Source organism: Oncorhynchus mykiss, chromosome 21, assembly GCF_057628025.1.
Source record: "Oncorhynchus mykiss isolate SJ-2025 chromosome 21, ASM5762802v1, whole genome shotgun sequence".
NCBI classification, from domain to species: Eukaryota; Metazoa; Chordata; class Actinopteri; order Salmoniformes; family Salmonidae; genus Oncorhynchus; species Oncorhynchus mykiss.
Window position 1 is genome coordinate 36,545,746 of NC_143042.1, and position 64,532 is coordinate 36,610,277.

The 64,532-nt window shown below is 43.8% G+C and overlaps 2 protein-coding genes across 2 annotated transcripts; one reads left to right on the plus strand and one right to left on the minus strand.

The window, feature by feature from the left end:
• Nucleotides 1–333: 333 nt before the first annotated feature.
• f13a1b (coagulation factor XIII, A1 polypeptide b) lies at nucleotides 334–13,007 on the minus strand. Its single transcript, XM_036957882.2, has 15 exons — nucleotides 12,919–13,007; nucleotides 10,009–10,193; nucleotides 7,780–7,968; nucleotides 6,962–7,210; nucleotides 6,683–6,801; nucleotides 6,312–6,419; nucleotides 4,999–5,173; nucleotides 4,577–4,715; nucleotides 4,330–4,433; nucleotides 3,919–4,007; nucleotides 3,485–3,641; nucleotides 1,986–2,261; nucleotides 1,631–1,791; nucleotides 1,036–1,172; nucleotides 334–941 (listed from the first exon to the last, which is right to left on the minus strand). Exons 2-15 carry the CDS (start codon nucleotides 10,160–10,162, stop codon nucleotides 800–802), a joined length of 2,199 nt encoding a protein of 732 aa, XP_036813777.2. The 5' UTR covers nucleotides 10,163–10,193; nucleotides 12,919–13,007; the 3' UTR covers nucleotides 334–799.
• A 6,842-nt stretch (nucleotides 13,008–19,849) lies between these two features.
• si:dkey-185m8.2 (uncharacterized) lies at nucleotides 19,850–35,046 on the plus strand. The gene is made up of 6 exons (XM_021577843.3): nucleotides 19,850–20,139; nucleotides 20,348–20,882; nucleotides 21,555–21,778; nucleotides 28,166–28,377; nucleotides 28,602–28,936; nucleotides 29,059–35,046. Exons 1-6 carry the CDS (start codon nucleotides 20,088–20,090, stop codon nucleotides 34,463–34,465), a joined length of 6,765 nt encoding a protein of 2,254 aa, XP_021433518.3. The 5' UTR covers nucleotides 19,850–20,087; the 3' UTR covers nucleotides 34,466–35,046.
• Nucleotides 35,047–64,532: the final 29,486 nt, after the last annotated feature.

The window sequence follows — 64,532 nt, forward strand, 5'->3', positions numbered from 1 at the left end:
ATATGGGTGTCAGAACAGTACAGGGGGAAAAAATTGTACATGAAGTAAAAACCTTAGGATGGCTGTGTAAACACAGCCTATGAAAGAAACCCCTAGACTTGTGCGGAGGTGAACGAAGCACAGGCGTGCTCAAGTCACTTACTCACTCATCCCTGTCGCGCATAGGGCAAGGTCCACAACTTCAACCTTCGAACTGGGTGCTCGAAGAACTCTAATTTTGACAGCATGCATGTAGGCCGATAGGATACGCTCAATATTTGACTTCAAAAGATCTTATCTGGACATTTCAAAACCAAAGTATATTGCCATAAAAACACAATAATTGATAACATATTCATGTTCATCTTTTTAATTTGGGTTACTTAAGTATTTCTCTTGCATAGAGGTCAAAACAGAAAAGAAAAGGAAACAGGGATATTTAACTTTTCATCAGTTTCAATAAACGTTGCATCTTGTGGTTAGAAAATGTTGCATCTCTTGTGAAGATAGATTGAACCATGTATGAGGCCTAACATTCAAGCCCGATCTCTAATCTGATGTTAGCAGGGCTGTATTAACTATGATGTAGTTGTGTTTTCCTTGTATAGGAATGAAAACAAATACATTGAACTACACCAAATGTTGCATAGTTTAAAAAAAACATTGCCTTTTTTGTGAAATGACAGGATCCACCCAAGAAGAAGAAGAAGAAGAAACGAATATCTTAATTGTTGCTTGCTGGGCTGTAACTGAGCTGCAAATAGGCTGTCTAGCTGTGCTATAGATGTCTTGTATAGCTGTGCCATCTCCCTTGTGCTGCTCAGGGCTTGACGGTCAGCTGGGCCTGACCGTACACCTGCCTGAGTGCAGCACAGTCCAGACTGGCAATCAGCTTGGTGGGTCCCTCCCTTCGCGGGGTAAAACTCTCTGTCCACGTCATGGACGAGCCAGCCAGGATCAGACTGGAATACACACATATACACACATGAGTATGCACACACACACACACACACACACAAAACACACACACACACATACAGGTATCACTCTGCTCACCTGTAATGTTTATACTTGGGTGGCATGACTCCTGGCCCCTCCACGCGAATGTACACATCCTCCAGGTTGAACTTGAACGGGTTGGTGAACTCCACAGTCACAAACATCTCCTCACTCACCTTAGCCAGACCAGACACCTACAGAGAGGGGATGAGAGTTGGTCCTGGTCCTGTCTGTGAAGACCCAGCAAGGATCGATAAACTGAGCATATTTGGAAAATACTTTGCATTCTATACCAGGGATGTCAAACTCATTTAGCACAATTCAGTCTTTATTCGGTCTTCAACACGGTTCGGAGGGCTGCACTGAAACTTGGTTATATTTCCTTGCAGTCAAAACTAGGCCAAAATAGTCCTCTATGAATTTTTCAGTGCTCCCTGACTGTCTAGCTGTCATTTAGCTGATTATTAGCAACGCTGAACACAGTCAAGATACTATATAAACACAGGTCCATTATAATTTCCCCACAACCCCCTGGGGGGGGGGGGGGGGGGGGGGGGGGGGGCGTATGTTTGACACCCCTGCTCTATAGAGTACAAATTGATTTGTTTCAGGCTGTGTGCATATTACCACTCCTAAAAACATGACCTCTGACCTGGACAGAGAGTTTGGGGTTGTGAAGAGTGACGACCCTCATGGCGGTGACAATCTGACCCGTCTCCTTGACCTTCCCAGTGGCAATGAAGTGGAGGTTGGCCTGCTCCACCAGCTTTCTCATGTAGTCCTGGGAACGCACCTGGATCACTTTCTTCTCAGCTGTGGACACACAGAGAGGACTTTCTTAGGATTTGCTTTGTCTCCTTGAGTTTTACTTTCATTTGCATGTATTTTGTCAGGTCTTGCTTTAGAAATATTGGAGAGCAACTGGCTTGCCACTAGTAACTAGAATATTGATCTTACAAGAACTGACCAACCAACACACACCACCCCTCCAACCCCCACCTGCCCACCTTTCATGGGATCCAATGTCACTTTAGGGGTCTTGAAGAGGAACTCAGAGCTGGTGACTCCTGTGTAATACACCACGTTGCCACTGACATACATCTCCCCGGTGCGAGACTGGCCACTCTTGTTGTTGAACTCCAGCTTCAGCTCGAAGTCATCCCCCACCCTCACCTCGATCAGGGGCATGTTCAGCTCCACGTCAGCCTCTGGAAGGGTGACCTTCTCACGCTGACAACCGTACTCCTCTGCCTTCTCCAGAACCGTGCGCTCCTCGGGGCTACCTGTGGATGTGGGAGACCACAGACGACAGAGAAAGATTATATGGTTTGCTTCAGAAGTAGTCCCCATTTAGAATCTGGGTTTTTCGAGTGGTACCTTGTTCACACAGAGACAAAACCCTTCTTTTAACATTTAAATCAAATCAAATGTTATTTGTCACATGAGCCGAATACAACAGATGTAGTAGACCTCACAGTGAAACGCTGAATACAACAGATGTAGTAGACCTCACAGTGAAACGCTGAATACAACAGGTGTAGTAGACCTCACAGTGAAACGCTGAATACAACAGGTGTAGTAGACCTCACAGTGAAACGCTGAATACAACAGGTGTAGTAGACCTCACAGTGAAACGCTGAATACAACAGGTGTAGTAGACCTCACAGTGAAACGCTGAATACAACAGGTGTAGTAGACCTCACAGTGAAACGCTGAATACAACAGGTGTAGTAGACCTCACAGTGAAACGCCGAATACAACAGGTGTAGTAGACCTCACAGTGAAACGCTGAATACAACAGGTGTAGTAGACCTCACAGTGAAACGCTGAATACAACAGGTGTAGTAGACCTCACAGTGAAACGCTGAATACAACAGGTGTAGTAGACCTCACAGTGAAACGCTGAATACAACAGGTGTAGTAGACCTCACAGTGAAACGCTGAATACAACAGGTGTAGTAGACCTCACAGTGAAACGCTGAATACAACAGGTGTAGTAGACCTCACAGTGAAACGCTGAATACAACAGGTGTAGTAGACCTCACAGTGAAACGCTGAATACAACAGATGTAGTAGACCTCACAGTGAAATGCTTACTTTACAAGCCCTTAATCAACAACGCAGTTTTAATGCAGTTTAAATTCACATGTACATTTGAGTTATACATCCGTCATTCTCACTGAAAGCAAGTCCAAGAAATGTTAGATTTGTTCTGTGCACTATTTATCTGCTACCCGTGCTGAAGTTTCATCTTTGGGTCGTTTACTTTCAGTTCTGTACACCAGCTTCAAACAGCTGAAAATGTCGCTGTTTAGATGGTACAATGACTCTCTGCATGATACTTGCTTGTTTTGTCACGTACACTGAAATCAGGCGAACTATTAGAATTTTAGCGCAGCAGGAAATGTTGGAGTGATTTCTGCATAGGTCATTTTTAATCTGTGTCTGGGAAAGTGTCCCTTTAGGCTTTTTGCTTTGTGACGCTCCCTCCTCCCTGCTCTCTTACCTTCGGGGAACTTGTACTGGTCAGTGATGTCACGCCGGGTGTCCTGGCCGGGAGCTTTGGTCACCACCATCCTACCAACATGGCTGCTGTTGACTTTGACCGGCTCCAGGGTCCCGTCTCGGGGGTTCCGCGAGTAGAACACCACATCACTGTTCACCTATAGGGAAAAAAATGGGACACATTCATCATGTAAAATTCCAGTAGCTATCTATTGATATGTTTAGTCATATATAAGTCATATATACTAGTAATACCAAAACACATGTGCTGCTACCGTATGTTCACGACTACAATTGAGCTCACTGATTCAAACTGATGCAAACAAAAATGGACTGTCTTGGAAAGTGACCAATAAGGGGTTGTAACATTTTGTATGCCGTCCTGTGCAGTTGGTGTTTTGCGCCAATAGGATGGCTCATTGTTGTCGTATTTACCTCAGCAAACACGAAAGGTGCGTCGAACGGGAAGCAGATCTGGCCATGTTTGATGGCCTGGACGGACGCAGGGCCACACCTGTACATCCCTGGATACAATGAAAGACACATTAGGACTTAGTAATATCCCAAATAATGATATAACATAGTAACTACACAGCATGTACATTTCATAACATGGTTATGTAAAAAATTCTAACAAGGTCAGTTAAATTGTGTGTTTGTGTGTGTGTGTTTTTGTGTGTGTGTGTTTGTTTCGGCGTATGTGTGTGTGTTTCTGTGTCTGTTTGCGTGTTGCTGCGTATGTGTGCACGTGTGTGAGCGCTTGTGCATGTTTCTACAGTATATGTGTGTGTGTGTGTGTGTGTGTGTGCGTGCGTGCGTACATGCTTGTGTATATGAACACCTCACCATCACTGGTCTCTTGGGGCGTAGCATCCACAGCCTGCCAGCCCCCAAACCCTTGAGGAAGGTCTGGCCTGCTCATGTAGCACTCGTTCCAGCAATGGTAGTTCCTACGGCCAAACACATCCATTCCATTATTTGACATTACCATAAAGCATTCTAAATGCAGTCTCTCCACTCATGAATTGTATTTTTAAATGCTCAAATCAAATCAAATCAGAAAGTGATTTGTCTGTCACTGGAACAATTGTACCAGATAGAGTCCTTGGTGCGTTGCTTGTCAATTCTGCCGTTCTCATCCAGGATGATGTCAGTTTTCAGGTTGCCGTCGTTGTCGTGGGAAGAGAAGAAGTTGGTGACAACCCTGGCGGGGATCCCCAGACAGCGCAAGACTGCAGAGGGGGAAGGAATGAAACTGTATCATCAGCAACAACAAAAAATGTTCAGACTTTTTGGGGGGAATTCTGCACATCAAATAGTATGAAATTAATTTGAGTGATTAATTATGAAATCCTCCCAAATATTTCACTCATTAGCATTGTAAAAATCCCAAAACTTTGCCTCAATGATTTTTGGGAGATCCTAGTTAAACATTTCTGGAATCATTAAAGATTTCAGAAAAAAATTGAATTTTCTGAAAGTTTGGGGAATATTGTAGCCTTATGCAGGTCTCACAGGTGTTAAAGACGGCAGCGTAGACCCAGCACTGGGCATAGCAGACGGGCATCTTGCTGCTGGAGTAGTTGAGGAGGATCTCAGTACTTCCAGTCCAGGAGGTGGGTGCCACTCCGTAGGTGTAGTCACCACTCCAGCTCCCCACCAGCACCCCGTCATCGTCACGAGAGTTCAGCTGGGAGAGAGAGGCAAACATACGAGTTGTCTGCATCAAAAATGGCACCCTATTTCCTTTACAGTGCACTTCTTTTGAAAAGAGCCTTATGGGCCCTGGTCAAATGTAGTGCATTATATAGGGAATACCCTGGTCAAAAGTAATGCATTATATAGGGAATACCCGGGACAAAAGTAGTGCATTATATAGGAAATACCTTGGTTAAAAGTAATGCATTATATAGGGAATACCCTGGTCAAAAGTAATGCATTATATAGGGAATACCTGGGACAAAAGTAGTGCATTATATAGGAAATACCTTGGTTAAAAGTAATGCATTATATAAGGAATACCCTGGTCAAAGGTAATGCATTATATGTGAAATAGAGTGCCATTTTGGATGCAAATAGCCTGTTACAAGCTTATGAGTTAGTACAAGCTTATGAGTAAGTACAAATCTCTCTTCTGTACAAATGAAGAAGAGGGCACGACAAAACCTATTCACCCTTAGGAGACTGAAAAGATTTGGCATGGGTCCTCAGATCCTCAAAAGGTTCTACAGCTGCACCATCGAGAGCATCCTGACTGCTTGCATCACTGCCTGGTTTGGCAACTGCTCCGCCTCCGACCGCAAGGCACTACAGAGGGTAGTGTGAACAGCCCTGTACATCACTGGGGCCAAGCTTCCTGCCATCCAGGACCTCTATACCAGGCGGTGTCAGAGTAAGGCCCTAAAAATTGTCAAAGACTCCAGCCACCTTAGTCATAGACTGTTCTCTCTGTTACCGCACGGCAAGCGGTACCAGAGCGCCAGACTACTTGCCCTCCCCCTCTCTTCCTCTTTTACGCCGCTGCTACTCTCTGTTGTTATCATCTATGCATAGTCACTTTAACTACCTACATGTACATATTACCTCGACTAACCGGTGCCCCCGCACATTGACTCTATACCAGTACCCCCCATGTATAGTCTCGTTATTGATATTTTACTGCTGATCTTTAATTTTACTGCTGATATTTTTTTTAACTGCATTGTTGGTTAGGGGCTCGGAAGTAAGCCCCCCCCTGTAAATCTACTGTATGAAACGGTTGCACTGTAAGAATGTTGCGATCTTAATGGGTTCTCTGTATGGACCGGTGGTAACCCCGTAACCCTCACCATGGCTGAGGCCTTCCGGGCTACTTTGATGGGGTCCCCCCTGTTTGTGATGGGCATGGCAGCTTTATCCATGATGAACAGACACGCATCCAGCACCCCGTAGTCAAACTGCAACAAGCAAAGTTCAGTTAAGTGTGCACTGAACTTCTTTGACGATCACATAGAGAATCAGACGGTGTCTTAAAGCCAAAACAAAAAGATGACAGACAGGTAATGTGTATGGACTAAGAAACAACCGTCCTGCTATTTGACGTATAATGACTTATATGCACAGTAGTTATAAATTAATTCTGCATGGTACAGATAACGTATCACCACACCAAAAACCAATCATTGCGTAGCTAGTAGTGGTGCACTGGGTTTCTCTGTACCTGGCCAAAGTTCCAGGGCCGCTCAGACACGTCGTCAAACGCCCCGTGGTAGATGACCCCCACCTCGTTGAGAACACACTCCTCCCTCTCATTGCCGTCATCCAGGAACACAGAATCAGCTGGTGGAAAGAAGCCAGAACAATAGAATGGAATCTATTATCGGAATGTAGATGAATAGACGAATGAGATTAATAGAGCTAAATCAATCAATCAATCAGCACAAACAACTGTTGTGGGAACAGGCTAGTGTGATTGCTGTCATCAGTGAGTGTCACAGACCTGCCGCCCAGGGGTTGAACAGGATATAGACGTCTCGATTCTCGTCCTGCCTTGTCCTGCGGATTCCGTATGGCGTCACCACCGCCACGTACGTGCGCCACTTTCCCACAATGCAGTCTGGCGCTGGGGTGATCCCCACCGTGACCACGTTGTCTGCGCTGTCCACCACCCGGCCGGCCCACGGGCTCTGGCGGTCACTGGCCACAGACACAGGGATGTAGGTGCCCTTACTAAACTGGGGACTGCCCCCTGGTGGATAGGAGGAATAGGGGAATGACATGTCAGGGCAGGGGTATACCTAGCTCTGGTCTTTGGCTCCGGGGTGCAGTTTCTTCTAGGTACAGATCTAGGATCAACTTCCCATCCCCCAAACCTAACCTTTACCATTAGTGGAGAAAATGTAAAACAGACCAAAGATCAGGGTCTAGGGGCAACTTCACCCTACACCAAGGCTTACTAACACCCTGGACTAGAGCTATGGTAGACCTATGGTAGACCTAACCACTGATACAGGGAAGAAAGATAAATACCTGCACATATTCTTCCTTAGTTTTATTATGTTTCAAGTGGCGGTTATAATTAAGTGCGGGGAACATTCAATGAAAAAAGATACAATGAATGTTCCCGCACTTAATGTAACCGCCACTTGAAACATAATAAAACTATATTTTTTCCTTTACCTTTGGTACCCTGCATCTGGATGCAAGTTTCTAGATGTACGTACAGTAAACTACTTCTTAACCAGTAACCACTGATACAGAGTTAGACCTTTTTTTTTAGCTTAGGAAACTTTTTTAGGTGTTTCAGTTTTATCTCACCGATGACGAACTCCACAGCGAACTGGTCGTCGGAGGGCTTGTAGGGACGGTCGAAGGTCACCTTCAGCTGGAACTCCTGTCCCCTTCGAACGATGAGGTTGTCAGTGGCATACAGGTGGGTGGTGTGCTGCCGCTTATTGACCTCGTCTGGCTTCCGCAGCATGTTCACGTCCCAGATGTCCAAGAACTCTGATAGGAGAGTAGGAAGAGAACGAGGAAGAGAGAGATGAGGAGAGAGGAATATAAAAGGGAAGAAAGAGAGATGCAGACTTGTCATTGTAACTTGGGCCCTGATATTTTTCCATGTGACCGTGAGCAGTTATTCCAATACACCTCTGTTTCAGCAAAAAAAGCTGAGGGATGGGCCTGGAGAAATGTAACGTCTCTCAAATTCATAGACAGAGCTATGGATGCAGAGGTAGGTCCTAAAAATGGTCAAAGGCTCCAGCCACCCAAGTCATAGACTGTTATCTCTGCTACCGCACGGCAAGCCGTACCGGGGCGCCAAGTCTGGGACCAAAAGGCTTCTAAACAGCTTCTACCCCCAAGCCAATAGACTCCTGAACATCTAGTCAAATGGCCAACCAGACTGTTTGCATTGACCCTCCCCCTACCCTCCCTCACCCCCTCTCACCCCCTCTCAAGCCCTCTTTACACCACTGCTACTCTCTGTTGTCATCTATGCATAGTCACATTAATAACTACATGTACATACTACCTCACATTACCCCCCAGTACCCCCCTGTATATAGTCCCTGTATATTGTCATTTCACTGCTGCTCTTTAATGACTTGTTACTTTTATCTCTAATTCTTATCTGTATTTTCTTGAAACTGCATTGTTGGTTAGGTGCACATAAGTAAGCATTCCACAGCATTTCACTACACCTGTTGTATTCGGCGCATGTGACTGATACATTTTGATTTGAAGGACTGAACATCCATGATATCTAAATTATTGTTTTAACCAGATTTTGAGGCATTTACATTGTTTACATTTATATTGTTTACAAACATGGTTTGTTTTGGGTTCTGATGAGGTACGACAGTTGAACTTAATCATGAGGCATTTATAAGTTGCCTTCTTCAAGAATCAGTGTGTATATATCATTCATTTATAAGTCCAAAAATGGACGTAGCAACTAACGATTCTATCTTCAACATAACGTAACGTATGGAATCCTGCAAGTTCAAATGTATGAAGAGTGGTAGAGACATTCTGAAGGCCGATTACGTTGCGTGTTCAACTTTGGGAACCTTCTCATCTTAGGGTAGACAGACAGCTTTGTCTGTAGACTGTGGTGACGTATAGTAAAAATTATGAACTGTAGTTGAAGATCAACAACGTGGTTGTTGTTGGTTGTTCTTTTTGGGAAACTCGCTACAAGATATTATTTAGATGGCTATGACTGTCACACCCTGATCTGTTTCACCTGTTTTGTGCTTGTATCCACCCCCCGCCCAGGTGTCGCTCATCTGCCCTATTATCCCCTGTGTATTTATACCTGTGTTCTCTGTTTGTCTGTTTCCAGTTTGTCTTGTCTCAACACGCCTACCAGCATTTTTCCCGTATTCCTGTTTTCGCTCTAGTCCCTGTTTTCTAGTTTTCCCAGTTTTGACCATTCTGCCTGCCCTGACCCTGAGCCTGCCTGCCGTTCTGTGCCTTTCGGACTCTGCTCTGGATTACTGACCTCTGCCTGCCCTTGACCTGTCGTTTGCCTGCCCCCTGATTTTGTAATAAACTTTTTTTTACTTTGAACTTTACTTTGAATGACCTATCACGAGGGGACAAGCTGAAGTCGCTTCCAGTCTGTTATAGGTTCTATATTCCAGTCAGTCCATTCTTATTCAGAACCCTGCCTTGTGTTTCTAGGCCTGCCTTGTGTTTCTAGGCCTGCCTTGTGTTCTAGTGAGATAATGCTGAGGAAAGGAGAACAGTGACGAGGCTGGTAGACTCAGGATGTGTCTGAAGGCGTGTGTTAAGATAACTCTGAACGGAATGCCATTCATTTGTCAGCCAGCATCCTAAATCTACAGGAAACGTGTAGTTGTAGGGTCTCTTATCGTTTGTGACCAAGGCACATACTGACTCACAAACCAACACTCTGACATACAAACACACTTCTGTCTCTCTCTGTCGCACACCACACACACACACTCAAACACACACACACACACACACGTGCACGCACCCACACACACTCACACACAGGCTCCTTCTCCTCCTCACCCTGGAGTGGAGGGGGTCCTCGGGGCATCAGGCCGAAGGGCTCGAACTCAGGCACCTCTTCCCCATCTGCATTGGAGGTGGCGATGGGGGCGGCACTGCGTCCGCGGTGTGACACCTGGGGTTGTGGCTTGGCGGCGGGCTCTGAGTCAGACATGGTACCAGCGCTGAAACGTCACCTTACGGGCCTGGGACAGACAAATGGACGAACAGAGAGAGACAGAGACAGAGAGTCAAACAGACAAGCAGACAATTCCTAGGTATGGTATCATATCACATGACGAGTCCATTCATATTCAGCTAGCCCTTGGGGAGGACACTCCCAGTTGTACTGCAGATGCTAAGAGATTAACTGTTCCCACAAACCACCTGTTTCACAGGTAGGGCAGCAATAGCGAACTTGAGTACTGACCTGGATGAGGTGCACGTAAACTTTAACACAAACCACATGTCAAAACAATTCTATATATTACATTCGACATTTTCGTCATTTAGCTGACGCTCGTATCCAGAGCGACTTTACAATTAGTGCATTCATCTTAAGTTGGCTAGGTGAGACAACACACATCACAATCGTATCAAGTACGTTTTCCCTCAACAAAGTACTTATCAGCGGAGTCCGTGCTAGCAGGACTTTGGGAACCACTTCTATGTGTGTATTAGTGTGCATTATTGTAGTGACTAGGTCAGTAAACATAGGTTTGAAATGCTCGGTGGTTTCACCGAGTAGAGCCTGTGCCTATTATTTCTTCCATTGTTTATTTCCGTGCTGTATAAAGAGGAGCCTGCTGAGGGTGTGATTCCAGAAAAGCAGTTGGCAAGGTCAGACATTTTGGGGTGTTTGGTTGTTTGTTTTGGCATGTTGTGTTATTCTCCGTCCCTTGTGGTCAGTGTGTCATCCGACTGTGCCGTTAATCTTAAAATTAGAGAGAGAAAACGGGTCGTAAATGACAAGGGAAACTTTAGTGTCAGTGTGTGGGGGACACAACCATGTCATCAGAGTCCTTTGCTTAGAATCAATGTGTATTTAGTTGTTGTTGTAATATTTATAATTTTCACAACGAGTAGTGTACCAGTCAAATGATGCCAGTATCTGTGGTAAAACTAACAAATGACCTTGCACATTTACAATTAGTTAGGTAATAATATGCATTAACAAACTATAAGTAAGTCCAAACTTAGCGGTCCATAAAATGACAAGCTATTAGACCCCATCATATAGTACAAGCAGTGGTGCAACATTACTAATAGTGGGTTAAATGTAAATAAAAATCTCGAGACATACCGTAAGTCAATGAAGCAGCACTGAAAAAGGAATTACCTCAACCAACCATCCCCTGGGGGTCTCTTCTTTTAAAGCCTATTTTATTTGAGGTTAGGAGAGAGGGGGGTGTTTTTTTAATGGAAATTATTATGTAAGTATGGTAATGCTGTTTTAGTCATTAAATACACAATGGTTGTTTTGATGAAAATGTAAGTATGGCACAATATACATCATGCAGCTTTGTGGCACAAACAACTATTTAAGAATTGAGTTATGTAATGGGCGTGTGCTGTGCTGTGTTGGTTGAGGAGACAGGTTTGGGGTGTGGGATGGTCTCCTGCCAGTGTTGGAAAGGTGAGTCATGGACCTGCACAGTGAAAGCACTGTTTCACCATGGCACACACACACACACCAGGCACACACACACACACACACACACACACCAGGCACACACACACGCTCACGTCGTGCCGTCACCCCCTTCAGCTGAACATTAGCTGGTCAATACTGATTGTGGAGAAAGAACATCACCACAGGTTTTTATCGATGTTTTCTGGGACAGTGCTGTGCCTTTTTGTGGTGGAAATGCTGCAAGTTATTACTATTTTTAGCTATTAGTCAATGGATGATGCCATATAATACTGTTTGTATAGGGTAACATGTTCATAGGGCAAAAGAAATGATTGTGCAAAGTGCAAAAAATACCGCAAACCTTATTATAATATGCAGAAATCCTCCCTGTATGATGCAAAACAGCATCGTACGATGCAAAATGCATCACACAGGGACGATTTCTGTATTTTGAAAGTTATATATCTTGAAATCTCGATTGCTGACGAGCTAAATGTTTTGGGGCTATGTCAACAATGTACTAATGAAACAAAAACCAGAAGATAGTTTTTGGGTGGAGTTTTCCTTTAATTTGATTTTTTTTTCTTGAACAATGTGTGTTACAAAGAGGTGACTATTTAAATAGCGTTTCGTAAACGGAGCAATGTCTTTATGATGCACATTGTTGAAGAGTATGTTCTAATTTCGTCATGCTACCAGATTATAATTCGGTTTTTAATATTTTTTTGCACTTTTGTACAGTGCTCCTGCGCGACGGAAATGACCCCCATATACACCGTTTTATGTAGTGTGTACTTAGACACGGAAGCATTGTGCAAAGAACAAATGTGACTCCTGAAAGGTAAAAATGATCCATAGTTTAACAGCATTTTACAACAACATGTGGATGTAAAGGAAAATAAAAAAACACAGAAGAAAATACCCCTGATTCTGAACCAGATTACATGATGTGGAATAAAGGACCATTCAAACCAGCACTCAGTTCTCACTCTGGTACTGTAACATTAGCTTCCATTTAGGACTCTCATTAGCCCACAGCCCCCCCTCCACCCCACCCCATAATAAACTCTGCTTTTACCAGCATTTGGACGTTTCCTAGAGGGAAAAATTGAGTACTATTATACAGCAAAACGACAAAGAGTACTGCAGCTACATTTAGAGTACTGCAAATGATGCATTCTATGAGGCATCGCGTTACTTTTCATCAAAGCATTGTCAAATACATGCAGTATCAAAAAAAAATTAGATTGGAAACAGTAAACATTGCTTGACCAGTGACCACCGAAGAGTAAACTCACCTCTGTAGAAGTTGAAGAAGCTGCAGTTGTCTGATAGAGTCGATCCTCAGGGGCTGAGTGTCTGTCTCTCTCACACACAAAGACAGGCTGCTGCTGGGGTCCCTCTGAATCCATTTATATACAGGAAAGGGAAGGGCCCTCTCCATGGCAGAGATAGGCCGTGTGTGTGTGTGTGTGTGTGTGTGTGTGTGTGTGTGTGTGTGTGTGTGCTTGTGTGTGTGTGTGTGTGTGTGTGTGTGTGTGTGTGTGTGTGTGTGTGTGTGTGTGTGTGTGTGTGTGTGTGTGTGCGTGTGTGTGCGTGTGTGTGCGTGTGTGTGTGTGTGTGTGTATTTGCAAGCGAGTCAGCCCCAGGGTGAGTGGTTGCTGGGATGGGCTTGTGAGTGTGTGTGTGTGTCAAATCAAATCAAATTGTATTGGCCACATACACATGGTTAGCAGATGTTATTGTGAGTGTAGCGAAATGCTTGTGCAAAGTTTCCTAAGGACTAGAAGCGAGGTGTGTGTGTGTGTGTGTGTGTGCTTGTGTGTGTGTGTGTGTGTGTGTGTGTGTGTGTGTGTGTGTGTGTGTGCGTGTGTGTGTGTGAGAACCAGTCCCAGCATTAGTTGTAGGAGGGGTTGAGGTTGGAAAGGACAGGATTAGGCCCTTGGGTGGCGGTTTGGCCAACTTGAGAAAAGGGTGGGGAATTGTCATCTCTGTTTGCCAGACAGTGAAAGACAGGCCAGCACTGGGGACCAGCCATGCTCAGTCACAATCTGTGTGAATGTCTCTCTAAAGATTTGTTTTGATACTACTAGAGATCAAATTGAACAACGTAAACCTAACACACTTTTACACTGTAGCCTCCGAATACACAATTGCTACATTATCTTGTCAGTGGTAATGGGTCACAGTGTTCTTCAGGAAATAGACAACAGACAGTCTTTAAGATAAATACAGTTTTGTCACACATTCGCACTAGTTGATTTTGTTTATGAGTGACAAATCAAAGATTTCAATTTGTTATATGTTATGTGTCAAATCGATGTATATTATAATAAATAAATAAATAAAACAACTCTCCAAAACCAAAAACAACAGTCTGGTTGTCTTAGCCCCACTAGTGACGCCAGTGGCAAATATGAATCATAGCAGTGAGCTAAGCTAGCGATGGTGTGCTGCTGTGCTGTCTGGAACTGAGCTAGGAGAACAAACTGTACCCTATCGTGACAGCCAGGACCACAACAGAACCAAGGTGCGAAGAAAAGTCTGTGTAACCCAATGTAAACGCTTATAGTGTGGACACTATACATAATTACTTTTGAATGTGTATGCATACTTACCTGCAGTATAGTAGTATCACTATTCATATATGCATTGCCGTTGTCATTGGCATTGACCGAGTTACCACAGACATGTTAGCAGCTGCAACCTATGAAAGCCAGGACCACAACTGAACCAATGTGTAAAAAAAAAAAGAAGTCTGTGAAGCCCAACAGCTGTGCGAGAAAGCAGACCAAGCAGGGGCGTCATGCCCATTGGAACAGAGACATTTCAATAGGCGGAGTATGGGGATCCTGCATGTGCATGCCCCTTCAATTTAATCAATATTTAAGAAAATGGTCTGTCAGATAGTTTCTCAATTTCAGTATTGCGCATCCACCTCAAGTTGATGATGTTGTCAAGAAAAAACATGGTGACAAAATCCATTTTATGCTTGTTTTAATAAAGTCATTTACATGACCATGAAAGTTTTATAAACTCTTGATAACAATAAATGAAGATATTGACCATTTACAAAGGCATTTTCCATAAAGAAGAATTTAAACATCAGATCACAATAGGTCTTATTTACAGAATGTTTTAGGTCGTCAGGACTATTACTTCTCCCCATAATTGACGGTTACAAACAGAGCAATAAAACAGTTGAAACAAGGACAATGACCCAACAGGACAATGACCCAAAACAAACCTCCAGGCTGTGTAAGGGCTATTTAACCAAGAAGGAGAATGATGGAGTGCTGCATCAGATGACCTAGTCTCTACAATCATCCGACCTCAACCCAATTGAGATGGTTTGGGATGAGTTGGACCGCAGAGTAAAGGAAAAGCAGCAAACAAGTGCTCAGCATATGTCAGAATTCCTTCAAGACTGTTGGAAAAGCATTCCAGGTGACTACCTCATGAAGCTGGTTGAGAGAATGCCAAGAATGTGCAAAGCTGTCATCAAGGCGAAGGTTGGCTACTTTGAAGAATCTCAAATATATCATATATTTTGATTTGTTTAACAGTTTTTTGATTACTACATGATTCCATATATGCTATTTCATAGTTTTGATGGCTTCCTTATTATTCTACAATGTGGAAAATAGTAAAAATAAAGAAAAACCCTGGAATGAGTAGGTGTGTCCATACTTTGACTGGTACTGTCAATTTATAGATATACCAGTCCAATATATAAATGCCTTTGCCTGCTTCACATACTATCTACAGTGCCTTCAGAAAGCATTCATAGCCCTTGACTTTTTCCACATTTTGTTTTTGAATTTAAAATTACATTTAGATTTCGTGTCACTGATACCTACAATACCTGTCACACCCTGACCATAGTTTACTTTGTATATTTCTATGTTGTGGTTGGTCAGGGTGTGATCTGAGTGGGCATTCTATGTTTCATGTCTAGTTTGTCTAGTTCTATGTTCGGCCTGATATGGTTCTCAATCAGAGGCAGGTGTTCGTCATTGTCTCTGATTGGGAACCATATTTAGGTAGCCTGGGTTTCACTGTGTGTTTGTGGGTGATTGTTCCTGTTTTTGTGTTTGTACCAGACAGGGCTGTTTTGAGTTCTCACGTTTCTTGTTTTTTCGTTAGTTTGTTCATGTATAGTTTCGTCAATAAAATACAATGAACAACCACCACGCTGCGCTTTGGTCCGCCTCCACTTCACAACAAGAGAACCGTTACAGAATCACCCACCACAACAGGACCAAGCGGTGTGGTAATGGGCAAAGGAAAAAGCAGCAGCAGGAGCAGCGCGAGGAGGTATGGACATGGGAGGACGAATTAGACGGAAGAGGACCCTGGGCTCAGCCAGGAGAATATCGCCGTCCCAAAGAAGAACTGGAGGCGGCGAAAGCGGAGAGGCGCTGGTATGAGGAGGCAGCGCGGCGTCGTGGATGGAAGCCCGGGAGTCAGCCCCAAAAATTTCTTGGGGGGGGGGGCTAACAGGGAGTATGGCTACGCCAGGTAGGAGACCTGAGCCAACTTCCTGTGGTTACCGGGGGGCTAGAGAGACCGGGCAGGCACCGTGTTATGCTGTGGAGCGCACGGTGTCCCCAGTGCGGGTGCACAGCCCGGTGCGGTACATTCCAGCTCCGCGTATCGGCCGGGCTAGAGTGGGCATCGAGCCAAGTGCCATGAAGCCGGCTCTACGCATCTGGTCTCCAGTGCGTCTCCTTGGGCCGGCTTACATGGCACCAGCCTTGCGCACGGTGTCCCCGGTTCGCCTGCATAGCCCAGTGCGGGCTATTCCACCTCGCCGCACTGGCAGGGCGACCGGGACCATTCAACCGGGTAAGGTTGGGCAGGCTCGGTGCTCAAGAGCTCTAGTGCGCCTGCACGGCCCGGTCTATCCGTCACCACCTCCACACCCCAGCCCTCCGGTGGCAGCTCCCCGTACCAGGCTGTCTCTCCGGCCCATCCGTCCAGAGCCTTCCTCCTCTCCAGCGCTGCCGGAGTCTCCCGCCTCTCCGGCGCTACCAGAGCCTTCCTCCTCTCCGGCGCTGCCGGAGCCTCCCGCCTGTCCGGCGCCTCTGCCGGAGCCTCCCGCCTGTCCGGCGCCTCTGCCGGAGCCTCCCGCCTGTCCGGCGCCTCTGCCGGAGCCTCCCGCCTGTCCGGCGCCTCTGCCGGAGCCTCCCGCCTGTCCGGCGCCTCTGCCGGAGCCTCCCGTCTGCCCGGCGCCTCTGCCGGAGCTTCCCGTCTGCCCGGCGCCATCGGAGCTTCCCGTCTGCCCGGCGCCGCCCGTCTGCCCAACGCCGCCAGCGCCGCCCGTCTGCCCAGCGCCGCCCGTCTGCCCAGCGCCGCCCGTCTGCCCAGCGCCGCCAGCGCCGCCCGTCTGCCCAGCGCCGCCAGCGCCGCCCGTCTGCCAGGGGCCGCCAGCGCCGCCCGTCTGCCAGGGGCCGCCAGCGCCGCCCGTCTGCCAGGGGCCGCCAGCGCCGCCAGTCTGCCAGGGGCCGCCAGCGCCGCCAGTCAGCCAGGGGCCGCCAGTGCCGCCAGTCAACCAGGGGCCGCCAGTGCCGCCAGTCAGCCAGGGGCCGCTAGAGCCCCTCCGCCCGGAGCAGCTGTCCCTCTGTCCCGAGCAGCTGTCCCTCTGTCCCGAGCAGCTGTCCCTCTGTCCCGAGCAGCTGTCCCTCTGTCCCGAGCTGTCTCTTAGGAGGGTCACCTATCTAGGGACGCTAAGGAGGTGGACAAAGACTATTATGGAGTGGGGTCCACGTCCAGCGCCAGAGCCGCCTCCGCGGACAGATGCCCACCCAGACCCTCCCCTATAGGTTCAGGTTTTGCGGCCGGAGTCCGCACCTTGGGGGGGGGGTACTGTCACACCCTGACCATAGTTTACTTTGTATATTTCTATGTTGTGGTTGGTCAGGGTGTGATCTGAGTGGGCATTCTATGTTTCATGTCTAGTTTGTCTAGTTCTATGTTCGGCCTGATATGGTTCTCAATCAGAGGCAGGTGTTCGTCATTGTCTCTGATTGGGAACCATATTTAGGTAGCCTGGGTTTCACTGTGTTTGTGGGTGATTGTTCCTGTTTTTGTGTTTGCACCAGACAGGGCTGTTTTGAGTTCTCACGTTTCTTGTTTTTTCGTTAGTTTGTTCATGTATAGTTTCGTCAATAAAATACAATGAACAACCACCACGCTGCGCTTTGGTCCGCCTCCACTTCACAACAAGAGAACCGTTACAATACCCCATAATGTCAAAGCAAAATGATGTTTTTAGATATTTTTACAAATTAATAAAAAAATGAAAAGCTGAAATGTCTTGAGTAAATAACCTCAGGAGTATAAATATGCATACCAAGTCAGAGAATAAGTTGCACGGACTAACTATGTGTGCAAAATGGTGTTTAACATGGTTTTTGAATCACTACCCCATCTCTGTACCCCACACAAACAATTATCTGTAAGGTTCCTCAGTTGAGCAGTGAATTTCAAGCATATATTCAACCACAAAGACCAGGGAGGTTTTCCAATGCCTCGCAAAGAAGGCGACCCATTGGTAGATGGGTCAAATTGAAAAAAGCAGACATTGAATATCGCCTTGAGCATGGTGAAGTTATTACTGTAATTACACTTTGGATGGTGTATCAATAATACACCCAGTCACTACAATTCCGAGACAGCCTACAGGGAGGAGGGGAGGGCTCTGGGAGTGTGGTGCCTGGAAAACAACCTCTCACTCAACGTCAACAAAAACAAAGGAGATGATCGTGGACTTCAGGAAACAGCAGAGGGTGCACCCCCCTATCTACATTGACGGGACCACAGTGGAGAAGGTGGAAAGCTTCAAGATCCTTGGCATACACATCACTGACAATCTGAAATCGACCACCCACACAGACTGTGTGGTGAAGATGGCGCAACAGAGCCTCAGGAGGCTAAGGAAATCTGGCTTGTCACCTAAAACCCTCACAAACTTTTACAGATGCACAATTGAGAGCATCCTGTCGGGCTGTATCAACTGCATCGCCTGAAACCGTAGTGCTCTCCAGAGGGTGGTCCAACGCATCACCAGGGGCACACTGCCTGCCCTCCAGGACACGTACAGCACCGGAAGGAAGGCCATAAATATATTTTTTAAAGTCTGATGGCCTTGAGATAGAAGTTGTTTTTCCCAGCTTTGATGCACCTGTACTGACCTTGACTTCTGGATGATAGCAGGGTGAACAGGCAGTGGCTCGGGTTGTTGATGTCCTTTATGATCTTTTTGGCCTTCCTGTGACATCGGGTGCTGTAGGTGTCCTGGAGGGTAGGCAGTGTGCCCCTGGTGATGTGTTGGGTAGACCGCACCACCATCTGGAGAGCACTACGGTTGCAGGCGATGCAGTTGCCGTACCAGGCGGTGATACAGCCTGACAGGATGCTCTCAATTGTGCATCTGTAAAAGTTTGTGAGGGTCTTAGGGCCAATTTCTTCAGCCTCCTGAGGTTGAAGAGGTGCTGTTGCACCTTCTTCACCACACTGTCTGTGTGGGTGGACCATTTCAGATTGTCAGTGATGTGTACGCCGATGAACTTGAACCTTTCCTACAATAAAGAAAGTTTGACTAAATAAAATCGACCCCTGTCGAATGGATAAAAATGTTGTCGATCTTTAAAAATAAAAATCCTATATCTGCCGTTTCCATTACACATGTCACAATCACATTTTTTGTTGACATTACTTTTGTCGAATACAACTGGGTCAATGGAAACCTGCCTACTGTCTGTGTTCTTAGGGCACATGGGGTGTATTCATTCCGCCGATTCTGTTGCAAAACGTTTCTTAAATGGAAACAAACGGAATGAACTGGAGAGGGACTTACCCAAATTTGTCTAATAGAAACTCTTGTTTTAGTTGCAAAACGAAACTGTTTGGACTAATGATTACACCCCAGTTAACAGAATTCTCTCCATACAGTCCTTGTTCATTCAAGTACAAATAATTATACAGTGACGTCAAAAAGAATGTAGTTTTGAAACCCCGTAGAGGGTACAATTAAACCAAAATGCTAATACAGGGCAGTGTGAGCTACAGAGGAGCACAGCATCACTTACCACAAAGCACTGTTTCTCTATCTCGCCACCCAGCTCTAAATGTGGTCTGACTTCACAAGAAGGCAAACATCCCCTGCTCTCTACTTCCTGTGTTGTAGAATGAGCGTGCTTCAAAAAAACCACAGGTGGGTCATGTGACTTGAAAGTTCCACATTCTGTGTTCCGCTATGTTCTGTGTCTTGTACATTGTCATTCAACCGGCTCTGTGCGATGCCTTTAGAAAATGATTATGACTCTGCATTGTTGACCGAGACTGAAGGAGTAGCTCTTTGCTCATGAATAAAGCCTTCCTATAAAAGAGAGGCTGCAACCAAAGAAAAGAGCAAGAGGAACGAGAGAAAGAAGAGAGAGAGAGAAAGAAAGAAAGAAAAGAGATGGAGTCACAGGGCGAAGGGTACCCTCCCTTTTCGGTCTCAACTGGTGGTGGTAAGTTCTTTATGAAACTACTGTAGATGGTACATGATTACTTTGACTAGAGCTTGAATCTGTTTGATTTAGGCGCTAAAAAAACATCAATATTTGAAAAGTCATCGACTAAATAACTGATGTCACAGCAGGCACAGTTCTGCATTCTGTCACTCAATTTATGGTCACACTATGGAGGTACAATACAATTCTCTCTCTTTCTTTACAGATGAGAGTATGCAAGGTGTTATGCAGAGAGAGGTGAACCCCTCAACTAGTGCTCCCCCTCTTCCAGAACTTAGGCTAGTCCTGCTGGGAAGGAAAGGAACAGGGAAGAGCTCTGCAGCCAATACCATCCTGGGAGGAATAGGGGGGTTTGAGAGCGGCAGACCAACCGAGGAGTGCTCGAAAAAGCGAGCCGATCTAACCAGGAGACGAGTCACCGTGGTAGACACCCCTGGCTGGGAATGGTACTACCCGCTCAACAGCACCCCCGACTGGGTCCGGAGAGAGACGTTGCGCAGCATGTCCCTCTGCTCCCCTGGACCTCACGTTATCCTGCTAGTGATACGTTCCTGCGCCTCGGTAACCGAGTCCTACAGGAAGCAAATAGAGGAGCACCTGGAGTCTCTGGGGGAAGGGGTGTTGGACCATACCATGTTGCTGTTCACCAGGGGGGACGAGCTGGGTGTGGTGCCCATGGAGCAGAGGATCCTGACGGGTGGGGCTGCCTTCCAGCAGCTGCTACGGAGGTGTGGGAACAGGTATGAAATTAAAATATTGGCATTTTTTGCTTGATATTGTTATCTTGGAGGAGTGTACATTCACTTTTTATTACCACATTTAATCTGCAACGGACTTTAACATACAAGTAATTTAGTTTAGCAGACGCTCTTATCGACTATGAAAAGCCAAATGACATTTATTCCTGAGGTGCTGACATTTTGCGACCTCTATAACCACTGTGATTATTATTTGACCCTGCTGAAATCTATGAACGTTTGAACAGCTTGAAGAACAATCTGGCCTTAATGGCCATGTACTCTTATAATCTCCACCCGGCACAGCCAGAAGATGACTGGCCACCCCTCAGACCCTGGTTCCTCTCTAGGTTTCTTCCTAGGTTCCTACCTGTCCAGGGAGTTTTTCTTAGCCACCGTGCTTCTACATCTGCATTGCTTGCTCTCTGGGGTTTTAGGCTCGGTTTCTGTATAAGCACTTTGTCACAAGTGCTGATGCAAAAAAGGGCTTTATCAATATATTTGATAGCTTGATGCACTGATGATCAATCATTCAAAGGAAGGTACTGTAGGCAAAACATCCACATATCACAACATATATCCCAAGTAAAATTGTCTACGTAAAAAAAAGCTATCTGAGTGCAAGACAGGCAAGAACAAGAACAAGGTTTTTATTTCTGTTTTGTTGTCTTCCAGGTACCATGTCCTGGACAATAGGAGCCGGGGAGATGGAACTCAGGTAAGGGAGCTACTGAGGAAGATGGTGGAGATGGTGGAGAACCAGGGAGGACATTTTGGGGCAGATCCTGCCCTCCTGAGGTTGGAGGCAGACGGGAGGAGGAGAGCGAGGGAACGGAGGAAGAGGCAGAGACAGATGGAGGCCCAGACTCAGAGGGGTACCATCCGAGCTGTGCTTATGAGTGAGTTCCTTAAAAGTGTCTATGTAAACTCAGTAAAGAAAGATACGTCGTTTCACTGTCAACTGCGTTTATTTTCAGCAAACTTGACGTGTAAATATTTGAATGAACATAACAAGATTCAACAACTGAGACATAAACTGAACAGGTTCCACAGACATGTGACAAACAGAAATGGAATAATGTGTCCCTGAACAAAAAGTAACAGTTAGTATCTGGTGTGGCCACCAGCTACATTAAGAACTGCAGTGCATCTCCTCCTCATGGACTGCACCAGATTTGCCAGTTCTTGCTGTGAGATGTTACCCCACTCTTCCACCAAGGCACCTTCAAGTTCCCAGACATTTCTGGGGGGCATGGCCCTAGCGCTCACCCTCCGATCCAACAGGTCCCAGAGGTGCTCAATGGGATTGAGATCCGGGCTCTTCGCTGGCCATGGCGGAACACTGACATTCCTGTCTTGCAGGAAATCACGCACAGAACGAGCAGTATGGCTGGTGGCATTGTCATGCTGGAGGGTCATGTCAGGATGAGCCTTCAGGAAGGGTACCACATGGGGAAGGAGGATGTCTTCCCTGTAACGCACAGCGTTGAGATTGCCTGCAATGACCTCAAGCTCAGTCCAATGATGCTGTGACACACCGCCCCAGACCATGACGGATGCTCCACCTCCAAATCGATTCCGCTCCAGAGTACAGGCCCCGGTGTAGCGCTCATTCCTTCGACAACAATAAATGCGAATCCGACCATCACTCCTGGTGAGACAAAATCGCGACTCATCAGTGAAGAGCACTTTTTGCCAGTCCTGTCTGGTCCAGCAACAGTGGGTTTGTGCCCATAGGCGACATTCTTGCCGGTGATGTCTGGTAAGGACCTGCCTTACAACAGGCCCACAAGCCCTCAGTCCAGCCTCTCAGCATATTGCGGACAGTCTGAGCACTGATGGAGGGATTGTGCGTTCCTGGTGTAACTCGGGCAGTTTTTGTTGCCATCCTGTACCTGTCCTGCAGGTGTGATGTCCGATCCTGTGCAGGTGTTGTTACATGTGGTCTGCAACTGCGAGGATGATCAGCTGTCCGGTTTCCCTGTAGCCCTGTCTTAGGCGTCTCACAATTTATTGCCCTGGCCACATTTAAAAAATATATATATTTCTCACCTTTATTTAACCAGGTAAGCTAGTTGGGAGCAAGTTCTCATTTACAACTGGGACCTGGCCAAGATAAAGCAAAGCAGTGCGACACAAACAACAGCACAAAGTTACACATGGAATAAACAACTGTACAGTCAATAACACAATAGAAAAAAAGAAAGTCTACATACAGTGTGTGCAAATGGCGTGAGGAATTAAGGCAATAAATAGGCCATAGTAGCGAAGTAATTACAATTTAGCAAATTAACACTGGAGTGATAGATGAGCAGATGGTGATGTGCAAGAAGAAATACTGGTGTGTAAAAGAGCAGAAAAGTAAATAAAAACAATATGGGGATGAGGAAGGTAGATTGGGTGTGCTATTTACAGATAGGCGATGTACAACTGCAGCGATCAGTTAGCTGCTCAGATAGCTGATGTTTAAAGTTAGTGAGGGATTATATAAGTCTCCAGCTTCTGTAATTTTTGCAATTCATTCCAGTCATTGGCATTAGAGAATTGGAAAGAAAGGCAGCCAAAGGAGGTGTTGTCTTTGGGGATGACCAGTGAGATATACCTGCTGGAGCGCGTGCTATGGGTGGGGATTGTTATCGTGACCAGTGAGCTGAGATAAGGCAGAGCTTTACCTAGCATAGACTTATAGATGACCAGGAGCCAGTGGGTCTGGCGGTGAATATGTAGCAAGGGCCAGCCGACTAGAGCATACAGGTCACAGTGTTGGGTGGTAAAAGGGGCTTTGGTGACAAAACGGATGGCACTGTGATGGACTGCATTCAGTTTGCTGAGTAGAGTATTGGAAGCTATTTTGTAAGTGACATAACTGAGGATCAGTAGGATAGTCAGTTTTACGAGGGTATGTTTGGCAGCATGAGTGAAGCAGGCTTTGTTGCGAAATAGGAAGCCAATTCTAGATTTCATTTTGGATTGGAGATGTTGGAGGAGAGTTTGCAGTCTAGCCAGACACCTGGGTATTTGTAGCTAGTCAGGTGGGTGGGTGCGGGCAGCAAACGGTTGAAAAGCATGCATTTTGTTTTACTGGCATTTAAGAGTTGTTGGAGGCCACGGAAGGAGTGTTGTATGGAACTGAAGCTTGTTTGGAGGTTAGTTAACACAGTGTACAAAGAAGGGCCAGATGCTTACAGAATAGTGTCATCTGGGTAGAGGTGGATCAGGGAATCACCCTCATCAAGAGCGACATCGTTGATATTTTCAGAGAATTGAACCCTGTAGTACCCCCATAGAGACTGCCAGAGGTCCGGACAACAGGCACTCCAATTTGACACACCGAACTCTGTCTGAGAAGTAGTTGGTGAACCTGGCAAGGCAAGTCATTTGAGAAACCAAGGCTGTTGAGTCTGCCGATAAGAATATGGTGATTGACAGAGTTGAACGCCTTGGCCAGGTTGATGAAGACAGCTGCACAGTACTGTCTTTTATCGATGGCGGTTATGATATCGATTAGTACCTTGAGCGTGGCTGAGGTGCACCAGTGACCAGCTCGAAAACCGGATTGCACAGCGGAGAAGGTACAGTGGGATTCGAAATGGTCAGTGATCTGTTTATTAACTTAGCTTTCAAAGACTTTAGAAAGGCAGGGCAGAATAGATATAGGTCTATAACAGTTTGGGTCTAGAGTGTCACCCCCTTTGAAGAAGGGGATGACCACGGCAGATTTCCGATCTTTATGGATCTCGGACAATACAAAAGAGAGGTTGAACAGACTGGTAATAGAGGTTGCAACAATGGCGGTGGATCATTTTAGAAAGAGAGGGTCCAGATTGTCTAGCCCAGCTGATTTGTACGAGTCCAGGTTTTGCAGCTCTTTCAGAACATCTGCTATCTGGATTTGGGTGAAGGAGAAGATGGGGAGGCTTGGGCAAGTAGCCCCGGGGGGTGCGGAGCTGTTGGCCGGGGTTGGGGTAGCCAGGAGGAAAGCATGGCCAGCCGTAGAGAAATGCTTATTGAAATTCTCAATTATCGTGGATTTATCGGTGGTGACAGTGTTACCCAGCCTCAGGGCAGTGGGCAGCTGGGAGGAGGTGCTCTTATTCTCCATGGACTTTACAGTGTCCCAAAACTTTTTGGAGTTAGAGGATGCAGGATGCAGATTTCTGTTTTAAAAAGCTAGCCTTTGCTTTCCTGACTGACTGAGTGCATTAGTTCTTGACTTCCCTGAAAAGTTGCATATCGCGGGGACTATTCGATGCTAGTCAAATCAAATGAAATCAAATCAAATTTTATTTGTCACATACACATGGTTAGCAGATGTTAATGTGAGTGTAGCGAAATGCTTGTGCTTCTAGTTCCAACAATGCAGTAATATCCAACGAGTAATCTAACCTAACAATTTCACAACAACTACCTTATACACACAAGTGTAAAGGAATTAATAAGAATATGTACATAAAAAAATATATGAATGAGTGATGGTATAGAACGGCATAGGCAAGATGCAGTAGATGGTATAGAGTACAGTATATACATATGAGATGAGTAATGTAGGGTATGTAAACATATAAAAGTGGCATTGTTTAAAGTGGCTAGTGATACATTACATCAAGATGGCAAGATGCAGCAGATGGTATAGAGTACAGTATATACATATGAGATGAGTACTGTAGGGTATGTAGACATTATATAAAGTGGCATTGTTTAAAGTGGCTAGTGATACATTTATTACCTCAATTTTTCCATTATTAAAGTGGCTGGAGTTAAGTCAGTATGTTGGCAGCAGCCACTCAATATTAGTGATGTCTGTTTAACAGTCTGATGGCCTTGAGATAGAAGCTGTTTTTCAGTCCCTGCTTTGATGCACCTGTACTGACTTCGACTTCTGGATGATAGCGGATGATAGGGGTTCCTTGATAATTTGTGTGAGTTTGAGGGCATCTAACTTAGATTGTAGGACTGCCGGGGTGTTAAGCATATCCCAGTTTATGTCACCTAACCGAACAAACTCTGAAAATAGATGGGGGGAAATCAATTCCCATATGGTGTCCAGGGCACAGCTGGGAGCTGAGGGGGGTTTATAACAGGTGGCAACAGTGAGAGACTTATTTCTGGAGAGATTCATTTTTTTAATTAGAAGCTCAAACTGTTTGGTCATAGACCTGGAAAGTATGACAGATCTCTGGAGTAGATTGCAACTCCTCTCCTTTGGCAGTTCTATCTTGATGGAAAATGTTGTAGTTGGGTATGGAAATCTCAGAATTATTGGTGGCCTTCCTAAACCAGGATTCAGACATGGCAAGGACATCAGTGTTGGCGGAGTGTGCTAAAGCAGTGAGTAAAACAAACTTAGGGAGGAGGCTTCTGATGTTAACATGCTTGAAGCCAAGGCTTTTACGGTTACAGAAGTCAACAAATGAGAGTGCCTGGGGACACGCAGGGCCTGGGTTAACATCCACATCACCCGAGGAACAGGGGAGTAGGATGAGGGTATGGCTAAAGGCTATCAAAACTGGTTGCCTAGTGAGTCGGGGACAGAGAATAAAAGGAGCAGATTTCTGGGCGTGGTAGAATAGATTCAGGGCATAATGTACAGACGGGTATGGTGGGGTGCGGGTACAGTGGAGGTAAACCCAGGCACCGAGTGATGATATGAGAGGTTGCATCTCTGGACTGGCTAGTTATGCTGGGTGAGGTCACCACGTGTGTGGGAGGTGGGACGAAGGAGGTATCTGAGGCATGTTGAGTGGGACTAGGGGCTCTGCAGTAAACTAAAACAATGATAACTATCCTGAACAACAGTGTACAAGGCATATTGACATTTGAGAGAGACATAAAGCGAGGCATAAAGCAATCACAGGTGTTGATTGGGAGAGCTATCTAAGACAACAATGGGTAAGACAACAAACGCTAATCAGCTAAGACAACAACAACAGGTAAAATGGTGATGAATGGGCAGAAAGGGTCGGTTAACTACACACAGGGCCTGAGTTCTAGGCTGGGGCTGACAGAGTACCGTGATTAATAAACAGTCCATCAGGCATCAGCTATGGCTTGCGGCTAACTGGTGCTAGCTTCGGGGCAGGGACGTTAGCCACTATAGCCACTTGGTAGCAGCTAGCTAGCAGCGATGATCCGATGCAAAGGTCCAGAGCTTACGGCAAGGATCCAGTGGAGTAGTGGATTCTAGCCGTGTTGGGGTAGAGTCCGGGAGCCATCGGCTGAGTAGCCGAGTGATCACAGAGTAGGCCGGGAGGTGGGCCTGATTCAGGGCTAGCTTCAGGGCTGGGTCACTCGGTGGCAGCTAGCTAGCTGTGATGATCAGGAGTAATGGTCCAGGGTTTACGGCAGGAATCAGGCTTTGTAGTGGAGAAAACAGTCCGATACTGGCTGGTGTCTGTGCAGAAGGCCGCTAGCAGTGGCTAACAATGACTAAATGTTAGTAGCTAATTAGCTGGTTAGCTTCTGACTGCTAGCTTCTGATGGAGGTTCTGGTCTAAACAATAGCGGATCCATGTCACATTGGGTGAGGCAGGTTACCAGAAGTTATATTTAATTAAAAAATGGAAAAGAGATTGAAAATAAATGTAAATATTTACAAAAATATGAAAAATACAAAAAGTAAACGAGAGGACGACAAACCACGCCTGCAGTCCTCATGCCTCCTTGCAGCATGCCTAAGGCACATTCATGCAGATCAGCAGGGACCCTGGGCATCTTTCTTTTGGTGTTTTTCAGAGTCAGTAGAAAGGCCTTTTTAGTGTCCTAAGTTTTCATAACTGTGACCTTAATTGCCTACCGTCTGTAAGCTGTTAGTGTCTTAACGACCATTCCACAGGTGCATGTTCATTAATTGTTTATGGTTCATTGAACAAACATGGGAAACAGAGTTTAAACCCTTTACTATGAAGATCTGTGAAGTTATTTGGATTTTTACGAATTATCTTTGAAAGACAGGGCCCTGAAAAAGGGACGTTTCTATTTTTGCTGTGTTTATTTAGTACGACCCATTTGATTATCTTCTCTGAGTTTGAATATTTCCTCACCAGCGTAACACTGTATCAAAAAACATAAAGCGAAAATGATGTGTGATAAATGTTGTTGTCTTTAATTCAAAACCTCTGATCATGTTTTTCAATCTATGTCATGTTACTATCCTTATGGAAAATAGGACCTAGGGAGATACATAAGCTTAAACGAATAGGAGTACCTAAACAGATGTGACATACAGTACACTCTGATAACCACTAAATATTCCAACCCTGAAATCTTGTGCCCCCTCTCCCTGACAGCTGACGCTGGATCCCAGGGCTCTGATTGGGATGGGAAACAACCATTCTCCAAGGGTACTCGTCGTCTCCCAGAGCTGAGACTGGTCCTCCTGGGAGAGAGAGAGACGGGGAAGAGCTCGGCCGGGAACACCATACTGGGTGGAGGTGGAGAAGGAGCAGGGTTCTTCCAGACAGGGAGAGTGACGGAGGAGTGCGCCCGGTGCCAGGCAGAGGTCGTTTTTACATTTACATTGTAGTCATTATTAAACGCTATGTTCAGAGTGACTAACGGTCAGTGTATTCAACTATGCTATGGGTAAAAACAACCACATATCATACAGTTATCTTCAGAAATCCACTATCAGCATAATCAGTCCTCGTAATAAAATACAAAAGCGAATCAGTGTGTTGTGAGACAAGCACAACAGTAATGTATATTTTATTTTGCCATTTTTAGGTAGCCATGAGGCTGGTCACCGTAGTGGACACCCCCGGTTGGGAAGGTGGAGTAGCAGGCCCCACCCCAGAGAGGGTAAAGCGGGAGATGGTGTGGGGTAGCGTGTCCCTGTGTCCCCCGGGACCCCACGCTGTGCTCCTCACCCTGAGGGTGGACACCCTGGTCAGTTCCACACCTGTAAGAGAACACCTGGAGCTCCTGGGGGAAGAGGTCTGGAGGCATGCTGTCCTCCTGTTCACCCATGGGGACCAGCTGAGGGAGGGGGTGGGCATTGAGCAGCACATCCAAAGTGGAGGGAGGGACCTTAAGTGGCTGGTGGAGAAGTGTGGGAGCAGGTATGTCTGCTGTCCTTATCTCTCTGTTTTGGTTGTTGTTGTTTCTTGTTCCTATGTTTAATTCGTAATCTTCCTCTGTAAGGCGTATTGAGACATTGTGATAATGCAACTTGACTTGACAGGTACCACGTCATCAGTAATGTGAATGGCCGTGGGGACGCCGCTCAGGTGTCTGGCCTGCTGGAGAAGGTAGAGAAGATGGTGGCCGGGAACAGGTGCGAGGCCTTCTCGTCGCTAGTGCAGGAGGTCAGCGACCTCACCAGACAGAGGAACGAGAAATTCAACCAGCGTCTCAAAGAGGTTGGTGACAAGATGCAGCGTCAGGAGATGGAGCTCAAGAGGATGAGGGAGAGGGAGGTCAAAAGCATCCGCTGGTTTTTCGATCGGAAGAAGAAAGTTAAATCTCCGGGGAAGTCAGGCGTGGAAAAAGAGGAGGATGGAGGGGAGGAGGAGGAGGAGAAAAGGAGTGATGGGAGGAAGAACGAAATGGGCGAACTAGAGGAGAGGATTCGGTGGCTGACGGAGGATAAGGAGAGAGAGATTCAGGATCTGGGCGCGGAAAACTACAGATTCATCGCTGCGCTCAATCAGAGAAGCAGGGAGCGAGAGGAGATAGTCATCAAGCTAGAGGAGAGAGAGAGAGAGATTGACGAGCTGAAAGAACGAGTTGATGAGCAGCAAGTGAAACTGCTCGACCTTGAGCGTGTCATCGGGGAGAAAGAACGAGATAAAAAAGAGAGGGAGGAAGAGTTTAGAGGAAAGCATCAGGAATGGAGGAGGGAAGCAGAGGATTTGAAAGACAGGATAGCCCTGGAAGAAAAAGAAAAAGAGGAATGGATAGGAAGAGGAAAAACGTCACAGAACGAGATGTATGAGTCAAAACAGTTGTATGAGGAGAGACTTTTACAGTATGAGGAAGAGATGCAGAGAAAACTGCATGAAAAAGAGGGAGAGATGGAGAGAAAACTGCATGAAAAAGAGGAAGAGATGGAGAGAAAACTGAATGAAAAAGCGGAAGAGATGGAAGGAGAGAGACTGCTATCTGAGACAAGGGAAACAGAAAGGAGGGATGAGCAAAGAAAGAGAGATGAAAAGGAAAAGAAAGAGATGAGCAAGCTGAAAGAAATCATTGAAAAGAAAAATAAAGAAATAACTGATGCACAGCAATTGGTTACAGAGAAAGAAAAAGAGATTGTGGAAGTGAGGGCGAGATCTGTTGACAACGTAAAAGAAATTGAGCGGCTGAAAGAAAACAATGAACAGAAGGAGTCTGAGGTGGTGGCAATGCAGCGGCAACACACAGAGGACAAAAGTAGGAGAGATGCCGAGGCAATGGACAAGTTACGAGGGAAAGAAGTGGAGCTCAACAACTTAATACAAAAGGACGGGGAAAATAAGAGAGAACTCGTCCGTTTAAGGCAAACCATTAAACAAACAAAAACAGAACTGGAAAACTTAACTGCCACGATGGAGAAGGAAAGGATGAACATGATACAGGAACATGAAAAGGAAATCAAGACGAAGGAAGAGGAGATGAGGTTGATGTTAGAAGACCACGAAAGTGCTGTCAGCCAACTGCAGAAAAAGGAGGCAGAAAGTAGAAGGAACATTTCAGGCATGACAGAATGCTTAAGGGACAGCCAGGGGAAGGTTGAGGTACTGCAGGAGCTGAACGTGAAATTGAAGAAAGAGATGGACAACCTCAGGAAGAAGTGTCAGGAGTACGAGGAGGACCAGGGGGTTCAGAGGACCAAGAGGGAGAGCAGGGAGGCTGACATCAGAGAGCTGCTCTGTGGATATGAAGAGCAGTTAAAACACAAAGACGGGGAAATCCACCATGTTATGGAAGAGCGGAACCTGGAGGTTGCTGCGTTGAAACAGACAAACGACCAGAGACAGAAGGAGCTGGAGAATATGAAAGAAGGGGAGGAGGTGAGAGAGAAACAGGTGGAGGAGATAAGAGGGTGCTATGAGAAGAATCTGAGAGAAAGGCAGCATGAGCTGAAACAGACGGCTGAGGAAAAGGAGCAAGAGCTTGAGAAACGGGGGAGAGTGTATGATGAGAAGGAGCGAGAACAAGCAAGAAGTAAAGAAGTGCTGGATAACAGAGGACGTGAACTTGAGACAAAAGATGCAGAGCTAGTGAAAAGAGAAGAAGTGCTAGTGAAAGGAGAGGAAGGGCTAGTGAAAAGAGGGAAAGAGCTAGTGAAAGAAGAGGAACGGCTAGTGAAAAGAGGGAAAGAGCTAGTGAAAGAAGAGGAAGGGCTAGTGAAAAGAGGGAAAGAGCTAGTGAAAGGAAAGGAAGAGCTAGTAAAAGGAGAAGAAGCGCTAGTGAAAGGAGAGGAAAAGCTAGTGAAAGGAGAGGAAGAGCTAGTGAAAAGAGAGGAAGTGCTAGTGAAAAGAGAGGAAGTGCTAGTGAAAAGAGAGGAAGTGTTAGTGAAAAGAGAGGAAGTGCTAGTAAAAGGAGAGGAAGTGCTAGTGAAAAGAGAGGAAGTGCTAGTGAAAGGAGAGGAAAATCTAACGCAAGGAGAGGAAGAGCTATTCAAAAGAGAAGAAGAATTAGTGAAAGGAGAGGAAGAGCTAATGAAAAGAGAGGAAGAGCTACTGAAAAGACAGGAAGGGCTAGTGAAAGGAGAGGAAGAACGAGTGAAAAGAGAGGAAGAGCTAGTCAAACGAGAGGAAGTGCTAGTAAAAGGAGAGGAAAAGCTAGTGAAGAGAGAGGGAAATCTAGCGAAAGGAGAGGAAGAGCTCTTCAAAAGAGAAGAAGAATTAGTGAAAGGTGAGGAAGAGCTAATGAAAAGAGAGGAAGAGCTAGTGAAAGGAAAGGATGAGCTATTTGAAAGAGAAGAAGAATTAGTGAAAGGAGAGGAAGAGCTAGTGAAAAGACTGGAAGATCTAGTGAAAAGAGAGGAAAATCTAGTGAAAGGAGGAGAAGAGCTATTGAAAAGAGAGGAAGAGCTATTCAAAAGAGAAGAAGAATTAGTGAAAGGAGAGGAAAAGCTAGTGAAAAGAAAGGAAGAGCTAGTGAAAGGAAAGGAAGAGCTAGTAAAAGGAGAAGAAGGGCTAGTGAAAAGACAGGAAGAGCAAGTGAAAGGAGAGGAAAAGCTAGTGAAAAGAGAGGAAGAGCTATTCAAAAGAGAGGAAGTGCAAGTTAAAGAAGAGGAAAAGCTAGTGAAAAGACAGGAACAGCTAGTGAAAGGAGAGGAAAAGCTAGTGAATAGAGAGAAAATGCTAGTGAAAGGAGAGGAAGAACTTGAGAAAAGAGAGGGAGAGCTAGTGAAAGGAGAGGAAAAGCTAGTGAATAGAGAGAAAATGCTAGTGAAAGGAGAGGAAGAACTTGAGAAAAGAGAGGGAGAGCTAGTGAAAGGAGAGGAAGAGCTTGTGAAAAAAGAGGAAGAACTTGAGAAAAGAGAGGGAGAGCTAGTGAAAAGAGAGGAAGAGCTAGTGAAAAGAGAGGAAGAGCTTGTGAAAGGAGAGGAAGAGCTTGTGAAAAGAAAGGAAGAGCTAGTGAAAAGAGAAGAAGAGTTGGAAGGTAGAAGACGAGAAGTAAAGAACTGGGAGGAAGATCTAGAAACAAGACAGAAAGGACAAGAAAAACAGAAACAGGAGTTGTGGAGCCGAGAAAAATGCTTGAAAAGAAAGGAAGAAGAGTCTGAAAGCCAAGAACAAAACATCTGCAGCAAGGAGCAAGAAGTGGAGAAAATAGAAAAAGAGCTGCAAAACAGAAAGAACCAACTTGATAGTAGAGAATATGATTTAAAGACTTCGGAAGAAAATATTAAGAAAATAGAGCTGGATCTAGAAAACCTGCAGCGACAACAGGACAACCGTCAACTAGAGCTGGATGAAAGGGAAAATGAACAAGGGAGTGGGAAGACAGAACATCAGAACCAGAGAGAGGATCTGGAAAAAAGAGAGACAGAACTGAGGGCCAGAGAACATGATTTGAGATGTGGAGAACAAGGGTTGGAAAACCAGGAAGAGGATATGAACAACCGGCAGCACGACATGGACAAAAGACAAGAAGAATTGGAAAATATACAACAAGACCTTGAGAAAAGGGAGCTTCACCTGGGGAATAGAGAGGAAGAAATAAAGAAGCACAGACAAGCTCTGGAAAAAAGAGAGAAAGAGATCAAAGACAGCAAACAAGGACTTGAAAACAGAGAACACCATTTGAAGAATGGAGAGCAAGAGTTACTGAAATGGAGAACAGAGTTAGAAATTCAAGGGAAACATATGAGCAACAGAAGCCAAGACATGGAAAAGCTGAAGGGGGAGGTGGAAAACCATCAACAAGAGCTAAGGAACAGAGAGGAAGGTTTTGAAGACAAAATGCAAGAGTTGAGGAATTGGGAGCAGCGTCTAGAAAGACTTGAAACAGAACTAGAGAGGAGAGAGCATGAACAGAGGAATATGAATAATGGATTCGAGGGAAAGGAGCAAGAAGTTAACCATTTTGAAAAAGATCCGGATGGCAGAGATTATGACGTGGAGATCAGAGAGCCTAACGGATTGATACCAAGCCATGAAGCACATGGAGGAGATGTCTGTGACATGACAACAAGATGTGATAATGTGACACTAGAGGGTATAGAGGATTCCCATATGATGTACCAGGAAGTAGGAGTGGTGGAGAAAGAAGGACGGGAACTGCAGGGAAAAGAACCAGAGAGGAGTGGAAGCATCACAGACCGGGAAGATCAGACGATGATGGAATGTGCCTCGTCTACAATCTTAAACAATAACAGTCAGTTTGAAAGAATGGCAGCGCCAGAAGAGAAAGAGGGGGCGGAAGAATGTAAAAAGAGGGGGAGAATGGGTGAAGAGGAGGATGAGGAGGATAATTATAAGGAAATTGAAGATGTAAACGTTATCTCAGACTTAAAGTTAACTCCAAGTCCAGGCCCCAGTGTAGAAAACACTAAGCACATCCAAAGGTCTGAGCTGAGGCTGGTACTGTTAGGGGAGACTTGGTCCTCCCGTCACCCAGCAGGGTACACAATCCTGGGCAGAGAGGCCTCACACCCAGGTGAGTCCATCTCGATGCCATGGCGGGGACAAATCGCTGGAAGACAGGTCAGTGTGGTAGAACCACTTGGGCTAAAGTGGCGTGACGGACCAGACGGCAACACCTCCGTCACCACAGACCCAACACAGCTCCGGAACATCTTCCATAATGTTTCCCTGTCCCACCCAGGTCCCCACCCAGGTCCCCACGCGATCCTCCTGGTCCTGCCAGCCTACCTGTCATTCACACAGAAGTATCGGAGAGCGGTGGAACACCATATGAGTGTGCTCGGGGAAGATATTTGGCGTCGCACTATGGTGCTGTTCACGTGGGGGGAAGCTTTAGGGGAGAGTGCGGAGCAGCACATATTGAGGAATGGGGACCTCCAGTGGCTCGTGGGACAATGCGGCGGTAGATACCATATTCTGGCCAGCAGGAAGAACAACTCTCAAACAGCAGAGCTAATGGAGAAGATAGAGGAGATGGTGGCAGGAAACTATCAATGTAATGGAGACTGATAAACCGTTGGGATGAGTAGAGATGAATGGAGAGACAAAGGATGGACTGGGATGATATGAGAGGGAAATAATCAGTTGTTTGAAATTTTTGCGAATAGGCCAATGGCGGGATGTTTAATTTCATGTGTATTTTTTAAATATTTGTTTATATAAAATATCATTCATTAATGAGGAGATATGTTACAGTTACCAAATACAGAGTCAAACTACAGAAGCAAAATAAATCACAGATGAGTCGTTCACAAATGTCACAAATATTCTAACTTCAATGAATTGTTCCTTGACAATCCTTTTACATACAAATGTCAAACATTTACCAAACATGCTTGCTCCAAAAGGGACTTTTTCATGTATTACATTTCAGAAAGATCCAAAATGCTGTGGTCTTTTTTGTTCCAGTTTCGCACGGAATGACCCATAAGACTGCTTATAGGTTAAAAAGTTGGATTTACAGTATGTGAGTTCATAGTTTCTCCACAAGATAGAGATCTTGTGTCACTTTCTGTGGAGGGCAGATGGAGTGTTTCAAGATGCTGATGTTCAACATGTTGATAATAAATTGTATTAAATGAGTTCAAATGTGTCCAAGCACCAGTACGTTTAATTGAGACATCATAAGTGAAATATGAAGTGGGCTAATGTATACAGGGTCATAGTGGGCCAGGGCCACAGTATTGCAGAGTTGGAGTGCTGATCTAGGATTAGGTCCCCCCTTGTCCATGCAATCTTATTCATTGAGATTTAAAAGATAAAACTGATCCTAGATCAACACTCCTACACTGAGATGCTTTGTGAAAACAGGCACATTGATAAAAATAGAAGAATAACTTGGAAAACTAATCCCATTACAGTTTTTCTCAGTCGCTTTGGTGCATTTCTTAGATCAAAAGTGCAATTCTTGATACTACTTGTACAAATTCCAAATCATCTAGTCACATGTGCACATCATTATGCAATTTCTTATTCCTTTGAACAAGTTGCAATTGATAATGTACAAGTGTCAGCTTTTTTCCACATGATCAATTGCTCATGTCATGTTGATCAAAATATAGTAGATGGTTCTCTGTTGAATAGTCTTACCCCTCAAAACATCTAGGCATTAGTTCCTTGCATAAGCCTTTACATGCAAAATTGTCGAACTATTTGTCATAAACTGTCAAGCATAGTTTTACACATTTCTATTAGACCTTTTGTACAAAAACGTGAATTGATGAATCGTGCAGGTGAAATTGACCCTCACTCATGAAGGAATGTAAAGTGTTAGTTCAACCAACAATCAACCAGTTGTCTAAATTGCTCAAAGGTGCATCTCATGAAGAATCAATTGGCAAGCATATATAGACAGACCACAACCCAGAGTTGCAATTTTCCAATAATGGATGGACCAGGAAACGAACAGGTCAACAGCCAAGAGGAGGAAGAAGAGGAGCAAGGATGTGTGGTGGAAGGCAAAACAGAGGAAGAGGTGGAAGAGGACATAGGTGCATATCTGATGACATAAGGGCCACTATTGTAGACCATGTTGTCAATCATGGCCTTACAATGGCTGAGGCTGGTCTAAGGGTGCAGCTGAATATTGGGAGATCAACCGTGTCCTCAATAGTTAAAACGTTTCGGAGAGAGAACAGGTATGTCCACCAATGTACAGTGCACTGTTACTGTATATAAGCAGTATACTGAATACTTCCTACAATGCTTCATATTACAGTAGTCCACTTGTATTTCACAGCATACAGAGATATACTCTATACAGATACATACTGCACCTTACATGCACCCACCTGTATGTTTTACAGTAAAATGTGTGTTCGCATAGTTTGTCTGTGAAAGTGTGCAATGAATCACTGCATTTTTCCCCACATAGGACTGCAAGATTACCTCAAACCGGTGGCAGAGGACGCCTTTTCACACCTCAACAGGAGGAGGCTATTTGCACCATGAGCTAAGGAGCTACGGTACCAGTATGTACAGGTAAAACATATATCTATGTAACTACTTTACAGCAACATTTTATAGTGATACATAGTACAGTAAGCATAAACTGCACACATTTCCATTGCTGTGGAAGGAACATGCAATATATGCACATTTTATGTCACTCTTCCTTACCAAAACAAATTCAACTGTGTGTTCTGGGATGTAGTGTATAATGGAGTTGGAATCAAGTGAACCCTCTCACAACTTTGTATACGTGGATGAGGCTGGCTTCAACCTGACCAAATGCAGAAGGCGGGGTCGGAATATCATCGGTCACAGAGCTACTGTGGATTTGCCAGGCCAACGGGGAGGAAATATCACCATGTGTGCTGCTATTTTGGGGCATGGTGTCCTAACCCAAATCCCCCTTATAGGGCCATACAACACCAGGCATCTACTCAACTTTTTAGACTCTCTACAGGGCTCTCATCCCTGATGATGAGAGGGGTCTGTTTAGAGAGGATTTGCCAAAGTATGTGGTCATTTGTGATAATGTGAGTTTCCATCAATCAAACATCATAAGGCAATGGTTTGTGACCCACCCGAGGATGCTCATAGAATTCCTCCCACCTTATTCACCATTCCTTAACCCAATTGAGGAGTTATTTTCAGCATGGAGGTGGAAGGTGTACGATCGTCAGCCACACACACAGATTACCCTGCTGGCTGCAATGGATGCAGCATGTGAGGACATCACAGTAGACGCCTGCAGAGGATGGATAAGGCATTCCAAAAAATTATTTCCACGTTGCATTGGAAGGGAAAATATCCGGTGTGATGTGAATGAGAATATGTGGGCCGACAGACAGGAACGTCTGGATGTGTAGAGACAGCACAACAGTGCTGCGGGCAAAGTTGTGGTTTCCTGTGTTTCTTTCTAATTTAGTTTTTTTTCCTTGGTGCCCCTTGGGTTGTCCAGTCTCTTTCAATCAATAACCCACATACAGTAATATGTAGATAGTACTGTTGAAATGGATATATGCCATAGAAGTGCAGCCTTGTGCATTTTCAATACAGTAACTGTCATCCAAACTGTAGCCTAAGTTTACAGCAGGTAATACTGTCAAAGTACACAGTTACATTAACAACATGTCTAAACATTTTGACGACCTTGTTCGTGAACCATGACTCAATGACTTATCATTCTGATGACACTGACATGATCATTGGCATGAATATTTACTTTTGAGAGATGTACTAAGGATTTTTAGTGACTGACTAGCTTTAGAAACATCTATTGTATATTGCAGTTTGTACAAATTGTTCTGAGAAATGCACTTGTTATTTTGCTCATGTTAGAGATGATGTGAAAAATGCACCAAAACTGTATTGTAAAATGTGAATTATTAAATATTACTGAATTGTTGCAATTCATCTTTTGAGATTATATGTGCTTCTGTTTTGAAGCGAACAAGGAACTGTAGCAATATTTACCGACACGGTATAATAGACCTAAAACTTGTGAGCTACATTCATCTTTATTAGATAGGCCAACCACACATTTTGCCATGTGTTTTCACAGAAATAAAAGTAGATATTTGTCGGTGGGCATTAGCCAGCCTTTCATAAAATCTAAATGTGTCTTTATGAAGATTGTTGACCTATATTTCGTTGCTAGGAGGGCAGGGGAGCTAAGTATTGCCGCAGGGAATCTCACCAGAGACAGCTCTGCGGTTGACAGGTAAAATATGATTCTAGATGAGTGGGTTATAGTCTATATGGCTTTAAAAGCGTCAAGCTTTTATACCAGGGGCGAAATTAAGGTGTAAATATTGGGCGGGACGAATGGTAGAGGGTCCATGGGGTCCTCCCCCAGATTTGTTTTTACATTTTAAAACGCATTTCCTGCAATTCTAGACAGTTTGACATGACTTATTCCTCGCTTGGGGGTTATTTGAGGGGTATATGGAGGGGTATTTTGACAACACAATATAAGTGGAATGATAACAGGAAGGCCCTTCAATAAAAATAAATTGGGGGGTAAAAAACAGTTACATTTCTGCATTTCAACACATTTTGCCATGAGTCAAACATTTTTGCAGTTTAAAAATTAACTATCCAGTGAAAATATCACTTTTAAAAGTTAATATTCTGTTAACTCATGCCCCCTATAATGTTGTTGACTCATCCTATACTCATATTTGTGGCAAAAGCATAAATAAATACAAATAATATATTAAACACCTCAAACTTGTATCTCAAACAGACTGTTTAAAAAAAGGCTTGCTATTATCTCATAGAGGATGATGTCATTCTTCTGAGGAGGATGAGCTGGCCAATCAGCAATCTTCTCGCTTGAATATACGCTGTGATAGAAAAATTACGTGGTTAATTAATATTTAACTAATAGTAAGAGATTTCTGTCTTACTAGTGTATTTGTCACATGTGCCTTAATACAACAGGTAATACAACAACCTTACAGTGAAATGCTTACTTACCTACAAGCCCTTAACCAACGATGCAGTTTTAAGAAAATACCTAAAACAAAATACCACTCTATTTCCCTGCAGCTAATCTGGGCGTATGGTCACTAGAGATGGCTTTAGCTGACAAATGAGTTAAAGACTGCATTACATATACAAGAATGTGTTTTACAAGAGATAGTTTAGGAGTAGAACAATCCCTCATTGTCTCAAAATCATTCTTGCAACTGGGAAACTAAGCCAGGGTGGGGTTAAGACAACAACCCTGTGCAGATAACGACTGGATGAACCCAGAGTGGCTTATGATGCTCCTTGGTCTGCATGGGAGGGGTGGAACCAACCATGACGAGGCATTTTTAGTGTCAGCTATATATAGTACTCTGTATTTTTGTAAAGGTTAGGTTACTCGGTCCAACACTCAAGGGTGTGGGGTCGATCAGCCTCATTATTGCAATAATTAATCGATATTAAATAAAGATGATTCTTTGAAGAAATAACATCTCTCTCAGTATGAATTTCCACGACAACGCCCACACCATTCTGTTGTTTGGGTACAACAACACCATTCCAAGGAAAACTATTTAACTCATATTGTCATTAATTATAGGCCATATTTCTTATTTCAAAGCTGGAAACATTGGACAGCTATGTTAAAGATCATCTTTGGGCAAAATGTTTAAAAATAAGGTCTTTAATTGGTATAACTGATCAATGCACCTATCATACAAGGTAATTTAATGTTTAAAAAACATATAATGCAGGAATAAGATATTTGGCTAGAGGAGTGCCATTTCTTACCGATCTCTACCGCTTCTGTCCAAAAACAAATCCTGTGCAATGACATCAACACATACTGGGGGAGTTACTGGCTAGTTACAAGTGGCTAGCTTAGTTAACAAGCTATCTATGTCGGGCACGGCGCACATGACCAGAATTACACATACGGCAGATGAACCAGGAAAGGCGCACCGCATTTCAGTTGGAAAATTGAGAAAGAGGAGTTGACCGTCGACCGGTAAAGCTCATTTCCAGCAATTCTTCACATTTTGCCATTGCTTATGTGTTAATATGCTATAATATTTATTTTAGATTTGAAAGAAATGACTGGAGGGGACGAATCGACCTGTTCTGAATTTTTTTGGGGGGGAAATGTCCCCCCATACCTCATGGCAATGTTTTATATCAACTTAAAAGACATGAGGATCCGTTGGTGAAGCATGGTGCTTGCAACGCCAGGGTTGTGGGTTTGATTCCCATGGGGGACCAGTTTGTGGAAATAAATACAAAAATGTATCCAGTCACTGCTGTGAGTTGCTCTGGATAAGTGCCTCTGCTAAATTACTCAAATGTAGTACAAACATATGAAAGCAAACAGCTTTTCTAGCTCACAGACCTCTAGGAGAGTCAAAACACTCAATGGTAATTGTGGAATGATTGACTTGTCGTTGCTGCAAATGTTGCCATTTCTGTAACCAATCATCATACAATGCCATCGGTCTGTCATTGAGCGAGGACTGGATGTGTGAAATGCTCTCTCAAAGAAGTCCATTTTGACAATGTATTTGAACATCGCTGCAGGGGGCAACTATCTTTCAAAGTGTTTTTTTTTTTTAATCAAGCACTTATTGACGATAAAAAAAAAGAGATACGGTTTGTCCTCATCTCCCCACTTCTCCCCACTCCTCTTTCAATGTCCAAGTGCAATGGAGGTATCTAAAGGCCTGTAGGCCGCCTACTGTAATTGCTCACTAAACTTGCAAATGTGAAATGTGCGCTGAAAACGATGCTTTGTGTCTTTTCAAATGTCCACTTTGTGTCATTTAAAGTCCACTCGACGCCAACGTGGGATAGCAGAGTCACGCGTTGGTGGTTCATGGCCTTGGTCAGAAAAAAAGAACGTCTGATACTACAGTAGCTTAGCATAGCAGGACCCGCTGTCACCATTCTGTCACTCAAATTTCCAGATTGAATTATAATTATATTTTGAACAAATGACGATTGGGCAACTCAATATTAGGAAGGTGTTCCTAATGTTTGGTATACTCAATATACTGTAGGTGTTCTCCTGCTTGGAAACCGACTGGAAAAAGCTGACAATCATGTTTAATCTTGTTGAAACACTTATTGGCAAATCTACGTTTTAAACGCTGACATGTAGGTTTTAAATGTGTCACATGTTTAATGGTTTTACAATGTGAGAAAAGCATCAGACATACATTAAACATTTGTTATTCCAAAACCATGGCTACACTGCCATGGAACTTTATGCCACAAATTTGCTTTGATTGCATTTGAGAGCCATCAGAACCATAGTCTTATAGTACTATCGTTTTGTACCAACATTCTTTTCATTTTATTTTTTATACCTCATAATAATAGTGAATCATGTTATGTGATAAAACCCCATTGCACTGTATCAAATCATATCGCTTTCCCACTGCCCTCTCTCTCCATTCAGGGTCACTCTCATGGGCTTCATTCCAAATGGCACCCTACTCCCTTTACAGTACACTACTTTTAACCAGGGCCCTATGGGAGGAAGTGCACTATACAGGGAACAGGGTGCCATTTTGGACACGGACATGATGTTAATGTAGTGGGACAAAGGTCCCATGCACATTCCACAGGTCATCCTGTGTATCCATCGACTCACATCAGTGTACACATACCTGATAGGGGTCTGGTCAAAAGTAATGCACTATGTAGGGAATAGGGTGCCATTTGGGACGACTACTATGGCTTTGTTAAAACAGGAGTTAATGGCTTGGTTGATTTCTATTCATGAAAATGCACACAAACAACCCACTAGTTTGAATAATGGAAGAAGTAGCTGACTGTACATGACAGACAGATAGTAAAGCCTACACATGTTTATTGGATGCTCGATGATAAAGAACAGATGGCAGATTTTGATAAGCCTTTACAGGATGGCAAATTAAAAATAAACGTTTTCAGCAATTGATTATATGCCTGGTTTTGAAAGCCTTTTGGATTGTGGCGGCAGTAGCAAGCTAACATTCTGCTACAAGGGAAGATGGGAGATTTGTAGCGGGCAGTAAAGCAGCACAAGTTAGTGGCAAGCTAGCATTCTTTTAACATTCTCTCTCGCTCCATTTTTGGGGTAATTGATTATATCTTGTTTTGAAAGTATTGGAAGAAGCGATAGAGGTTAGTATAGTGGAAGGAAAGATGAGATATTGGGCATTGAAGGTAGAGAGGTAGAGAGACGTAAATAGTGGAAGGGGATGAGAGACTGGTCAGACCAAACCAGTCTCTCATGGGGGTACGAGAGCTGATGGACCATGAGGAGGGGGGCCTATCTCCTCCCTCTCTCCCCCGTCTCCCCTCTACCACCCCCAAAGGGCATCTCTGAATAAGGGAGCTTGCTTGGCTTGGGCTACAGGCAGCTTTCTGCATGACTACCCACCCACCCAGCCCTCTCTTATCATCTCTCTTCTCTCCTTTCCTTTCTCTCTTCTCTTCTCTCCTCCCCTACCAGGTCTTAGGTTTGGTCCTGTCTCATAGCTCAGAACAGAGCATCCACAATATCCCTTTAACATATGGATCCAAACCCAAAACAAGCAATACTGGTGTATCACAGTAATATCCTTAGCACAGCAGCAAATTGGACAGAAGAGGAGACAGGAGACAGAGGAGGAGAGAGAGAAAGGGTTCTTAGGAGAGAGAGAGAGAGAGAGAGAGAGAGAGAGAGAGAGAGAGAGAGAGAGAGAGAGAGAGAGAGAGAGAGAGAGAGATGGACTGTAATATTCAGGTATGAATAAACAGACCTTTCTTCTCTTCTCTTCCCCCTCCTCTCCTCTCCAACAGGAGAGGAAGCAGATGATGTCGGCCCCTCTGGACCGCATCTCTTCCAACTGAGCGCATGCAGTGGGCCAGATCCAGGTCCTGGAATCTAGCTAATGAGACACACCCCAGAGGGTCTGCCTAGCTCCCATTGGCTAAAAGGCCCAAGAGGGGGCGGAGGGGGTGGGTTGGGGAGACCGGGTGTGGGCAAGCATCTGTCAGAATAGGTTCCAAATCAAATACCATACTGTACATTCATATCCAATACAGCACACAGCAATGCATCTAAATCAGAGGGAAATTATACTCTAGTCATCTAAAAATATAGCAGGCATTTTACTATGAAAAGCTACATTTGTCTGGATTTGTCTTTGTGGATATACTGGTTGGAGTGAGTGTTCAAATCCTGCTGTGCTATTGTTTGTGAGCCTCATTCATGTCAAATTGTAACTATTGGATTGGTTTGAGCTGATTGCAAAGCTCCATTTGTTTTTAGTCAACATATGAGTAGGGCATTTTGGAATAGATATATGAAAGGGATTGGAGGAGATTTTTCTGTTGGGCTTTGCGCTCTGAAATACAGTGACCGCTGTTGTCCAAAAGATGGTGTCAAAGTGAAGTGAAATCTCCTCACTTCACTCTTGAAAATATTTTTCTGTTTGTTCTTGAATCGAAAATACATTTATTCAACACATTTTATTTAATTTTATTCTCCACTTCTGTTCATTCTTCTGTAAATATTGTCCATATTTTTAGTATTTTTAAGGGTGTTTTGTTACATTTATTTTTTATTTTTTGGGTGTTAGGCTGCTCTAGGGTTTGCTCATTATGTCCTGTGGTCTTGACTCTCAGAGTTGCAGGATCGTGATGAAAAGTCTGTCTTTTGGCTTGATAGCTAGCTAGCTGGCTGTTTGGATTCAAATAATATGTTTGGATGTATTAAACCAAGGACTGCATGCTGTGTCCAGAGGTAACCAAGGAAGTGCAGGCACTGTTCAGAGAATGCTTCTAACCACTGCCAAGATGTGGTGGCTTTTCGTGCGCTTTTCAGCAGCCACGGCATCACCCAGGTGGGTGTTACATTCCTGGCAATGGAGGATCAGTGTCAGAGAAGGAGCTCCAATGTGAGTGAAGCAGGTGTGGTGTGCTGTTAATTAAAAGAGCTTCGGGACAAAACATTTTCAGACTGTGTTTGTTTCTCCTTGGCTTTTCCATCGAATGCCCCCTCCACTGAACCTCCACTGCGTTTCCAACCCAAACAGCCTCCATTTCCTCCTAAACTGACCCGAGACATTTCATCTCCGCCATTATAATGTTGTGTTTGTGATTTCACTTTTTACGTGCTTTGAGATTCTTTGAAAAGCACTACACAATTTTTTAAAAATTATATATTTTTGTATTGAGATTACGTAGAAGTTTCCATTAAAATATATATATATATGTACACCGAACAAAAATATAAACGCAACATGCAACAATTTCAAAGATTTTACTGAGTTACAGTTCATATAAGGAAATCAGTCCATTTAAATAAAATCATTAGGCCCTAATCTATGGATTTCACATGACTGGGAATACAGATATGTTGGTCACAGATACCTTTAAAAAAAAAGTAGGGGAGTGGAACAGAAAACCAGTCAGTACCTGGTGTGACCACCATTTGCCTCATGCAGAGTGACACATCTCCTTCACATAGAGTTGATCAGGCTGTTGATTGTGGACTGTTGAATGTTGTCCAACTCCTCTTCAATGGCTGTGCAAAGTTGCCGAATATTGGCTGGAACTGGAACACGCTGTCGTACACGTCAATCCAGAGCATCCCAAACATGCTCAATGGGTGACTTGTCTGGTGAGTATGCAGGCCATGGAAGAACTGGGACATTTTCAGTTTCCAGGAATTGTGTACAGATCCTTGCAACATGAGGCAATGCATTATCATGCTGAAACATGAAGTTATGGCGGCGGATGAAAGGAACGACAGTGGGCCTCAGGATCTTGTCACAGTATTTCTGTGGCATTCAAATTGCCATCAATAAAATTGTGTTCGTTGTCTGTAGCTTATGCCTGCCCATAACCCAGAAATTCTTTGGATGTGCAAACCCACAGTTTCATCAGCTGTCCTGGTGGCTGGTCTCAGATGATCCCGCAGGTGAAGAAGCAGGATGTAGAGGTCCTGGACTGGCGTGGTTACACGTTGTCTGCGGTTGTGAGGCCGGTTGGACGTACTGCCAAATTCTCTAAAATGACGTTGGAAGCAGTTTATGGTAGAGAAATGAACATTCAATTCTCTAGCAACACATTTTAGAGTGGCTTTTATTGTCCCCAGCACGGTGCACCTGTGTAATGATCATGTTTTTTTTTAAATCAGCTTCTTGATATGCCACACCTGTCAGGTGGATGGATTATCTTGGCAAAAGGGAAATTCTCACTGACAGGGATATAAACAAATGTGTGCACAAAATAAGCTTTTTGTGCGTATTGACACATTTCTGCTATCTTTTATTTCAGCTCATGAAACATGGGACCAACACATTACATGTTGCGTTGATATTTTTGTTCTGTATATTTTGGGACATGAAGTACTGTCCTATACAGTGCCACTATAGGCTATGACCATGCATATTTCCCTGTTTGTCAACACAAATCCCTATACACTACGAAAGTTGTATCCTCAGCCATCTGCCTGCTTAGATTTATGATATAGATTTGAGAAGAAGAAGAAGAAGAAGAAGAAGACAGGGGTGAGGCGCTGTTGCTCTTCTCTCTTCTTTGCCTCCTGATCGGGATGGTTTAGCGTCACCCCCGGCGGCGATGCAACGGTTCACGAAGAGGTCAGGTGGCGAGGGCGGGAGGGAGTTACGCAACGTGACGAGCGTGACCGCCGGGGTGGTTGCTGAGTTCAAGGTGCTTTCCTCGAATGAACGAAAGAACGAACAACGTCATCGCCTTAGACCACTGTGGAGCCTTGACAGGGAGCTCTGGGGCAGAGGAAGGAAGGGAGGAAGGAAAGTAGGAAGAACGGTAGGAATGGGTTCTTCTATCGTGTTCTACTTTTTTCTTATTTTAATATGTTTTTATATGTGTTTTTGTTCTACCTTGTTATTTTTAGTATTTCATCGGTCTTGATTACTACATTGTTTAGGTTAGATCTTGCAAGAAACGCATTTCACTGTACTTGTGCATGTGACATTAAAAATTGAAACAAGGGGGGATAAGGGACGGGCAGATAGACTGAGAGGTCAACAAAACTCACATGTCCTTCTACGTAAACGCCTGGGGTGTCAAGACCCTACCCCTGTGGTGAAAGAGATAGAGACAGGGGAAATGGGGAGGGAAGAATGCATGAGACCTCCCTGGGTTTAAATCGTAATTATTTTCTTTCAAATTACTTTTGTGAGTGTTTAATTGAGCTTGTTCTGGAGTGTCAGATAGACAGGATTGATTTGCACTTTAAGGGGACTAATCGATTGGTTACATTATGCCAGGAAAGCTCAATCAAGCGCCGCTAAAGTATTTGAAGGTGTTTCATATACTGTTGGTACTTAATACAGGTCAAAGCCAGGCAGGCAAGCATTGCGATTCACAGTTCAGATCATTGCTTCTGTCAATGTCAGGCTGGATCAACAAACAAACACATTGGCATCTACAGTGGGAAGAACAAGTATTTGATACACTGCCGATTTTGCAGGTTTTCCTACTTACAAAGCATGTAGAGGTCTGTCATTTTTATCATAGGTACACTTCAACTGTGAGAGACGTAATCTAAAAAAAATCCAGAAAATGACATTGTATGATTTTTAAGTAATTCATTAGCATTTTATTGCATGACATAAGTATTTGATCACATTACAAACCAGTAAGAATTCCGGCTCTCACAGACCGGTTAGTTTTTCTTTAAGAAGCCCTCCTGTTCTCCACTCATTACCTGTATTAACTGCACCTGTTTGAACTCGTTACCTGTATAAAAGACACCTGTCCACACTCAATCAAACAGACTCCAACCTCTCCACAATGGCCAAGACCAGAGAGCTGTGTAAGGACATCAGGGATAAAATTGTAGACCTGCACAAGGCTGGGATGGGCTACAAGACAATAGGCAAGCAGCTTGGTGAGAAGGCAACAACTGTTGGTGCAATTATTAGAAAATGGAAGAAGTTCAAGATGACGGTCAATCACCCTCGGTCTGGGGCTCCATGCAAGATCTCACCTCGTGGGGCATCAATGATCATGAGCAAGGTGAGGGATCAGCCCAGAAATACACGGCAGACCTGGTCAATGACCTGAAGAGAGCTTGGACCACAGTCTCAAAGAAAACCATTAGTAACACACTACGCCGTCATGGATTAAAGTCCTGCAGCGCACGCAAGGTCCCCCTGCTCAAGCCAGCGCATGTCCAGGCCCGTCTGAAGTTTGCCAATGACCATCTGGATGATCCAGAGGAGGAATGGGAGAAGGTCATGTGGTCTGAAGAGACAAAAATAGAGCTTTTTGGTCTAAACTCCACTGGCTGTGTTTGGAGGAAGAAGAAGGATGAGTACAACCCGAAGAACACCATCCCAACCGTGAGGCATGGAGGTGGAAACATAATTCTTTGGGGATGCTTTTCTGCAAAGGGGACCGGACGACTGCACCGTATTGAGGGGAGGATGGATGGGGCGATGTATCGCGAGATCTTGGCCAACAATCTCCTTCCCTCAGCAAGAGCATTGAAGATGGGTCGTGGCTGGGTCTTACAGCATGACAACGACCCGAAACACATAGCCAGGGCAACTAAGGAGTGGCTCCGTAAGAAGTGGCCTAGCCAGTCTCCAGACCTGAACCCAATAGAAAATCTTTTGAGGGAGCTGAAAGTCCGTATTGCCCAGCAACAGCCCCGAAACCTGAAGGATCTGGAGAAGGTCTGTATGGAGGAGTGGGCCAAAATTCCTGCTGCAGTGTGTGCAAACCTGGTCAAGAACTACAGGAAACGTATGATCTCTGTAATTGAAAACAAAGGTTTCTGTACCAAATATTAGGTTCTGCTTTTCTGATGTATCAAATACTTATGTCATGCAATAAAATGCAAATGAAATACTTAAAAATCATACAATGTGATTTTCTGGATTTTTGTTTTAGATTCCGTCTCTCACCGTTGAAGTGTACCTATGATAAAAATTACAGACCTCTACATGCTTTGTAAGTAGGAAAACCTGCAAAATCGGCAGTGTATCAAATACTTGTTCTCCCCACTGTATAACCGTTCTCATTCCAGATATCTGTATACATCTCTCTCTCTCATCCCTCTCTATCTCATGCCCTCTATTTCTATTTCTCTCTTCACGTTTTTAAATGATTTGTGCATAATTTATTTCCCCATTAATGTTTGTCCCTTTTAGCTGTGCATGGCTGAATGCATTGGCGCATCTTTGGTTTTAGAAGTGGGGGGGACATAACCTGGGCATCTTAAGCTGATTTCCTCCATTTTTACCAAATCCAATATGCCGAATATATTTAGAACAAAAAGTAAGCAAAAATGTCCACAGTCATCAAGCTAGGTAAGAGATTATTATGACATATGTTTAAGTAATTAATAACACTGAACTAGATCAAATGTCATTCAAAAATGTATATTGTGTTGCACCTTTAACCAATAGCTTAACAAATGTACAAGTCTTGAAAAAATATAAAGACTTTCGATTGTCTTTATTCTCTATATCAAATTTCAGCCAGACCGACCAGCCAGCCCGAACCGCCTGCACGCCATACCCCTACCAGCCTAGTCAATAACGAAACTCTCTCCCAACACAAGTTCCTTCCCAGTTCCCACCTTTAATTTGTTTTTACTTCCCAAGTGAAAGGTTTAAAAACAAAAAAAACACAACAACAAAAAACCCACACAGAAACAGCAAATCCTCCATATAATTAATCTCATAGGTCTAATAGTACTATAGAGCACTTTTTACTTGCACACAATATAGCTGGGTCGCCCCCGACCTGTCCCTAGGGGTCCACCACCCTGCAGCGCCCCAACCCATCGCACCCCATTCAGCTTCAGGATCTTAGTAAAACATGAATTATTGGTTTTGGGTGTGTTAGGCCAGTAACAACTCACAGGATGGTAGACCCCCAAGGCCAGGACTGAGCAGGACAGCAGCTAGGGATGGCCTAAATCTCCCCTGATGTGGGCATGTTTTCAATAGACTCCTTTAGTCATACTGTATTCCATTTAAGACAGACCATTTCCATTTAAGACAGACCATTTCCATTTAAGACAGACCATTTAAGACAGACCTCCAGACCTTATGAAAGTTGCCCTGTATACCCTTAATCTGGTAATGAATCAAAGCTAGTGATACATAACTTGACATTGTGGGAGGATAACCCAACCTTCCAATTCATGGCAATGCATTTCTTAGTCACTATAAATGCTTGGCCACACGGTGTCTTCAGACAACAGTCTCCAGTATTAACATTTCCAAGCAAACAAAAACAAGGAGAAGGGAGAATCTGTAGATATACCGAGATAAAAAAAAAACACTCTGCCAGAATTAAGCCATCCAACACAAGACCATAACATATTCATATATGTCCCCTTTTGTGTTTTACACCTCCAGCAGAGGAATGACATTTCTGACTGCATGATGTTCAGTTTCACTGGCATATAGAAGGTTCTATGGATGGCCTTAAACTGTAGTAATTTATGTCTGTGATGATATGAACCTGACTGGGCATTCAAACACATCCGTATCCATTCATCATCATCAATAGCTTCTAGCAGGTTTTCCTCACACTTTTGTTTTACATGTTATGTGTCATCAGGAAACGCCTCTATCAACCTTTGATACAGTTTGGAAATCAACTTTGTAGGTTTGTCAGACTGGCTTAAAATAGCATCTGGCTTGTCCAGTGTTTGCTGCGCAGAGAGGTGTTGTATCTGCAAAAATTCACCTCAGCTCCATCACAGACTGGTCTTCTCTGGCTGCGTGACCCTGTTGAGACCCTTGTCACCATCTGATCCTTCTAAGGTGAGGCATGACAAAGAATTGCCTTGTTGTACATTTATACATTATTGCCAGATCCCAGACTGTAGTTTTAAGGTTAAGCTGCTGTCGTGTAGCTACTGTAGGTCTAGCCATCAATTCAAGATGAAACTTTATATATTACAATGATATTGTTAATTAATGTACTGCAAAATTCCCCTAAGCTCCGTAGACTGGTCTTCCCTGGCTGTCTGACCCTGCTGGGACCCATGTCACAATCTGATCCTTCTAAGACATGATGAGCATAGTGTTGTGTACTGATTGTGCACTAGAGGGCTGCATTCCCGCGGGATGCCTGTGGGACCTGAAGGTTCCGACAGAGATCATTGCAGAGATCATTGCAGCAGGTTCTGCAGGCGGGAGGCAGACAGACGACTTTGGGATGAAAATATTGTATTTTTGTTGTCCCACAGATGATTTGGAAACGGTCCTCTTTCTGCTTTGTATGCGTTAGCCTACCTACTGTATTAAAAGCACATATTTTTTCGCATTATTCACACACTCAGAATTCCCTGCTTCAACTTCAGTAGCCTACCTCTCCTAGTTGGGCGTGAGAGTTCAAGTGCGGCCAGTATGTTCGGTTTCATTGAAATAAAGTAGGCGGCCTACATGGGCGGAGAATCCCGTGGCAGTTAACTTAAATATGATTGCACTATTGTTTACTAGTGTCTGTAAATAAATACATAGGTTAGTCTACTATGGTGAGCGAGCGATGCACCTTTTCATTTTCAATAAGTATTGATTACCCATTTATTTGTCTCGGCCTGCAAATTGTCCTCCTAAAAGGTAGACTGTATCCTATTGGCCTATGCAAAATTTAGCAAGGGTCGCTGTCACCATTCTTGCTGCTTCAAGTTCATTAGCCATACCTGCGCGATCAGGTGCACGTGTGGTCTCAATTAAATAGAGTAGGCTATAGCATGGGACCGTTATCTTTCCAAGGGAATGCACTTCCTAAATAGGCCTATGATTAGGCTATAGCATGGGACCGTTATCTTTCCAAGGGAATGCACTTCCTAAATAGGCCTATGATTAGGCTATAGCATGGGACCGTTATCTTTCCAAGGGAATGCACTTCCTAAATAGGCCTATGATTAGGCTATAGTTTACTACATTGTCTAGAAAGGCCTAAATATTGACCGCCCATATTTATCCGGTGGGCTATAAAAATAGCTCAAGAGAAAGTGTACGTCTCTCCAACTCTGCTCTCTTCAAACTACATCTAGCATATTGGCTAATCCAGCCCAGTAGTCCAGATAGCTTAATGTAAGGCCATGTGAGAATCTTTGGTAATTTTACATATTTCTTAAGTGATTTTTGCTCATTTGATATTGCTGGGACCGTGGCTGGCAAGTGAGCTGTGTCACATACGCCTAAAATAACATTGCGGAACTGTGCTTGGGTTTGGGACCAGTTATTGCGGTACCGGGTGGGAGTCGGACAGAAAGCCAGTGGATGGTGGCATGAAAAGCTGTGGGTGCAGGCAGGAGCGGGATGAAGAAATCCGACACAGACCTCTACTGTGCACCATGACAAGCCTGTAACTTTCGAACTGCTTATTCCTTTGTCAGTGTGAAAAGTAGAGAATTAAATCGGGAAACTGACGGATCAATAACGTTACATAGCCATACTGACTAATAAAAACTCACATTGCACTGCAAAAAATGTCACAATATCAATCTTCAATCATTTGGCCGATGGCTTCATCGTTTGATTCACGTCTAGTGTGATTGAGGTTAAAAAAAAAAGTATAGCTAACATTTGCCAACTTTTGGCCAGCTCTCTGTTGAAACTGGACCAAACAAAGGCTACAAAACATGTCCATACAAAGAACAGCTGTTAGATAGTAATAGTAGCCACCTCATATCGCTATCTGACAGGTAGCTAGAGGCTAGAGCTGACCTGGCTGTGGTAGCTACTAGCTAGCATAGCTAATTCATTCATCTCAGTTGAGAGGGGATGAAACGTTACACGTCAGTTACAATACTAGCTCAGCACTGCGCATAAATACTCGTTTTGTTTTTTATGTTAAGTTAAACGGCAGTTACCTTGTCAGCTACATCAGTCAACTAAAGAGTAGACAGTTTCTGCTCTGCTTGCTTGCTTTTACAACTCGGTGAAAAAGGGCAACACGTACACACTGAACTATGCTCAACTCTCCCGTGCTGATCCAGCCAGCCTCCCAGAATCTTTGCCTTCGCACAGCCTATCAGCCCGCTCAGTGGTGTCCGCACTGTCCTAAATCCAGCCTGCTGAACACTCCAAACAGTCTACCCGACCCCTTGGAGGGGTCTACATGGTCCACAAGCATACCGTTGCCTTTTTCTGTATCACATTGTACTGATAAAACCCCCTTCCCCAATGAAAGTTGCGCCCCTGGCTGAATGCATCCCAATTTGATATAGTCAGTGTTGGTGTGTGCGATTGCATTTGCCTATAAAAGGCTTAGCTGACAGATGTCACCCGAGGCCCTAACGTTGGGGTCAAAGGTTCACCACGGTCCGGGGCCCTCTGCTGGACACATCTAAAAACAGCCTCCAACGCAACTGGATAATCTATCCGCACAGACACACACTCAGACGTGTGTATAGGTAGATAGAAAGTAAACACATGCACGCATGCAGACACAACACATTGCTGCCTTGGGCACAATTTATATTGGTGTATTTGTCTCAATCTCCTCAGCTTTTCTCTCGTTCTTTCTCGCCCTCTCTCACACACACACACGCACAAACAAGTCCAAGCACTGGGCTGATCCCATCCTCATCTGACCCTCTCACCCCATCTGAGACCTCCTTACATAAAGAGTTATGCAGCTTTGCATTATTTGCAAAGCAAATCCCGATGACGGACTGACAGAGAATTACACACACACATACGCACACACACACATGCATGGAGGCACACACACACACGCATGGACGCACACGCACACAGCACACACACGTATGGACGCACAAATACACACACACACACACATACTCACAGAGAGACCACACAGATTTACCTCAAGCTATAAAATATTTACTTTGCATGTAATTCTACATGGGGTTCTTCCAAACATTAACAAAATATGCATTGAAAATGTTACTTTTATCTGCAGGTAATGTAGGATATAGATGTAGGATATAGGATGTAGGATATAGATGTAGGATATAGATGTAGGATATAGATGTAGATAATAGATGTAGGATATAGGATGTTGATTGAGGAGAATCCAAGTCAGAATCTTAGAACTTTCGAATATTCTAGAAGGGTGACAAGAGTGTATTGCCGTAGTGTATTGCAGAGTGCTGCTTTTGAATGTGTTATGTATGGGTTATGAATATGTTATGTATGGGTTATGAATGTGTTATGTATGGGTTATGAATATGTTATGTATGGGTTATGAATGTGTTTATGTAGGTACTCTTCAAATATCACCAGGTGTTACCGCAAAAAAAATCCCAATTCTGAAAGAGCCATCTGGCATTGTCTGATGCCATATGAATGTTTTCTCTCTTTTTTTGCAGGTTATGGAAGGGAAAGTTATTCAATGTGGTTTTATCTCGATTACCGGGATGAAAATATCATGGTTGTGCAGAGAGTGCGAAGAGCAACGCCAGTTTCAGGAGAGGAGATTAAACATGGATTATGTATGCATAATGAAGTCACTCTTGTCTGGCCTAGCCTGGGCTGGAACAACTGTTTTCCTTTACTTAGGTACTGAGTAGAGTAGATTGGGTGTATATAAGTGGTAGAGAAATAGATGGAGAGAGGGGATGCAGTGAGAGGGAGAGAGAGAGGGAGGGAGGGAGCAGAGAGAGAGAAGATGGGGGAGATAGAGAGAGAGGGAGAGAGAGAGAGGAGGGAGACAGAGCACAGAGAGAGATAAGAGCAGAGAGAGAGAGAGAGAGAAAACACAGAGCAGAGACTAGTTAAAAGGACCAGAGGCAAATACAAGAGGCTAGCGGAGAGGGAGGGTGGGAGGGAGAGGAATCTCATTGGCTCGGTGGCTAGGCCGTGACGGGCGGATTAGAGTGTGTCTGCTCTGGTTGTGTTTGTTTGATGTATCGGTGGCAGCAGGCCTGAGTTTGTAGCCTACTGCCTAGCCTATAGACTAGTGCAGAGTAAGACTGGGCAGAAATGGCTTTTGGCAGTGAGTGCCCCCTTAGCTCAATCCTCCACAACAGTGGATTTTCATGAGTGATTTCACAACACATGGTCCCAGTGAAAATAGACTAATTAGGCCCTATATACACAGTGTGCCGAACAGGAATGTAATGTAGAGAAGAGCAGAGCTATAGCCTAGTCAAGTCCATTAGAGAGTCTACCGTGAGCTTGCTGACACAATGGTCTTTAGGTTATTTTCTCAGTAGTTTAAACACATAGGCCTATTCTATAGTTGAAGTAGTAGGCCAATAGGCCTATTGCTATTATCCTACCATGCTTGGAAAGAGATCTGGTGGAAAATGTACACAGTGACATGGTGTACTGGGAGAATAGTAATATAGTCCATATTCTGCTCATAAAACCATATCCATTACTGGGGATTTTTAACAGCGAGGTCAAGAGTTCACGCGGCATCAAACAGCAAGAGAGAGTGAGAGAGCGCTAGAAATATGCTGCCGATGCCATGGCAACTGCCGCCCGTGGTCTGGTCTTGAGTTTATCTGAAACTGAAACTGAATCTGAGAGAGAGAACGCCGGCAACCACGGCTACATGAGGCTTTATATTTCAAGCTGGTGCAGATGATGCGCTCTGACGGAAAACATGCATGGGCACGCACTGACGCTGGCCCGGTGCCTACTCACTCGCTCTCCCTGCGCACCGCTCTTAGCGCAATCCTCTCGCGCACATGGTCTGTTACTGTTGTTTTCACAACATTTCGAAATAGGTTTTATTCATACGTCTGCTGGCGAAATGGGAGAGGGTGAATGTATTTCCGGTGTGCATGCTCAATAGTCTGTGCTGTTGTTGAGTTAATTATCCCTTCCCTTTTGGAATTAAATGATAAGGATGAATTCCAGTAGAGGTGGAAGGCAAAACGCCTTTGTCTGCATTATTTGATAAAAGGCAAAAATCATTTTTTTATAAGTAAGAACATTTAATTGAGGATCTTTCTTGTGATTAAAAACATGTGGAGGGTAGCAACCCTTTCGACCGAGTGTGTGTGTGCTGTACAATGTGGCCTGTGTGCTGTTGCCCTCGTTATTCCATCACATAAGACCGAGGTCTGATAAAAATAGGAAATACTGACGCACGAATAGTGACTACGCCTGTCGCCATGAATGTTAATTTAGTGAACCTAACATCAAAATGTGTTTTCATCTCACCGATGTGCAAACTCACCCTCCCCTGGCCTAAATGTTTTAGAAATGTAGGCTATAAAAAAGCGCTTATGAAATGTATCATTCTCCATGAACTTAGTATGACCTAATTGTGCTGTGGTGTAACAACACGTGCTAGCCTCTGTTTAACCTTTTTAGGTCAACTGCCATCGGCTGTTTAAAGGGGAAACGTGCCATGGAATTTTAGTGCCAAACATCATATATGTCTCTTGCATTCTGTCTCTCGTCTCTGTCCTCGACGCATGCCATTCTCCTCGCGTGAACCGCATGTCCAGTAGGCCTATAATATAATGGTCTAGTGTACTTGTGCGAAGAAGCTCTGTAAAGAAAAATGTAATTATAGACTATACCATCATTAAAATACATTAAATATGCCCACATTAGCTCCAGATCTCAATTGGAAAATATCTCCATATTTAATCTCAATAATTAAAAGCGGGTAAAAACTGGTTAAAACAAATATTATGTGTTGCTTCAAATTTTGGGATTGCATTGTGCTTTTGCAATTATAAAAAATATCATCCTACTAAATAAACTGTTTTGTTTTCCTGTAACAGAGTAAATTGATCTAAGATGTATGCCTGTAAATATAATGTATACCAGGTGATTAATATATATTTCATTATAATAGTCTAAATAATAGTACAACGCTTGAACAACAATATATTTCTGAAAATGTTTGAGCAAATCCACGGTGGAAAGAGATAACCCATAGGTTACCTACAGATATTCTCCCTATACACAATTTGAAATAGGTAGGCCTAATATTAAAACTGTAATATAATTGTATAATTAATGTAGCTATTGTAATACTGTACAATTCAATTTCATATGCAATTAAATTCCGTTTTCATAGCCTATGAAATTAACGCAATACATATTTATTTACCAGGTAGGCCTATTTTGCATGCTCCCTTGAAGTGAATAAAAATTCCATTATTTTTGTCATTTGAACACAGGGTTATATTTTAATAATTAATGACAACAGAGGAAAATAGGAGAATGAAATTATCAGAACTGCGCACTTACTCAATGGTTTGCCACGAGACTCTATCCGAAATTCTTCCTAGAATGCGCACAACCGCACGCGAGCAGGCAGGCACACTACATGCTGACCAAACTTGTTGACGGCCCATCGGACACAACTGCAGAAAAACAGGTAACTTAAATAGTAATAACAATAGAACGTTATTCATTGTTATTACGTTTTTAAATTGAAAAATGTATAGGCTTTTGAAATTTCTAAAAATTAGTTTAGACTTTAATAAAAGTGATTTTAGAGTGTGCTGAGATTAATTGCCTTTTCGTCTTGTTGCATTCACGCTGATTTGTGTAGGATATGCTATGCTTTGTGACAATATATTTGAATAAACATATAATCTCACTTTAGTTGCACTTTGACTAAACATGATGTTAATATTAATAAAACAAAACATAATTACATTTTATTTGGGTTATGATTATTTTCACATTTCTATTTAATCTGGTAACTAATTTACTAAGTAATTATTTTTTTTACATGAAACCCTACAGTTTTATAACAAGAAAGGAAAACGTTTCTAAATAGAACATGCAATCATTTGAAATCGACGGAGCCAAGGACCCAGCGTGCAAAGCAGGCACCTCTGCGCAACCCATGTCCCTGCGCACGGTGCATTCACAGTTCACGGGCTCCTCGACCTAAATGCGATGTGACGCGAGAACCTTTACTGAAACAAACGGGAAAATAGTATCAGGGAAGGCTGACCGAACTGTGAACCGAGGTCCTAACACGGATCAAATTAACAACAACGAAAATAGCACTGCGTTTTCAGATCGCTTATGCGCGAAGCAGCAAATGCAGCCAGCTGTGTCAGGTCTTCTTAGCGCTCGGATGCATAGTAAATGTAGCCTACGCTTCAAGCTCCAGGACGCAGGCGGGCACCCTCAGCGTGCGTCCCGGGGCCGTGGTTTCCGAACCTCAGACACCGAGATGTAACTAAAATAAGTAGTTCAGGAAATAATACTTTCTCAGTCTGCGTCCCTTTGGCAAACAGGGAGCAGGCTACGATAATAGTCTACTACATTATCTCTCTTTCATCGTGGTATCGGCTGAACTAAGTAGCCTAGACGATGATGGCAATTATCAGTGTCTGTCCTTGCCATCTTTGGCATATAGCTTGTCATTCAAAAAAGGCTGCCCACTTACATATGACAACTGAGGGGGGGAAGTACATTATATATATGTATACACACTACCTGTCAAAAGTTTTAGGACACCTACTCATTCAAGGGATGTTCTTAGTTTAGACTATTTTCTACATTGTAGGATAATAGTGAAGACATCAAAACTATGAAATAACACATATGGAATCATGTAGTAACCAAAAAAGTGTTAAACAAATCTAAATATATTTTATATTAGAGATTCTTCAAATAGCCACCCTTTGCCTTGATGACAGCTTTGCACACTTTTGGCATTCTCTCAACTAGTTTCATGAGGAAGTCACCTGTAATTAATTTAAATTAACAAGTGTGCCTTCTTAAATGTTAATTTGTGGAATTGCTTTCCTTCTCAATGTGTTTGAGCCAATCAGTTGTGTTTTGACAAGGTAAAGGGGGTATACATAAGATAGCCTTATATGGTAAAAGATCAACAGATCAAATAAGCAAAGAGAAATGACAGTCCATCATTACTTTAAGTCATGAAGGTCAGTCAATAAGGAACATTTAAAAAACTTTGAAAGTTTCTTCAAGTGCAGTCGCAAAAAAAATCAAGAGCTATGATGAAACTGGCTTTCGGGAATACCACAGGAATGGAAGACCCAGAGTTACCTCTGCTGCAGAGGATACATTCATTAGAGTTACCAGCCTCAGAAATTGCAGCCCAAATACATTTTTTCACAGAGTTCAAGTAACAGACACATCTCAACATCAACTGTTCAGAGGAGACTGTGTGAATCAGGGCTTCATGGTTGAACTGCTGCAAAGAAACCACTACTAAAGGACACCAATAAAAAGAAGAGACTTGCTTGGGCCGAGAAACATGAGCAATGGACATTAGATTAGAGTCCAAATTTGAGATTTTTGGTTCCAACCGCCATGTCTTTGTGAGACCTGGTGTGGGTGAATGGATGATCTCCGCATGTGTATTTCCCACCGTAAAGCATGGAGGAGGTGTTATGGTGGGGGGTGCTTTGCTAGTGACACTGTCTGATTTATTTAGAATTCAAGACACTTGTAACCAGCATGGCTACCACATCATTCTGCAGTGATACACCATCCCATCTGGATTGGGCTTAGTAGGACCGTCATTTGTTTTTCAACGGACAATGACCCAAGACACCTCCAGGCTGTGTAAGGGCTATTTTACCAAGAAGGAGAGTGATGGAGTGCTGAATCAGATGACCTGGCCTCCACAATCCCCCGACCTCAACCAATGACTTGGGATGAGTCGGACCGCAGAGTGAAAGAAAAGCAGCCAACAAGTGCTCAGCATATGTGGGAACTCCTTCAAGACTGTTGGAAAAGCATTCCAGGTGAAGCTGGTTGAGAGAATGCCAAGAGTGTGCAAAGCTGTCATCAAGGCAAAGGGTGGCTATTTGAAGAATCTCAAATATAAAATATGTTTAGATTTGTTTAACAATTTTTGGTTACTACATGATTCCATATATGTTATTTCATAGTTTTGATGTCTTCACTATTATTCTACAATGTATAAAACAGTAAAAAGAAAGAACAACCCTGGAATGAGTAGGTGTTCTAAAACTTTTGACTGGTAGTGTATGTATGTATGTATGTATGTATGTATATATATATATATATAAAATAATAATAACCAGTTGGGGACCTATACTATCCATCATTCAATCCTGTCACTCACAGACAGTTAGTCAGTCATAATTTAGAGGTAGAGATGTTACACAACTCTTTATACTGAATCTTGACATGCAGGTTCACTTAACTGATGGGTCATCAGCTTATCAGCCCTATAGGGACCTCTCAGATGACAATCATGCTATAAGAATGGCTATGCTGAGTTTGAAATGGCACCCTTTTCCATAGTGCACTACTTTTGAGCAGGGCCATGCAATGTCTAGGCTCAGTCCAAAATTTTCCGCTATGGGCCCTAGTTAAAAGTAGTGTACTACATAGGGAATAGGATGCCATTTCGGATGCTACCCATAGTGTGCTTGACCTGATATTGGATCTGGGTTCAGTTACTATTTTAAATCTTTCAAATAATTGAAATGTTTGCTTAGGCTGCCTGGAGTTCCAGGTGGGTGGGATTTACAGTTTTGGAACTTTTCTATTAGTCCATTAAGCCAGGCAAGCTCGATCAAGCACAGATAATGCACTTGAAATAATTTCAAATAGTAATTGAACCCAGGTCTGAGTGTTCGAGGACTGCAACTGAATATTGTTGGCTCGACATTCATGATCATCGGAAGGAGTCACACAGCAGCCTGTTATTAAGAGAATGCCTTGAAGTGCTTTGAAGCCAATGTTATGTATGTCATCAGCTAATTCATTCCACTGCTGGCAAACCAGGCTGGGGCGGAGGGGGGAGTAGGAGGAAGACAGGGAGATGAACAGAACAAAAAATATTTAAAAATTATCCTGACAATTATAAAGACCACCCCCCCCCCCCCCCAAAAATAAAAAAAAATAATAATATAAAGATAACAAGATAACATACATTATATATAAGTAAAACTAAATAAAATAGCAAATAGCAACAGGTACCATTATCAGCAGCAAATGCAGTTAGCTAATATACAGTTAGCATTACAACTTGGAGGCAAATTGCAGCAGATACATTTTCATCAAACAGTTATATTTTCAGAGCTTTTCCGGATCAACTAGTACAATTCTTATTATTATTACTAGTATTATTATTATTTCATTTCCCTCTCTTTCTATGAAGCAAGGATACACGCTGGATCTCAGGATGCCCAACACATTTTAAAATCTTTTTCCCAGTAAAGGAGCCCATACTTTCAAGAATGTGGGACTGCTATACTCTTAAGTCCATTGTCATTTTTTTTGAATGGGAAAACATCTGCAACTTATTTTATCCACAAGTGAAAAGGTGGGTTTTCATTTCCCCAATGCACAAGAATACATTTCTTTGCAAAGTATGAAATAGTTATCAGCAACCTTGTCTTGTCTGAGTCAAGTGTACATTTAGCATGTAATTAAGGAGGTAAAGGCTTGGAGATTGTACCAATTCAATATAAAAAAAGGATCTGAGTGGCTGTATGAATAGAGCGCCTGTTGTTCATCCTTCTAATCACTTGCCCTCGGGCCTGTGTGTTTGTGCGTGCTCTCCTAAACTCTGCCACCTAAAGTTTGAACGGCAGGATGGCTTCATGCATCCAAACATGTAGCCTCAGTCCATTAGCTAGAGTCACGTCACAGACAGACTCGGTCACTCCCACAATAGGGCTGTTACAACACATCTATGGAAAGGGTGAACTCTTTCTCAATTAAATTGGATAGATTATATGGGAATTACCTTTGCTACACATTATTTGAATACATAAAGCTACATTTTACTTGAATTAAAATTAGCTTGAACAAGTGTTAGTAATCAAAGGAATGAATTTGTGATAAAAGACCAATGAGAGGGAGGGATATGGAGATTGCGAGGTGAGGAGCATATCGTTTTATCACCAGAGTCAAAAGCATAGTGAGAGAGAGAGCTCATTCATCGTCACAGAGGAAAAGTAATACATGTTTTCTGCTTTAAAGGAGAAGCTAAAGCAAGAGGGATGGGTACGAGAGAGAGTGAAAGAGAGAGGTCCCCTTCCCCGCTTTAAAGCAAACAATCCATTAAGTGGAGGGCAGAGCAGGGATCAGTGCTCTAGGGCCTGGTGTAATCCATGGTAAAACACGATGAAGGAGTAGGGTTTAAAAGCCTGCACAGGCTGCTGCGGAGAGAGGGAGATGTCACTTCCTTTAAAAGCGTAAGAGCACAATCTCACCGGTATAAATGCCACGTTTGCATCTGCCGAAGGGGACAGGGAAGGGAAGGGAGGGGCAGGGAGAAGGAAGAAGGGAGGGGAGAGAGGGGGAAGAAGAGAGGAGGGGAGGGTGGTCTCGTCTTCCTTTCCTTCACAGCTTTTCATTGTCATTCATTATCACTCACAAACAGGTACAGGCCTAGACTGGCCTCATATACTGGTGTCCTGTTGTGTTATTGATCCCTATTGATTTCTTCAACCGGCTAATGGGGGGGGGGGGGGGGGTCACGGAGAGTACAGCTAGAATAAACTTACAAAGCATAGGCATATTGTAGGTTAACAAGGTCCTTGCAATATTGTACTGTTCCTAGTATAAGGTGATAAGGGGAGGAGTGGGGTCGGTGGAATGAGAGGATGAGGGGGTATGAGAGAGGACGAGAAAGGGGGAAAGGAGAGGGGAAAGGGTGATTCGGGAGGAGAGGAGAGGGAAAAGAAGAGAGGATGTCGGTAGGAGAAGGGAGGAAAGAAGAGAGAAGGGGTGAGTCGGTAAGGGAAAGGAGAAGGGAGGAGAGATGAGGAGGGGCAGGAGAGAGATGAGGCACTTTAACAGTCTCCCGCGCCCTCCTTTAAAGAGCTGATCTTGTAACCCTTTCAGAACGGTTTCACACTCTGCTCGAGTTCTTCAGAATAGCACCTCTCAGAAGACTGAAGACCTATTACCTGAGCAGCACAGTATAATGTAGTGTGCATGCTTAGTGTAGTGGGCCTGCTCTGATCCGTCTCATATCTCGCAGAGGGTAATGGGATAGCTCGAAAGTAGTCCGACTACAATGGGGTGCCATGACATTCGAAAATATTACCTAGGTGACATTGTCTAATGAACCCAATTACACCTTCAAATAGTAGAAATGAATATAACCTAAAACAATACATCTGTAATTGATTGTGCATTTTTTTTTGCTGAAGAAGTCTTAGTTGCTCAATTTGACACCAAGCTAAGAAGTTTGATTCTTGACGGAGCAGTATTTCTGGAGTTTAACAATGCACACGACAACAAGCTAGCTAAAATTTGTCCATCAGTTGGCCAACGTAGCTCTAAGCCAGTCACTGAAAGGAATAGGAAGCTAACCTCTTGCACACACTCAAGGCTGAACACCAAACGTTTCGTCCATATGCTAGATACATTTAGCAACATTATTTTACCACCATGAATGAGTTATAAAGAAGTAGCTAGCGCTGCCTGTTCTGCCACGAGTCATAGCCTCCCGGCAGTTCAGCTGCTGCTGCGCTCAGCTGACCCCAACGTTAGTAGCAACTGTGGAGAAACATTCTGATCTACGGACTGTTTTCTGACAACAGTTCCCCTTCATTTTGGAGCAGCATGTCTACAACTTCAGGGCAAGCTAAGCAAGCTGTTTATTTGTCAGTAAAATGTAGAAATAGCTAGCTATGTTAGTAAGCAAGCTACAACAAGTTGGCTAAGCAGCTGATCAAGTCATGGTGACCGACGTGGTTTCACATAATTTTAGCAGAACCTACCCGCTGGCATCGCGTAGGAGTGACCTGGATGGAAAATTCTTCAGGATAACAGTGGACGATATTGCCACTCCAATTTGCCATATCTTCAATTTAAGGCTACTAGAAAGTGTGTACCCTCAGGCCTGGAGGGAAGCAAAAGTCATTACGCTAACCAAGAATAGTAAAGCCTCCTTTACAGGCTCAAATAGCCAATAAATCAGCCTGTTACCAACCCTTAGTAAACTTCTGGGAAAAATTGTGTTTGACCAGATACAATGCAATTTTACAGTAAACAAATAATTGACAACAGACTTTCAGCATGCTTATAGGGAAGGACATTCAACAAGCCCAGCACTCACAGAAATGACTGATGATTGGATGAGAGAAATTGATGAAAAAAAGATTGTGGGGGCTGTTTTTGTTAGACTTCAGTGCGGCTTTTGACATTATCGATCATAGCCTGCTGCTGTAAAAATGTATGTGTTATGGCTTTACACCCCCTGCTATATTGTGGATAAAGAGTTATCTGTCTAACAGAGCACATATGGGATTCTTTAATGGAAGCCTCTCCAACATAATGAAATCAGTAATTCCCCAGGGCAGCTGTTTAGGCCCCTTACTATTTTCAATCTTTACTAACAACATGTGACTGGCTTTGAGTAAAGCCAGTGTGTCTATGTATGCGGATGACTCAACACTATACACTTCAGCTACTATAGCGAATGAAATAACTGCATCACTTAACAAAGAGCTGCAGTTAGCTTTGGAATGGATTAAGTTACTCCTAAATATTTCTAAAACTAAAAGCATTGTATTTGAGACAAATCATTCACTAAACCCTAAACCTCAACTAACTCTTGTAATGAATAATATGGAAATTGAGCAAGTTGAGATGACTAAACTGCTTGGAGTAACCCTGGATTGTAAAACTGTCATGGTCAAAACATATTGATACAACAGTAGCTAAAATGGGGAGAAGTCTGTCTATAATAAAGCACTGCTCTGCCATCTTAACACTATCAACAAGGCAGGTCCTACAGGCCCTAGTTATGTCGCACCTGGACTACTGTTCAGTATTGTGGTCAGGTGCCACAAAGAGGGACTTAGGACAATTACAATTGGCGCAGAACAGGGCAGCACAGCTGACCCTTAAAAGTACACAGGGAGCTAACATTAATGATATGCATGTCAATCTCTCATGACTCTAAGTGGAGGAGAAATTGACTTCAACACTGCTTGTTTTTTAAGAAGTGTTGACAAGCTGAATGTCCTGAACTGTTTAAACTGTCTGTTTAAACTACAAGCACACAGCTCGGCCATGCATACCCCACAAGACATGCCACCAGGGGTCTCTTCACAAGTCCAGAACAGACTATGGGAGGCGCACAGTACTACATAGAGCCATGACTACATAGAACACTATTCCACATCAGGTAACTGATGCAAGCACTAGAATCTCAAAAAATACACCTTATGTAACAGCAGCTAACCTTGGCAGCAGCTAATGGGGATCCCTCATAAATACAAATACAAAATGCTGGGCACAGACGTCAATTCAACGTCTATTCCACATCATTTCATTAAAATGACAACCAGTGTGTGCCCAGTGGGTAGCCACCATTTAATTTCCAATTTTTTGCAAGTTGAATTGTAAAGTATTAAATCACTGTCATGAAGTGTGTGTACAAGTGTGCTGAGAGCCGGGAAGCAGGTTCAGGGAGTGAGTGTTTTAATAAATAAATGCAACTAAATACCAAACAAGAAACACAAACAACGCACAAACATGACAGTGGAACAGAAACAATAAAGCCTGGGGAAGGAACCAAAGGGAGTGACATATATAGGGAAGGTAATCAGGGAAGTGAGTCCAGGTGAGTCTGATGACGCGCAGGTGCGCGTAATGATGGTGACAGGTGTGCGCCATAAAGAGCAGCCTGGTGACCTAGAGGCCAGAGAGGGAGCACACGTGACAGTACCCCCTCCCCAATGATCGGGTCCAGCCGCAGGACGCTGACCAAAATGAGGATCCCGGGGATCAGGAGCGGACCG

Bases quoted from the DNA above. Each gene is read 5' to 3' on its own strand.
- f13a1b (XM_036957882.2), bottom strand. From the start codon at position 10,162: ATGTCTGACTCAGAGCCCGCCGCCAAGCCACAACCCCAGGTGTCACAC. The intron at 4,434-4,576 runs GTACAATTGTTC...GTTTGGCCGTAG, and splicing joins CGCACCAAGGACTCTATCTG to GAACTACCATTGCTGGAACG. The intron at 4,008-4,329 runs GTGAGGTGTTCA...CATTGTATCCAG, and splicing joins GCCCCAAGAGACCAGTGATG to GGATGTACAGGTGTGGCCCT.
- si:dkey-185m8.2 (XM_021577843.3), top strand. From the start codon at position 20,088: ATGGAGTCACAGGGCGAAGGGTACCCTCCCTTTTCGGTCTCAACTGGT. The intron at 20,140-20,347 runs GTAAGTTCTTTA...CTTTCTTTACAG, and splicing joins TTCGGTCTCAACTGGTGGTG to ATGAGAGTATGCAAGGTGTT. The intron at 20,883-21,554 runs GTATGAAATTAA...GTTGTCTTCCAG, and splicing joins CTACGGAGGTGTGGGAACAG to GTACCATGTCCTGGACAATA.